Source organism: Wolffia australiana, chromosome 13, assembly GCF_029677425.1.
Source record: "Wolffia australiana isolate 7733 chromosome 13, ASM2967742v1".
NCBI classification, from domain to species: domain Eukaryota; kingdom Viridiplantae; phylum Streptophyta; class Magnoliopsida; order Alismatales; family Araceae; genus Wolffia; species Wolffia australiana.
Genome location: NC_135847.1, coordinates 13256649 through 13328737, shown reverse-complemented (window position 1 = coordinate 13328737; position 72089 = coordinate 13256649). Strand labels below are relative to the sequence as shown.

General features: G+C 43.1%; 1 protein-coding gene across 2 annotated transcripts; it reads left to right on the top strand.

Annotated features, from left to right (window-relative positions):
- The first annotated feature begins 15161 nt into the window (after positions 1–15161).
- On the top strand, positions 15162–46378 carry LOC144711165 (5'-3' exonuclease family protein). 2 transcript variants are annotated; one of them, XM_078585087.1, is made up of 14 exons: positions 15162–15456; positions 16207–16444; positions 17771–17850; positions 20417–20455; positions 21331–21349; positions 30743–30870; positions 30963–31031; positions 31531–31616; positions 43604–43713; positions 44097–44147; positions 44922–44980; positions 45103–45147; positions 45935–46009; positions 46093–46378. In XM_078585087.1, exons 1-14 carry the CDS (start codon positions 15292–15294, stop codon positions 46204–46206), a joined length of 1278 nt encoding a protein of 425 aa, XP_078441213.1. In that variant the 5' UTR covers positions 15162–15291; the 3' UTR covers positions 46207–46378. The 2 variants fall into 2 exon arrangements, with proteins under 2 accessions (XP_078441213.1, XP_078441214.1); XM_078585088.1 differs by having other exon boundaries at positions 15323–15461.
- Positions 46379–72089: the final 25711 nt, after the last annotated feature.

Below are 72089 nucleotides of genomic sequence, written 5' to 3'. Positions count from 1 at the left end.
GATCATATGTGAATGTAAATCAATGTAAAACATACCTCAATCCATCATGTTTTGATGTCGGATGTCATCTAGGACGTCGTCTGGTTAGCACCAAGTATGATGGCTCGGTATCGATAATAGGTAGTAGTATCGAACGTCGACGGTGTCGTCGTTCGACCGATGAGCCCTACGGGTTGATGTAACTATGATGCGCAAATAAATGTCCTACGTATCGTACGTGTAGGCTCCAACTCGAGGGAGGTGCCGAGCTCCAAGCTTGGGTGGGGTCATCGGGTGACGACGACGGTGGCCTCTCGAACCTCCTCAGAGCGACAAAGACATCTATGGCTGAACAGAATCAATGCGTAGGGCTCGTACGTAGCGGACAGACTCTGATGGAGGACCATCCAGTCGATCACACCCCGATCCGTCACCATCCACATCGTGAAGCCCAAGTGGACGTGAAGAATTTACAGTTCCACTACCAAGCTTGAGAAGCGACATCATCTTTTTGCTTTGCATTGTGTATCTTTTCGTTCTTTTTTTCTTTCGTTGTCTTTGGATTATTGGGAGGCCCCTCCTGCGTGAGTACCAGCCTCCCCTCATACGTGTTTTATTTTAATTGTGTTTAAGTGTCATCTTTAGGGGGAGGAAATCCATGTTAGACTTCTCCCCCTAAAGATCCCTTTTAAGGGGAAAGCCCAATAAGCCTTCTCCTTAAAAGGGGGCCCAATCGAGCCTCCACAACTGCCACTTCCCCTCTATATAATAGAGGGAGGAGTGGACGTGGAGGCCAAGACTTGTTGAATTGGGGGGGAAAACCAGATCTTGTTTCCAGTTTTAATTGGCAGTTATTGTTCTTTGTTCTCGTTGTAGACAAAGAACGTTGGATGCGGTCATTCCATCGAATCGCTTGGAAACAAAAAAAATCCAACAGAAATCCACAATCTCGGTAACTCTCCTATGGCGATCCAGACACGAATTCATGTAGCCGTTTTCCTGATGAACGATTGCCCTGCTCGTACTTACCAAAATCCTTTTCGGTTGGATGCTGTCATCCCAATTTTGGTAGTACTGGAATTCTCCAGAATCTCAGATATATCGGTATTTCTGGTCGCTCCTCGACCTTCTACCGCCTTTTGGAGGTCAACCCCCCATAGTGTGGGAACTGCTCTCCGCTATCTCATCCACGGCGGTGTGTTGTGGTCATTCCACCGTGAAGTGGTTAAGGAGCTATTTTCTGGTCGCCGGTGTTGATCTGATTTGACCTCCAAGCCTATTGCCGCATCTCCTGCCCGTTTGCCCGTTTTCTTTCGTCGTTGACGCAATCAACTATCACCGACGATGACGGTGATTGCTCAGCTCGTGAAAGTGAATCAAGACCACGTTCTCCTCTTGCCTCGCTCATGAACGTGAGTCAAGTTTACTGTCGTTTTCTCCTTGCCCAGCAATCCTCAATTCCGTCTATAATTCTCAACGCCGTGTATTCGGGAACAACGGCAAAGTTGCTCTCCAATTCCCAAAGAATTCCTTCTGATGTTCGACAAATCCTTCTCTCAATGTACTGAGTTATCCACATCGACTGATCCGAGCCTTCAGGTCACTTTATCTTCTCCCCTTCATTCATCGTGTTGATTATTTCTCTCAGTGCCGATTTCTAGATTGCTCGTCGCCTACGAGTGAATTAGCATGCGAAATTGAGTACTAGCCACCTTACTGTGTTAGAGAATTCCTTTGACGGTATCTGATCAGCTCGTACCCATCGACGGTGTGGACCTCAGTGGACAAAGAACATCCCCACCATGTCGGCTCCCTCGATTTGGTTACGCAGGTCATTGGGAGTTTGATCGTGACTAAACCCATCTTGTGTCATCCAATTGATTTGTGTCTCAATTTATCAACGACCAACGTATTTCTCGTTAAAACTTGTTCAAATCATATATCTAAATTTTTATCATTTCATTGCATTTAGATTCTACCTTTTGCACGTAACTCGAAGTGTCGATCCTGACCATCGTGTTACATCAAACTCATCCTTACCGGTAAGACACTCAAATATATCGTAGTACTGTCAAATACCTCTCTCACCTACCTAGCCCGAGCGTGGTGGAGTCAAGACAAAAATTATACTTCAAGCGGTAATTAAATGAGCGACGGGAGAGAACGGCATACCTCGTCGGTGAATGGCTTGATGTGCAGGATCGTCGATGGTTGGCGGCGATCGGAATGAGTGCGGCGAAGAGGCACCAGAGAGCTAACGGTGACTCAACTGATAGCGTAGCACTGGATCAATAGGAGGGGAGGGGATCGAGGGCCAACGGGCAATGCAGCGCGAGCTACCGACCCAGCCCGACAGATACGACCTCCGGAGGAGATCAGTGCGGCGTCGCGGATCTACAACAGCCCACACAACATCGACGGCGGTTGTCTACATGCGACGCGGTGACGAGTGCACCGGCAGTGACGCTCGCGGCCGCGACGATGAGCTTGGCAAGAGTGGTCCTGGATTCAACCCAAGCGCTAGGGAGAAATGGGAATTTCTGTCTTAGGGAACGTTGACATGCACCAGCCAACTGGGCACCAACGACCCCAAGGTAAGGGAGCGGGAAATGGGGTACCCGTTTTTTTTTTCCCCTTCAGAGGCCGTCGACGGCAACAGGATCCTGGCGGACGATGGGGGCCGATCAGCGTCTGTGGCGTTGAGAACGACTTGAGTGGCAACACCATGGAGGGGCGCCGGGTTTGAGCTGTCCGTTTGGAGGGAGTCGGTCAGTGGATCAAGTGGCCAACAGATGGCGAAATGGGCAACTCACACGCGAGAGCCCCGTGGAGTGCGTTGACTGGCACAGTCGTTTGGTCTCGCGGGCGTCAAACCTCTCGTTCAAAATCGCGAGAGAATATCCGCCCATCTTAGCGATCGATACGCGACCGGTCGGTCTTCAAAGGTGGAATGACAGGTCTTCCCCCCCCCCCTCGATTGATGACAGCGATTTCTGGGGGGATGCGGGCGTTTCCGGCGAGTCAGCGACAGGGCCCTAGGTAGGTGGGGTTCCGGAGCAATTAATCAGTACTCTCGCTTGGTAGTTGCCACTCCAACGTCCACACCCATGGAGAAGCGATCGTCTGCGGTTGGGACGACCGGTACGTGGAGGATCGCAAGAATTCCGGATGGAGGATGGTCGTAGGTGGTGGAAGAGGGCGGGAGCGATTCTCGTTCCCATTCCTGTCCTCTGGCAATTTTCTTCCTCCGTCGATGCTTCACCCTCTCTCTCTTCCCCTCTTGATCTTCCTTTCTCTCAAGGGAAGGTGAGACCAGAAAAAAAATGACGATTCTTCTTCGATTTCTCCTGGTCTAACGATTTAGGACGGCCCCCTCTTCCCTTTTAAACGGGGAAGAAGGTCAATTGGGCCCCTAAAATGGGCCAACGGGGGCCTTATATAATGGGCCCCCTCGTTACAAAATAAAGGGGAGGGAAAATAAAATTAATAAGAAGAAAGATAAAGACAAAGGGACAAGGAAGGGGATCCAAAAGACTAGGGTCCCCTCCCCGTGACGATGGCGAAGGATGTACCGGACATGTTGTAAAACACGACGAAAACACAACGACAAGAACGGGAAAAACACAAAACACGAGTAAAGAACGATGAAAAACAAAACGCGATAATCGAGCAATTTCACCCGGCTTTCGATGACGGTGGCTGACGACGCGGATGGTGTCGTCGGTGATCCTTGATGGAGTGCACCATCACATCTCCTCTTAGTCGAATCGAACAAGCTTGAGGGGAGGCCTTTTGGATCAATACCGGATGACTTCCTGAAGTCTCTCTGAGTAATGTGATGCTCAGAAGAAAAGTCAATTGCCTTATGGGAATAGGAGATACTTAAGCCTATTTAGCCTATCTTAATTAATCCCATCATTATAATTAAGACATGCTTAGCCTCTACACAATTAATTACCATACTTATTGTTATAAATGTCTTAATCCCGTCATTAAGTGAATCATATATAAATTGGGATTTATAACCGATAGCTTAATAATATGCAATTATATACATACACATATATAATTGTCCATAGATTAAGAAATTAATCTAACAGAATAAGGAGAAAGCGAGAGAAAGAGAGAAATAGATAGAAAGAGAGAAAAAGATAAAAAGACAGAGTGAGAAATAGAGAGAGAAAGAGAGAGAAATCTATACTACTATAATAGAAATACATGTGCGCTTCTGGCCTCTGATTGGCTGAAAAGAGAGTGAGAGAGCCCCCTCTTTGCCTTCGCCCTGCCTTCCTCTCCCAGCCTCCTGCGCACCCTCCCCGCCGCCGCCTCGCCCTCCCTCCCTGCCAACGCCACCCCCCTTCCCCTGTGGCCCTCCGCCCCCTTTCTCCCCACCCCACCCCCCCCCCCGTCCGCCCCCTTTCTCTTTCTCCCCGCGGCAGCCGTCCGCTCCCTTTCTCCCCGCCAAACCCCCCTCCTCTGCACCCCCCCCCCTTTCTCTTTCTCCCCGCGGTAGCCCTCCGCCCCCTTTCTCCCAGCCCTCCGCCCCCTGTCTCCCAGCCCTCGGCCTCCTTTCTTCCCGCCACCCCCACCTCCCCACACGGCAGCCCTCCGCCCCTCTCTCAGCCCTCCGCCCCCTTTCTCCCCACCACCCACACCCCACCTCCAGCCCCCCTCCGCCCGCGCTCCTCTCCCCTAGGCCGTCCGCGCCCCTTTCCCCGGCCGCTATCGGCCCCCTCCCCACCACCTGTGGCCCCCTCCCCCCTCCCCATCGCCCGTGCCCCCCTTCCCCGGCCGATCGGGGCCCCCTCCCCTATTCTGCCCACGCCGCCGATCACCAATCGCCGCCGACTGCCGTGAGAGGGTACGGGTCACCATAGAATCAAGCTCAAAGCCATGACGCTGCCGTAGGTCGAGTGGCGTTGGAGAAGTACCTGGGAAGGCTCCTTGCGCATCCTGAGATCGAGAAGAGTAATGAATTGAGGGCGTTTTGGCAGGCGCAGGGGAAGCTGCCGCTGCCTTTGAGCACGGACGTTGCGTTGCGGATGCTGGATGGCACGGTGAGGCTGCCCAAGCAGCTGTTCGGGGAAGGGGGAAGCGTGAACTTGGCCCCGTAGGAGGTGGTGCAGCCCGCGAAAGGGGGATTTGCTCAGCATTTCCACAGAGTTGAAGCAATCTGTGGCTAACGATTGGGGCGGATCAAAGCCCCTCGCTCTGGAGGAAGACAAGGATTTCTTGGAGAAGAAGGAGAAGATCCAGGACCCGGAGTTGCAGCTCACCACTGCTTCCCAGTAGGTAAGTTTTTTCCTGGTTTAGAATTTCTGTTCCAGAGTTTGTGCTATCCTCTCAAATTTCTGCTTGACTGGTCATAATATCTTGCGTTTCTTACTATCTTGCAAAGAACATTTGATTCTGTATAATATTTCATGCGGAATAGTAGAAGTGAACCAACGTGACAAGTTCGTTTCTCATAGGTCAATTGTTTGTTCATATTCGCTCGAAAGCTCAAATTTTTAGTTTTCTTATTTGTTTCATACTCCAATTTTTAGTTCTTTCATTTTTCTCATAAACTGGAATGTTTGGATCATAAAAAATTCAAATGTTTGCCTCATAAACCGAAATGTTTACAAATTGGTGTCAAGAGAGGAAGGAAGAAGATAATGACATAACTCAATAGAGTACATGGCTGGGTATACATATACCCTAGGAGAGAGAGAATGATAAGAGGGCTAATGGGCTTATAGAATAGGGCCCATTAGCCCATAAGGCTGACTATCTCACTAACACCCCCCCGCAAGTGAAGTATGGATGTCGTCCATGCCGAGCTTGGACACTGCACGTTGCAGGAGAGGTCGAGATAGTCCTTTGGTAAGGACATCAGCAGCTTGATCAGCGGATGGAACAAATTCCAAGTCAAAGATGCCCTCGTCCACGCGCTCCTTGAAGAAGTAGCGGTGGAGTTCCATATGCTTGATCCGTCCCTGTTGGCCAGGGTTCTTTGCCAAGGCGATTGCCGACTTGTTGTCGCAGTAGAAGTGGATCGGGCCGGAATACTCCACACGAAGGTCATGGAGAATTCCGTATATCCACCGGCCTTCAGAGGCCCCATCGGCAAGTGCCCGGTATTCGCTTCAGCATCGAGCGGGACACTTTGTCCTGCTTGCTGCTCTTCCAACCGACAAGACTGCGAAGACAAAAGTGCAGTACTGTGGTGGAACGACAGTCCACAATCGAGCCGCAAAGTCCGCATCCGTGTACACCTTCACGGTCCGCTCCATACTCCGAGGAAAGAACAAGCCCTTCCCGGCAGCCCTTTAGGTACGCAAGTACCCGGTTGGCCGCTCGACGATGGATCTCCGCGGAGAGTGCATGAACTGACTGAGGAGGTTGACGGCAAAACTGATGTCGGGGCGGGTGTGGGTCAAGTACAGGAGTTTCCCCACCACCTGCTGGTACTGATATGCGTTCACCGGTGCTGAGTCCTCCCCCTTACCCAACTTGACGTTAGGGTCGATGGGAGTAGTAACCGGTGCACACTCAGTCATTCCGGTCAAGGCCAGTAGGTCAACGGCATACTTCTGCTGTGACACAAAGATCCCCCGGGGGGAGTAGGCCACCTCAAGGCCGAGGAAGTAGCGAAGAGGCCCGAGGGCCTTGATTTCGGACTCCTTGGCCAACGCAGAGCTGAGGCGGCCGGCCTGCAGAATCGGACCCGTGATGAGGATGTCGTCGACGTACACGGCCAAGATGGAGACACCCGCGGAACTGTGACAGAAGAATAGGGAGGCATCCCCATTGCTCTGAGTGTAGCCCTCGGTCTTCATGACCGAAGAGAACCGACCGAACCACATCCACGATGACTGTTTCAGTCCATAGAGAGACTTCTGCAGCCGGCAAACGGTGCCCGGGGGGCCAAGGGTATACCCGGGAGGTGGCTGCATGTACACCTCCTCCGTCAAGTCACCGTGGAGAAAAGCATTCTTCACATCGAATCGTCGACGCTGGTCGGAATGAGCCGCAAGCGCCAAGAGGAGACGGACTGTTTCCATCTTCGCCACAGGAGAGAAGGTCTCGAAGTAGTCCACGCCATACGACTGAGTAAACCCCCGAGCCACAAGTCGAGACTTGAGGCGCTCGAGAGTACCATCAGCATGATGCTTCTTGGCATGAATCCACTTGCAATCCACTGCCCTCTTGCCAGGAGGAAGTGGGACGACTTCCCAAGTGTGGTTCTTGAGCAAGGACTGCATCTCCTCATCCATCGTCGCTTTCCAATGAGGAGAAGCAAGAGCATCGGATAGGCGACGAGGGAGGGGATGTGACTCGATGTGAGAAAGAAAGGACCGGTAGGAAGGGCTTAGCCGATCAAAAGAGAGATAGTGAGATAAGGGGTAGAGAGATGTGCGAGTGCACTGACGAACCCCTTTCCGAAGGGCGATAGGCCATCCCAACTGAGCATCATCATCAGTAGACGAGGGTGACGCATCGTCCGACGGAGGAGCGAAAGCAAAAGAGGGAGAAGAAGATAGCTCCCCGGGGGTAGGGGGAGGCTCCCCGGGGGAAGATGGTGCACTAGGAGAAGGATACGGTGCACCAAGAGTAGGAGGTAGCTCCCCAGGGTGAGAGGTGGACTGCCCGGGGTTAGGAGGTGCACTAAGGGGAGGATACGGTGCACCGGGAGGTGAGACGGTAGGAGGCAAGGGAGAGAAGGTGGCTGGGGACGGCGACGGTGGAGGAATGGGTCCCACAAACGGAAAGGGTTCCAAGGAAGGAGTCGAAGACGCCTCAACCAGCGGAAGGCGTGGCGAGGTAGAATCACCGAAGTAAGACTCATGCTCGACAAAGGTGACGTTTGCCGAGATGAAAAATCTCCGAGACGGAGGGTGGTAGCAACGGTAACCTTTCTGGAGAGAAGCGTACCCGACGAAGACGCACCGGAGAGCTCGAGCATCGAGCTTCGTGCGAGTGGGAGCCGTATCATGGACGTACGCCGTGCACCCGAAGATGCGAGGGAGGAGTCCAGTCCGCAGTGAGAGATGGGGGAACGCCGTGGAGAGACGATCTAGTGGGCTGACAAACCCAAGGGGCTGGGAGGGGAGACGGTTTACGAGATGGGTACTCGTTAAGACCGCCTCACCCCAATACGCCCACGAAACAGAATAGTTCAGCAGAAGGGTACAGGCGGTCGACGTGACATACCCGATCCGACGTTCTGCCATACCGTTCTGTTCCGGGGTGGCCACACAAGAGGACTCGTGGAGAATCCCATGGTCAGCAAAGTACGTGGCCAGCTCGGTGTTGACGAAGTCCCGGGCGTTATCGGAGCGGAAGCGCTGAATACCTCGGCCAAACTGAGTACGAACCATGGTGCAGAAGTGACGGACCGTCGGAGCAACCTGAGATTTGGCGGTCAACAAGTAGACCCATGTGTAGCGGGTGGCCTCGTCAACAAAGATCTGAAAGTATCGGTGGCCCTTTAGGCTAGCCTGCGGGGCGGGTCCCCAAACATCACTATGGATGCGAAATAATGGAGTGGAGGAGTGTGAGGTGGACGGAGAGAAAGATGAACGACGGTGCTTCGCCAATTGACAGGCATCACACACGATAGTCTGAAGGTCCAATCCAGTACACATCGAAGGAAAGAGACGTCAGAAACTGAAAATGGCGGGTGACCCAGCCGTTGGTGAGCCAACTGGAGACGTCCCATACGCTGCACATCCGTCGGTCGGAGTTGGCGGTGAAGTAGGAAGCACCGAGAGCGCCCCCCATCGTCCAACAACAGCAACCCGTTCTCCCGCCTAATCGGTGTAGTCCGACCCACCTTGTCAGATAGAAACATCCCGTCAAGCTGGAGGTGAAAAGAACAGGACAAACTGTCAACCAAACGCTGAGGAGACATAAGTATAGCTCGCAGGGCGGGGACATGAAGAACATTGCTGACCACTCCGAGGCCGTCTACAAACACTGCCCCAATTCCAGCAACACGCAACCGTCAACCACCGGCTGTAATAACTGTACGGTCCCCACTATGCCTTTCGTAGGATACAAACCGGTCATTGAACGGGGTCATGTGTTCAGTTGCCCCCGAATCCAGAACCCAGCTCGTATCCGATACGAGAGGCGAGTAAGAAGCCGTACCACAATACCACTGTTCAGATTGAGGGAGAGAGAATGCACCAAATCCACCAAAATGTGACGTCGACTGAGTCAGAGTCTGCATAGTAGCCACTTGGTCACGGAGACGGGCCAAGTCGGCTTGGAGCTGCTCAAGAGTCGCCGGGCTGGTAGAAGAGGTAGAGGAGGAGGCAACCATAGCTTTCCCTTCGGTAGCCTCCTTCTTTTTCCGGTTGTCGTATTGACGCTTCTTGCACCACTTGCGGAGATGTCCAGGCTTGCTGCAGTAGGAGCAAATCAGCCCGGAGGGGGCCGCCTCCGCGGGGGGAGCAGGAGCGGGCAAGGGAGGCCGGGCGAGGAGGGCAGTCGAGTCACGAGCTGCCTCCGAGGAGAGAGTGCCAATGACATGAAAATGACTCTCCTCTTCCTGGAGTTCCTTCACCAAGTCATCAATGGAAGGAAGGCCTTCCTTGCGATGGAGGGCACGGCGCCGAGTGTTGTCATACTCTTTGTTTAGGCCATAAAGAAACCCCAAGAGGCGTAGGCGAAGAGTGTTCTGGAATGACTTGCACGTCGGATTATCCGTCGGCAAGTAGTAGTCCACCTCGTCCCACAGCTTCTTGTGTTCCAGCGCATAGTCCGAGATGGACTGCGCCTTGGCGAAAGTTGCTGGCTTTAGCAACGAGCATAAAGAGGCGCCAGTTGTCCTCTTCGCGTCGCAGAATTTGTTGGCCTGGTCCCAAAAACCCTTCACGGTGGCGCAGCGAGGAACCTTTCACGAACGAGGTGCCAGGAGGTCGTGTAGAGCCATCCAAGGACGAAGTGTTCTCGGCTTCCCACGCCGCATAGTGTGGATGGGTCGATGGAAGCGGGGCTTGTGTGCAATGCTTGAACAGTTGGCGCCTTGAGAGTAGTCTCGACAAAGTGACGCCACTATAACAAATTCGGGCCCTGAGACACGCCGTGTCGGGAACCGCCGGCAGAGAATGAGTAACCTTGTGTGACAAGGTTCTCGTTGAAAGTCTGCATCGGTGAAGCCATCATCCGGGACGGCCGTTGACGTTGCCGTCTGCCCGTGGAGTAAAGTTCCTCCGACATCAGAGCCCTGGTCTCTACGAGCGCGGCTGTTGTGACCAGGTTGCGCCGCGGCCGCGGCCGCGTCGCGCTGCCGGCGCCGCTGAGGCTGGCGGGCGCGCACGCGCCGCGTGGCGGCCGCGCGCGTCGCGGCGCGGCCAGGCGCGATGCGGCGCGGCTGGCCGGGCGCTACGGTCAGAAGCCGCGTCGCGCGGCCGCAGAAGCGAGCGGCCGCGCTGCGGCGCGTTGCGCCGCGTTGCGCGCGCTGCGGCCGCGGCGCTGGCGCGTTGCGCCGCGCGGCCAGGCGCGTTGCGTTGTGCGCGCGCGGCGCGTCAGCGGCCGCGCGCGGTCGCAGCGGCCGCGTTGGCACTCGCCGCGGCTGCGTTCCGCCAGGCTGCGCCGCGCTGGTTCTCCGGAAGCTCCGGCTGGCTCAGCTGCTACCGTGTGGCTGATCCATCGGTCACGCCCGGATTCGCTAGACAGAGAGGGTGATGTCAAACCCTAGATGGAAGAGCTCGAGCTCGATACCATGTCAAGAGAGGAAGGAAGAAGATAATGACATAACTCAATAGAGTACATGGCTGGGTATACATATACCCTAGGAGAGAGAGAATGATAAGAGGGCTAATGGGCTTATAGAATAGGGCCCATTAGCCCATAAGGCTGACTATCTCACTAACAATTGGTATTCTCCGAGTAGACAAAAATTTCATACTGAAATGAATTATTGCAAACTCGATGCAAATATTTTTTATCTACAAATGACCAAGAGTAGTAAATTTTGATTGAAATCCTAAATTACCCAAATGAATTATTGCAAACTCGATGCAAATATTTGTAGTAAACCTATAAAGTTATTGCAAACTCGAAGCAAAATAAACGTAGATTATCCAAATGAATTTTTGATAATTTCTTCTCAAATTCATTTCTCCAATGGACATTTCCTAGGATAAATAGGTTCAAGAGGTGATCCACCATTCAAGGAATCAGGTGAAGGCATAATTTCACAACTATTATATCCTCAATGTATTTTATATTAAAACTCTACAGCATCCCTATTATAGTAGTAAGTATAGGAATAACCTATTTCCAATAATTTGATTTTGAAAATACATTGAATTGGGGAAATTATTGGAAATACACAGAGGAAATTCCTTCTCAAATTTCCAATAACGTAAATTACCAAAAACCTATTTCTTTCATTTGAGTTCCCAATTAATTTCCAATAAGATACCAAAATTTGAAAAGCAATATGAATCGACCATCTTAAAGCCACAAATATTTGTCAAGTACATGAAAATAGGTTTTTGGAAGATTCTATAATCATAATTCTTTTGTCATTAACTGAAGTGATTGGAACTGGTGGTGCCTATTATCTGGAAAATATGAAATAAGCAACCGAAGTGCAATAATCAAATCGATCACAATTTTTATAATATTTGATAATTCAATGTCATTGCAAACCTTTATTAATACCATGACTTGAATAACCTTCCCTATCTTTGTCCCTCCTTTCTCTCTATTTCTGTCGCCCTATTCTTCTCTTCCCCCAAAGGCTTTGACTCCTTGGACTGGATACATACCCTCATAATTATTACATTTTGATGTTCACCCTGTTTTTGGATTATGCAGAATATGATGAACCAGCACAGTGCGCTGGATTAAGGATACGCTAACTCCTTCCTGCTCTCCTCTTCCAGGCCGTTGGTAAGCATATATTCTTCGTCCAAACTCTTTTGTCCAATACAAACTTTTACACCAACCATCGAATCAAATGCTGAGAACATGGGCTGCCTAATTCACTATGCCGTGGTATGTACTGATTAAAACATCGAACATTTACTTGGAATTGATATAAATATAATGTTAAATCGATCTTGATGTTTCCATTTCTGCAGCTTGAGATTCGTCTCGAACAGCGAGAGAAACTTTGAAGAAGGGAGCATTCTTTTAGGAAACCAAAACAAATTGATTTTCTGTCAAAGGTTGGTTTTCCCATCTAAATATTGTTTATCTGAATCAATGCAAATATGCTTTCCTATTACTTGCTTCAAAATTTCTTGATTTCCCATTTCCTGATTTCAACCTCATATATTGCTTCATATTCTTAAATTGATCAAAATTTTTTGAACTGACCGAGATTGTGATTCTCTTCAAATTCCAAGCTTCATGTACTGGAAAATCAATATTGATTTCTCTCACCTTGATCTTGATCAATATTAATTGATGAAGACAACTGAATTGAGTGAATCACAAAGCTTTTTGAGACCAAAGAGTGAATGACTGCTCATTTGATGTGCAGTTGACCTAACAAAATTCTGTTCCTCCTGAAAAGTGTAAAAATTTTGAAATTGAACTTGATAGATTATGTTCCACTGTCTACTACTGATGTCCACTAATAATTTTAGAAATTCATGTGCCCTTTTGTTCGCTTATTGCGCCCACCATTGTTTACAACCGTATGGCCGAGCGGATTGCATACAGTCGCTCTACAGGATCAGCCAACATGAGGACCTTCCTCGCAGCTTCGCGTACTATGGAGAATGTTCAACCACATTCTCTAGGAGGCATGTCTGCAACATGCGCTTCATGCCAATCTAAGATGTGGATGCAAGAACGCAAACACGGTTCCCGTCAGAGGAACGCAAACATGGTTCCGGTCAGAGGATAATGGGAGAAGGAGAGGGACAGAGAGAGTGAAAGAGAGTAAGTGGGAGAGTGAGGGACGTCTATTTACCAATTTGATTGAAGGAAACAGATGTATGATTTTCATCGTGTCCGTTGATTGGCTGTACCTTCCTTCACCGGTGAAGGAGAAGTAAGGTTATCATTTTCGTTCTTGGTTTTCACAGGAGAAATGCTCTTTTACAGATAGCGGTTAAAGAACAGGACGACAGTAAGGTCACCTGGAATGCACGTTAATCTGAAAGTGTGCTGAAACTGCGGGGATATCTGCGCTCCACTGTTGTTCTCCAGCGTCATCCATGACGCATGCAACATACTCAAATCCCCTGGATTCCCTCCGCCGCAACGACTTCAGGTTCCATTCCCCTATTTCTCTCCTGTCTCTCCCTCTCTCTCTCCCTCTCCCTCTTTCTCTCTTGCTCTCTCTATTGATCGATATCTATCTCTCTCCATCACTATGCTACACTCACCTATATAACTCAATCTCTATCTAACTCTCTCTCTATATCTCCCTCTATCTCTCTCCACTCTATAGATTTCACTTAATATCACCCAAATCATATCCATCTCCCTCTATCTGTATCTGTCTCGCTTTATCTGCATCTATCTCACTCTATCTCCATTTATCTCGCTCTATCTCTCCATCTCTATCTATGTCTATCTGTCTCCCTCTATCTCTCTCTATATCTCTATCTATCTATCTATTTAGCTCTATCTCTCTCCATCTCTATCTATCTATCTCGCTCTACTCTCTATCTCTATCTATTTATCTTGCTCTAACTTTCTCTACCTCCCCCTCTCTCTCTGTATCTATATCTATCTATCTATCTAGCTCTCTATTTATATCTATCCACCTCACACAATCTCCCCATCTCTCTTCTTTCTCTATCTCTTCCTCTCTCTTTGTTTATTTGTTTTTCTCCATCGCTCTCTGTCCCCAGGATTCTACTTCAACTACTATCTCTTTCTCTCAAATTGATGTTTAAGATAAGTGCTTCTGTCGAAACACTTATCTTATCTCCTACAAGTTGACGTAATCATTCAGATATACATACAGGCTTCTCTCTATCTCTTTCTCTCTATTTGTACGAAACCCCATTCTAAAATTATATGTTTCTAAGTTTGAAACCTATAAATTATCTTCTTAAAATTATTATCCTTATGCACCTATGCCAATGGGATGATTATTTAGGCACCCTTTCGTCTTGATGTAGCAGCCGAATAACTCTCATGGTGGATCTGAATTACGGAATTTTGTTGGCGTAGGCGGAGGCGACAAGCTTCAATTCAAATACTGGATCCGCGAAATGGTCGCATAGGGACCAAGTAAGGTCTCATCCGCCACCAGTCTTCTATGCTACCCTCGACATGTTCTCCAAATGAAGTAGGCTTCTTTTTTTTCCTTTCCCTACATCTGTCTCCAAGCTCGACGGAGGTGACCTTCTCTTTGATGGGTATGTCTACAGTCCTCCATTTAACTATCTTCGTCTGTTGTTTTACAAGGGTTTCTCTGCAATTTTTTGTAATCGGCGCAGTTTAGTTGCGCAGTTGCTCTTAGCATTTTTTCTCTTCGAACAATTAGTCCTTATTTTACAATTTGGCTGGGGTTTCTGCTAACTTCTTCCACGTTTTGGGTTATTTTTTAAGAGTTCGCATTTTTCCTATTTTTCGCACGGAACTGGCTCCTAATCGGGAATCTGTGTCTGGTCATGATTATGACTTTGTCTCTCTTGGCAGGTGGAATTGATGTGTCGCAAGTGGTGATCTTCCGAGTTCAACAATATACTCTACGATCCAAGAATTGACTAGACAAATCATTCACTCAGATTTGGAGTTTGCATTAGCTGAATCTATTTATTTTGACGAGCATTTTGGATTTTTCACAACTCATTTTTTATTAGAGCAGTGAACGACTGACATTGGTGGATATCAATCATTTTTCATTCTTCTCTCTCTACTCCAAGCGAGCATTGCGAGCTACACTAGTAGATAGAAAGAGAGAAATAGCGAGAAAGAGAGATAAATAGAGGTAGAGAGAAATAGCGAGAAAGAGAGATAAATAGAGGTAGAGAGAAATAGCGAGAAAGAGAGAGAGAAATAGAGAGAGAGAGAGAGAGAGATAAATAGAGGTAGAGAGAAATAGCGAGAAAGAGAGAGAGAAATAGAGAGAGAGAGAGAGAGAGAGAGAGAGAGATAAATAGAGGTAGAGAGAAATAGCGAGAAAGAGAGAGAGAAATAGAGAGAGAGAGAGAGAGAGAGAAACAGAGAGGAAGAGAGAGAGAGAAAGAGATATAAATATATAAAATATGAGAGAGAGAGAGAGAGATTCAAAGCCAGGAGCTTGGGCCGTTTGCGCGCCAGTCCGTCGTCTTACTTCCTGGCGACCGTCTTCGCGAGAATGTCGTCCACCTACGCGAGGAGTTAACTTCGATCATCAAACGAATGGCAGTAGTCGTCGGTCTCCACTGCTCTTGGGCCCTCCAACTCCACTGCACAAGGCTCCGTAAGCATCCTCCCGCGCTTTCCTGGAAGAGGCACATCAGCAGATTTCGCCGCCTGCCGCCTTCGACTCATTTCCGCTCTGGATCGGCCGCAATGAATCGGCCGGTGCGGTAATTTTGTGTATTTTTTTAGTGCGGGACCGTTTGTAGCTTGTTAAAAATCTCTGACCTTGTTTACTGTTCGGATCGTTATCTCTTTCTGGCTGAATTTCCCAAGGTGAATTCATAATTTTGTATTTTTTCATCGTAAACTAGATTTTTTAAGGATAATCATGGTTTAGTTTGTAATGTTGGCTTTTCTTGTCTGTTCATGCATGGTAGGTGATGTCAAATTAGATTGAGTTGGGAATTAATTCGAGTTTATTCTCTGATTGGGGAGTCTAGCAGTGATTTATGGCTGTTTTTTTTCTATCCGAAGGATTGAAAATGATGATTTGAATTGGCTCAGTTGATTTTTCGTGTCATTTCGTGTATGGTAGATCGTGCCAAAATAAGATTGGATAGGGAATCAGTCGATCTTATTATCTGATCAGGGTGGCTAGTGGATAATTTACTCATTTCTTTTCTCGCGTATCTCACTGCCTTTTCACTGGATCTTTCTTTTCCATCATAACATTTTTCCCTCTGAAATCGAAAAGTATTTTCACATTTCCCGAGGGCGTTCCTTGCTGTGTTGAAAATTACTGGCGGATTTTTCATTTTGTTGTGAAATTCCTCCCAGGCGCATTGGTCATTAGAAATTTCTTGATGAAAACCTGTTCCTACTTACAGATATCCTCGAAGATGTATCAGTTCATTTCTGTTGAACGACATTTTCCATTCTTATGTGAAACTTACTTCGTTTTTTTGTTATCAGGAAGTGTCTAAGATATTCATTGGTGCTTTAAAATGTTATACCTCTGCTTCCTCGAAGATGCTTCTTAAGACAGACCCGCGACATAAGAGAAACTCTGATATTAGGGCAAATCCAAGGGATACAATTTCTGATTCACCGGAAGCGAGAAATAATTATTCAAATTGTAATGCATCACCCGGTCGAGTAATGCTCGTTGATGGAACCTCAATCATGTATAGGTCGTACTACAAGCTCCTAGGTATGGCCGTCACACTGCCATACCCTTTATTGTTTGTGGCAACCTTTTGTGTTTAAATTCTTATTTGAACTTCTTTATTCCAAATTTGATTATGGAATTATGTAACGCTCACCGTTCTGCTCTAGAGAAACCTCGCATGTTATAAAGTCCTGTGAAGTGCAGAAAAGAACTGAAAATCGTACTGTTATCTCCTATAATTCTGTCCAGAATATGTTTCGTGTGACTTAGAAGTCTACAGAAGAAGGTTCTCTATGAGCTTACTAGGATTCTATGCGAATGACCGGATTACACAGTTTCTTTGGTTAGCATATAGATTGGACCCACTATCTGACACTGTTTGCGGACAATTGTGCTTTACCTTTGCACAACTATAATTTACCGTTGGATTATCTCTATTTCTCTCTATCTCTATTGCATCATCTATTATGTTTTACATACGACTGAGAGTTTTTTTTATAACATGTTGGATCTTTCACTTTTCTTGTCTACACAATGTTTTTTACTATTTTCTTGATTACACCTCTTTTTATAGCTTTTTGACTCCCCTAAAGACTTAGACTGTATGCAAATGTTAAGAGCTCTAGTCTGTTAATATCACGTTAAATGACTTCTCAACAAGGAAGAAATAGTTTTCCTTTTACTCAAGTATTTTTCTAGGACTGCTTCCTTTATTTTAACTTCTAATTCTCAGTTGCATCATGGACCTCTCTTTTATCACTCATTTCTTCTCGATCTTTCTTGCTTTTTTATAGCGTGAGGATGGCCAAATGGTTGAGGGTTCAGGTATATTCATTATAGACTCAGGGGTTGCAGTTGCTAGTTCTGGGGAGTCAGAATCCAATTTCTTCAAGAAAACCACGATTTTTAGCTCTGTCGCTCAAATTTTTTTAACCATTTCTCTGTAAAACCTGTGGAAATACATCTACATTATACGTTTCAACAAAAAATTATGATGAATAGAACCGAATGTTGATAAATCTGGTGAGCTTGTCGGAACTATTCGTCTCGAGAGCATTGTAATATTCATGTCGGTGAATTTTAGATTGGATGCTGTATATGTAATCGTAAATTTGAACTATGTTCTGTTGTTCAAAATTGGTGGACATCAAAACTAAGGAAATAGGAGATGCATATTTTTCTAGCATATGGACATCAAAATTTGTCCCATAATATTATCTCCCTTAGCCTTCAATCAACTTCTATTGGGAACTGATTGAATAATATACTCATAGTGATTTGTTTTGAATGAAAATATACTCATTGTGATGATTTTAAAATTTCAATATTTTTGTTATCTCATGCTATAATTTTGTGATTTGACTACAGCGAAGCTGCATCATGGGATGCTTGAGCACGCTGATGGAAATGGGGACTGGGTTCTGACAATTTTTACTGCGTTATCCATTGTAAGTTGATCTTCTTTTTCTAAGATATCAGTCTGATCCTATGTTTTAGGTAGAAGGGTCCTTTTATCAGCATTGTCTTGGTGCCTATGCAATCGGCTCAACCATGCTCACAGTCGGTCTTGTTGTGCACTGCCGAGTGAGGAGTTATTTAATTTATTAGTGAGATTAGTGGTCCACATGAGTTTTTTGGTTGTGGTGCGAGCCAAAAAGATGCCCCACTATACACACATGTCCAATAAAAAAAAAAATACGCACATAACGATTCGTCCATTCCTAGAAGAGGAAAATGGACTACACATTGACATATGTTGGCATGTCGATGTCATGGCACTGACCTCGGACATGCCTATAAAGTGATTCTTGTTCCCCAAGTCCAACGCCTAATGGTCGAGGTAGAGACCTCCACCTCTACCATCTTCAGGTGTCTTCATGGGATGGCTCCATGGTGTTGAAGATACTCTCTGAAAATGACGCTTTATGCATGCTCTACACACTCATGCCAGTCTCACGCCCTTGCTATTTGGCAATGGCATGAGCCTTGGGGGTTAAGGGTTTGCTTTATGCGGATGGCCACCTTGCCAAATCATTTAGACACTGTTGATCATGTGCTTCTGTAGGCAGATCTTGCTAAGATGTAAAAAGGGAGGAAGTTCAAAAACTGATAGCATCATTGGCAAAGACTAGTGACACAGCTCGTCAGGAAGAGATGGCTCCCTAACACCTCAACGGAATGTGCTCTGTGCACCAGCGGTGAAGAAGACTATGGCCATTTATTCTTCGAGTGCTCGTTTGGTACTCAGCCAATCGTGGGGATGGATGTCTACTCAGAGGAGGCCTTTTGGTATTCTGATATGTTCTATTCGAAGAAATATAAAAGAAGGAATAAGAGAGATCCAGTCTACGGCCCTTGTCCGCATGTGCTGACTAAGGGGGGATGAAACCCCTATAAATAAGAGAAGAGGAGAGCGGGAAAGGTAGGAGGCCTTTTCTTGAATCAGATGCTGTCGGTTATGACCCGTCAGAAGGCTGGAGCAGGGGGTGTCGGCCGGCTGATCTGGAGGGGGGAAGCTCCGATTTGGAGGGGAGGAACCTTCTCTTCGTCTGCGTCGTTCTTATTTCTCATCTCATTCTTTCTATTGATCGAGTTCGGACCTACATTGGTGATTTCTAGTGTTTTCTTGAATTCAGAGTTGAGAAATATTTCATTGATACTACCAAGGTGTATCAGACTCCATACAAGGCGGCCCAAGCAGGGGGCGGGAGGGGCCTGGTAAACCTTTTGGAGTGTTCTGGGCATTGTGGCTGCACGGGAACAAAGTAATCTTCAAAGGGGGTATTCACTAGCTAAGAGTTGTACCAGGAGTTCATGGTATGACTGGCTAGGGGTATTCACTAGCTAAGAGTCATACTAAGAGCATATTGTGCCTTGTTCTACATGCCAGCAGATCACCATGGACATATTAAGCCTGTGTCGCTGCCAAGTATGCCACCTCTTTGGGCTTCAGGAAGAAGAGTCGTACGTGATAGACACTGAGAATGAAAAGCTCCCCAGCCAGCAGACATGTTTGGGGTTTAGGACGAAAAAGCATTGTATTCTAATTTGGATACTAGTTTAAATACCAGCTACAACATAATGAGGGCCGTTATGAAATAACTCATGGTGGGCCTACTCACTAAAGTGATAGAGATAAAGATGTCTGCCTTGGCCTTTTCATTATGGCCCATACCAGTTACATAAGAAATAAACCAAGGGCACAATGGGACAGTATTCAACATTATAGGCAGATAAAAAGATTTGTGGGATATTGATTTAGTTCTAACTGTTTCAAGAAAGGAAATCTCGGAAAGTAACTCTCACAGTGAAATGTATTAATGGCACTCATTTAACATACTGAACTATGGGTCGCCTTGCCTCTTCGAGCTCCTCCAGTGAAATGCACCTCTAGCTCTCCAAGATGCCTCTCACTCATAAGCTCCAGCTGAATGTCTGATGCATTATTTCCCCTCCTTTATGTCTTCTTCAAGTAGTGTCCTCTCTCTATTGAGCTTGGGCCGGTAGTTATCTCATCCTATCCCAATGTGCCATCATACATACAGCATCATCTATTATCTTCATTCTTTTCCTCCCAAAAAACATTATTCTTTCTATTATACATTAGTCTAGGGATCATAACAGAGATCAAAGCTCATGGTTCCTCATTTGTTGTTCTACCTGACATTTTATTTCACCACTTGTCCTAAATTTTATCTTCTACCGTAATGAGTTGGATGTGTTCTTATTCTTCGAGGGACTCCCATTATGGTCAGAATCTTTCACCTTCCACCTCTTGTTGGTCTTTCCTTCCAAGTATATGCTTTCTCAGATCATTCTTTATTTATTGTCTCTTGTTGTTAGGACTCAAATCATTCATTTGCTCTATTATTTCTGTGCTCTCATTTTACCTGCTTTTTGTGTGAAAAATAGATAGTGTTAAGAAGTGAGTGACACATTGTATATTTTGTATCATTATTCTTTCATATTTATTCGATTTTAATAGTTTCTAATTTTTTTCTATTTTTCTTACAGCTTATTGATGTGTTAGAATTCGTCCCTTCTCATGTTGCGGTATGTACCTTTTCCCTCACAAGGGTGCTTCTCCGGTTTTCGTAGTTTCAATGCCCTATTCTTGAAGTTGCCATAACTGTCTAGGGATTACCATCTAGATGGTACCACTCCTCCAGTGATAATAATTTCTTTGGACTTAGGTTGCTGTTAGGTGGATAATTTTTGTCAGTCTTGATGTACCTATTGCTAAAAAATGGCTTATAATCTTTGTCTCAATATATTTCCTCGTAATGTCATATGATCCCTGACCCTCGGGGCAATCTCGTCTCTTGGCCACTAGGGCCATTCATGTCTTTCCCTTCTCAGGTACTCTTTAAATATGCCAGCCCTCCCTTTAGGATGACAGCCTGGAAGAATGAAGTTTGAGTCCCCTGTCTCTCCTCTCGATGTCTAAGGTCCCTCTCTCCCTCCGTGATCCCTTCTCAGTGATTGTCTCTACCTCACTGCATCTTCAGGCGGCTCTTCCCCCGTCAATCCCTGGCCCCCCAGACGACCTCTCCTCTGGTCATTCCCGTTCTACTCTCCAGAACCTGGGAAATATCTATTATTCTCCTCTTCCCCTTTTCCCTACACAAACCTGCATCAAGGATTGTATCAGAACATGAATCTTTGAAAAATGACTTACGCGGTGCTTTTCCTGAACTCATTGAAATTTGGACACAAAGGTTTCCTTGTTGATGTGAACCATCCCCTAATTAAATGATTTGAGCCTCTTGTCTAGTCTCTGTGAAAAGGTGGATGCTATCCATCCGTAGTATATGAATATTACTGTCATATGTCCTGAGCATCGGTTTCCCCTTTTAACTTACTAGTATTTTTTGGTTTTCCTGTTGTATTATTTTATATTAAGTGACCAATCGTTGCCTTTCTTTCAGGTCGTATTCGACCACGATGGTAAGGTTTCAGTGCAGTTCTTCACATGGAAACTTTTTCTTGTTGATCTATGTTGTCTGCAGTCATTATAGTACGATGTAACTTCATTTTTCAAGTAAAAAGATTGAAGAATTTTAATCAGCGTTTACATTTCCATGATTGTTGATGACAAATTGGTCCCCAAAGAAGTGAGAAAAAGTAGAGATTTGTTGAAGAAGCTGACATGTAGAACTGAAAATGGAGGTATTTTTCATCTTGTCTGATATCTCCGGGTGTTTCACAGTTTTAAGGGGTCAGGTTACCTTAGTGCTCTTACCAATTCAACTTTCTTTGTCTCTGTTAAGCGCATGGTTGTAGGTGTGGGTTATAAGTGGACTGTTCATCAATGGGAAAACTTTGATTTTTATCTCACTGGGAGGGTCCCCAACTTTGTGTGATCTCTCCAGTATCCTTTTTTCAAAAAAAAATCAAAGGGGGGAACTTTGAGTTTCCTGGATAAATTCCAGAAACAATCCCGAAACCTTTCACAACTCCTTTTATGTGGTAAGTTCTATCCCCAACCTGCCCACGCTGCCCCTCTAATTCTTACCTTTTTTTTTACATCATAAGATCGGTTATTTTCCCTATATGATCAAGTAGCATAAAGTTATACATACACCCTTGACCCGAGGGGCCCTCACACCCTCTGTTCGTGTCCCTCTAAACCAAAGAGAGACTAACTATGTTCACCTTCCTCTCGTCCTTTGAAAATGACTTTCTTGGGGTGCAGCCTTATTGCCCCAAGTACAACAAATAACCCTCCCCGTTCTCCTCGGCCCCTGGATACCCCATCTTGTGGAGAGTCCTAAAAGGCCCCCTCTGGTAAGACAACCACCCTTGTCATAGATTGGCTGGCCCACACTACTTCACTCCACCCGTGTTTGTAACACACTCTGGGACTTCCCGTAGACATCTCTTCGTGAAGGCCCACGTGACCCATCTTTGTCTAAGGAGGAGCCACCCAAACGACCACAACTTTAGAGGGATCTTTTGGTTCCATACAAATCAACATGTGTTGATGGTTGACAGTTCCTCATCTGTTGTTTGTGTCTGAATCATACATATGCATCCCTAATAGAGAAGGGTATGTCAGACCACATCCACCCATCTTTTGCCAGGGTCACAGGTTGCAGATGTAGTAGGAACAGCTGCATCATCTGAAAATCCTCCACTCTTTCTGATGACAAGTTGCCGATGAACAATGGATCTCATGTGACATCTCAACAATCCCTAGGCATCCTCACAAGGGGAATAGCCATGGGACTCTACACATAGGGGGCCCCAAGCTGAGCAACGGTGAAGCCAATAGTGGAAAGTGGATCCATTGCCCACAATGGTAGCAAAAAAAATCATGGACTTGTGGAAACACTTGCCTCAAGCCCCGCTGTTCTGCAGATGCCCTTTTTTGTTTGGATCTGTGTTGCTCTTGGTCCATCCATGATTTATATTTGTCCTTCTAGACTTTAATTGCCATATCCTTTTGTGGTCCCATGAGTCAACCCACCCCTTTTGCTTAAAGGGTGAGGTTCATGTCATGTAACTGTGACACACGTTTCCCCCCAGTTGACTGGTCTACAAACTGCATGCGAAGATATTAGGGCCATCCCCCTCCCCTCCTCGGACCCTGAGACTTCCATAGAAATCGTCTATCCAACCCACCAGGTGCTTCCCAACACTGACAGGTAGCTTTGAGACTGAAAGGTAGAAGATGGGGCGTGCTGAGATCATGGACTGTAACAGCACCAGTTGCGCCGAGGGTGATGGGGATGGAGGGGGAGGGAAGGGGGATGGTTCAAGCGCAACAACAAATCTCTCCACCCAACCGCAACGACACCACCCATAACTCTTTGGTCTGCCATTCCTCAAGCCACTGCTCCATCTTCTATATGATAGTTGGCCAATCTGTGACTTTGAAGCAACCCCCTCATTAAAGGCAGGCCCAGGTGTCTGATAAGCAATATTTCACATGGTGTTCTCAAGGCTCTTAAGCATAGAGACGCCTCATTAAACAGTTACTCAAAGCTGATTTAGCATGGTTGATATGGAGTCTCAAACAGTCTGTGAAGAGGTTTAGCAAGGTGGAGAGATTCTTGGTCTCCTCCACCTATTCCTCCATAAAGAAGGGTGTGTGTTAGTGAGAGACTAGCTACTATGGGCTAATGGGCCCTATTCTATAAGCCCATTAGCCCATCTATCCTTCTCTCTCTTAGGGTATACATACCCACCTATGTACTTAGTTATGGGTATGTCATTATCTTCCTCTTCTCTTCCACAACATGGTATCAGAGCTCCAGAGCTCCTCACCTAGGGTTTGACATCGCCCGCACATCGCCGCTGCCGCTCTTGCAGCAGCAGCCGCCGCCGCCGTGCGCAAGCGCAGCAGCCAGCCACCACCGCGCGCAAGCGAAGCCGCCCGCCGCGCGCGCGCGCAGCAGCCCGCAGCCGCCACGCGCGACGCCGCAGCCCGCAGCCGCCGCGTGACGCGCCGCAGCCGCCAGACGCCGCACGCCTGCGCGCAGCCGCCAGCTGCCGCGCGCCGAGCGCAGCCGCCAGCCGCGCGCGCACGCGCGCAGCCGCAGCGCGCCGCGCGCAGCCGCCAGCCGCTGCACGCAGCGCCGCAGCCTAGCCGCAGCGCGCCCACGCCGCAGCCGCCAGCCGCGCTGGCACGCGCCGCAGCCCTAGCCGCAGCGCCGCACCGCAGCCGCCGCCGGCCGCGCGCACGCCGCCGCGCGCAGCCGCTAGCCGCGGCAGACGCGCTCGCGCCAGCCGCCAGCCGCCGCAGGCTCGCGCCGCAGCCGCCAGCCGCAGCGCCGCGCCGCAACCGCCACCGCCGCGCGCTGGGCAGCAGTAATCAGCAGCCGCGACGCCGCAGCAACAGCAGCAGCGTGCGCGCCGCCGCAGCCGCCGCCGCACGCCGCCACCGAAACCAACATGCCGTTCACTGAGACTGACTTCGCCGAGAGGCCCTTGTCCTACAAGGTGGCTCATCCGCTCCCATCGGTCCCGGAGGTGACACTCCTACGGGGCCCGAATTTCCTGCAGTGGATGCGCTTTGTCGAAACCGCCCTGAAGGCACGTCAGCTCTTCAAGCACTGCACTGAAGAGCCCCTTACAGTCGACCACCCACACCATGCGGCGTGGGACGTTGAGGAACAGTTCGTCCTCGGCTGGCTGTATGCGTACACCCTGGCTCCCGACTTCCGCGACCGGTTTCCGCATCAGAAAACGGTCAAAGGATTCTGGGATCAGGCGCGCTCCTTTTGTGGCCGGGACAACGACTGGTGACGCCTTTATGCTCTTGCATGTCAGGCCAGCAATCTCTGTCAGGGGACGCTGACCATCTCTGAATATGCACTTGCCCACAAGAAGATGTGGGATGAGGTGGACTATTATCTTCCACCCGATGACCCGACGTCGAAGACGTACCAGAATGTGCTCCTCTTGCGGATCATGGGCTTCCTCAGCGGCCTGAACCGCGAGTATGATGACGTCCCTCGTCGTGCTTTGCACCGCAAAGAAGGTCCACCTGCTCTTGAGGAATTGGTGAAGGAGCTCCAAGAGGAGGAAAGTCACTTTCTCCTCCATGGGACTCCCTCCTCTGCTCCTCCGGGCGAGTCGACCGCCCTGCTTTCTGCCCCCACCGCATCTGCACTTTCTTCCGGCGGCAAGCCCCCGCCGATCCTCCCTACGCCCACATCCGCTGCTCCACCAGCTGGGACGACGGTTTGCTCATATTGCGACAAACCGGGCCACGGGAAGAACAAGTGCAAGAAGCGCCTGAATGATTGGAGAAAGAAGAAAGAGGCCGCCGATGGCAAGGCCATGGTGGCCCAGTCTGACTCATCCTCCGCCAGCGCCTCAGTGACCATGGATCAGCTCCAGGCAGATTTGGCCCGACTACGTGACCAGATGGCAGCCCTGCAGAATCCATCCACGGCTTACTTCGGTGGTTTTGGTGCGTCTTCCACTCCTTCCCCTTCCGATGAATGGTACTGTGGTCATACGACTTTTCACTCTCCTGTCGTCTCCGATACTACTTGGGTCCTTGACTCGGGGGCCACCGAACATATGACCCCGAGTAATGCCCGGTTTGTGTCCTACGAGCGGCATCAGGGTGGCCCTACTGTTCTCACGGCAGGGGGTGGACGTCTTCGTGTGGCTGGCATCGGGGCAGTCTATGTGGACAGTCTTGGTGTGGTCTACAACGTCCTGCATGTTCCCGACCTGCGGGCAGTTCTTATGTCTCCACAGCGTTTAGTTGATGCCGTCTCCTGTTCATTCCACCTCAGGCCTTACGGTATGTTTCTGTCTGACAAGGTGGGCCGGACTACACCGATTAGGCGGGAGAATGGACTGCTGCTGCTGGATGACGGAGGCCGCTCCCAGTGCTTCATGGTGCACCGGACTCTACTCTCGGTGGCTGAGTAGTGTCGGGGTCGTCTTCTGATGGAGCATCAGCGTCTTGGACACCCACCTTTCTCTACTTTACAGCGTTTGTTTCCGTCGTTATGTTTGGGCGTGGACCTCAAGACTGTGATTTGTGAAGCTTGTCAGTTGGCCAAGCATCGTAGATCCTCTTTTGCTTCCTCTCCGTCTCACACTACGACCCCGCTGTTCCGCGTCCACAGTGATGTATGGGGGCCGGCCCCACAGCCCAGTCTGAAGGGGCATCGCTACTTCCTACTCTTTGTGGACGAAGCTACCCGCTATCTGTGGGTTTACCTTCTGACTGCGAAGTCGGAGGTTGCGCAGAATGTTCGACATTTTTGCACCATGCTCCAGACGCAGTTCGGTCGCGGCATCCAGCGTTTTAGGTCCGACAATGCTCGGGACTTCTTCAACGCTGACCTCGACTCTTTCTTTGCCGACCGGGGCATTCTCCACGAGTCCTCCTGTGTGGCCACCCCCGAGCAGAATGGCATGGCTGAGCGGTGGATCGGCTATGTTACCTCGACAGCGCGCACGTTGCTGTTGGACTCAAAGGCGCCTAGGCGTTTTTGGGGCGATGCGGTTTTGACGAGTACTCATCTCGTTAACCGTATCCCCACCCCGCTCCTGGAGTTCTCCATCCCCTTGGACCGGATGACTGCGGCCTTCCCGGACGCTTCCCTGAGGACGGGGCTCTTGCCTCGTATCTTCGGCTGCACGGCCTACGTCCATGACTCTTCTCCGACGCGCACAAAGCTTGATGCTCGCGCCCTCAGGTGCGTGTTCGTGGGTTACTCTTCCCTCCAAAAAGGGTATCGGTGTTACCATCCGCCCTCTCGGCGTTTCTTCACCTCGGCAAACGTCGCCTTTGCCGAGCATGAACCCTACTTTGGGGACTGTTCTACCTCATCACGCCTTCCGCTGGATGAGGCTCCTTCGGCCCCCCCCTTGGGGCCCCGTCTGATCGTGGAGTCTACCACCACCACTCCACCCTCCTCCCTCCATGATCTCTCTCCCCTTGCCTCCTCTTCCTCAGTTCCCCCTGCGGGGTCCTTGGACGTGTCCTCCACTTCGTCTTCGTTTCCTGCCCCTCCCCCCTTGGCAACTCCTACTCTCCCATTGGTCTCCGGTTCACCATCCTCGTCCCCTCCCGGTGAGTCGCCCTTGTCACCCATCCGTGACCAGCCCTCGTCTCCATCCAACTCATCTTCCCCTCCTACCGCCGACATACACTCCTCATCCGGTGTGTCATCTCCTGCTCCTCCCGGGGAGTTCCCCCTTGCTTTCGCTCCTCCTTCTGTCGATGGTGACGATCAGTTGGGATGGCCTATTGCTCTACGGAAAGGGGTCCGTCAGTGCACTAAGGCCTCCCTATACCCTCTCTCTCATTTTATCTCCTTTGACCAGTTGAGTCCTCCCTACCGGTTATTTCTTTCCCGCATCGAGTCTGATCCCGTTCCTCGTCGCTTAGCCGATGCTCTCGCCTCTCCTCCTTGGAAAGCGGCGATGGATGAGGAGATGCAGTCTCTCCTCAAGAACCACACGTGGGACGTCGTTCCACTTCCCCCTAGCAAGAGGGCTGTGGACTGCAAGTGGATCCACGCCAAGAAGCATCATGCGGACGGGACTCTCGAACGCCTCAAGTCTCGGCTTGTGGCTCGGGGGTTCACTCAGTCCTATGGCGTAGACTACTTCGAGACGTTCTCACCAGTGGCGAAGATGGAGACTGTCCGTCTTCTTTTGGCTCTTGCGGCCCATTTCCACTGGACCATCCGCCAGTTCGACGTCAAGAATGCCTTCTTGCATGGCGATCTGACGGAAGAGGTGTACATGCAGCAGCCGCCGGGCTATTCTCTCGGCCCCCCCGGTCACGTGTGCCGCCTGCGGAAGTCTCTCTATGGACTCAAGCAGTCTCCGCGCATGTGGTTTGGGCGGTTCTCCTCCGTTCTGAAGACCGAAGGGTACACTCAGAGTAATGGAGACGCCTCCCTCTTCTTCCGTCACAGCCCGACCGGGATCTCCATTCTTGCCGTGTACGTCGACGACATCCTCATCACGGGGGGGTCTGATGCTGCTGAAGCTGTCCGCCTGAGCGCCGCCTTGGCTAAGGAGTTTGAGATCAAGGCCCTCGACCTTCTTCGCTACTTCCTTGGTCTCGAGGTGGCCTACTCTCCTCGTGGGATCTTCGTCTCACAGCAGAAATACACCGTCGACTTACTAGCACTGACTGGGATGACCGATTGTGCGCCGGTGAGCCCTCCCGTTGATCCCAACGTCAAGTTGGGCAAAGGGGAGGATTCACCACTGACGAATTCCCACCGGTATCAGCAACTGGTGGGGAAACTCCTCTACTTGACGCACACTCGGCCTGACATTGCCTTCGCCGTCAACTTGCTCAGTCAGTTTATGCATTCTCCCCGGGAGATTCACCGTCAGGCCGCCCACCGGGTTCTTGCGTACCTGAAGGGCTGCTCCGGCAAGGGCCTGCTCTTCCCTCGCAGTACTGACCGGACTGTCAAAGTATACACTGATGCTGACTTCGCCGGTTCCGTTGTGGATCATCGGTCTACCACGGGCTACTGCACGTTTGGTTTTGGCAGTCTTGTCAGCTGGAAAAGCAGCAAGCAGGACAAAGTGTCCCGTTCTAGTGCCGAAGCCGAGTACCGCGCACTCGCCGATGGGGCCTCCGAGGGCCAGTGGATCTATGGCATCCTTCACGATCTCCGCGTGGAGTACGCCGGCCCGATTCACTTCTACTGCGACAGCAAGTCAACGATCGCGTTGGCCAAGAACCCTGGACAACAGGGACGTATCAAGCACATGGAGCGCAACCGCTACTTCTTCAAGGAGCGAGTCGACGAAGGGATCTTTGACCTTGATTTTGTTGCCTCCGCCGACCAGGCAGCGGACGTCCTCACTAAGGGACTCTCCTGCCCACTTCTTCAACGTGCCGTCTCCAAGCTCGGCATGGAAGATATCCATACTTCGCTTGCGGGGGGGTGTTAGTGAGAGACTAGCTACTATGGGATAATGGGCCCTATTCTATAAGCCCATTAGCCCATCTATCCTTCTCTCTCTTAGGGTATACATACCCACCTATGTACTCAGTTATGGGTATGTCATTATCTTCCTCTTCTCTTCCACAACAGTGTGTCATATGCATACTGCAGTAAAGAAGAATACTGGAATGCCGTCAAGCCTGGGGTCCCCTTCCTTGTTCAGCCCCTTGATGGCTGCTTAAATCTCCTCTGAGAAGGGCCTCACTAACTTTGATGCAACCAACTGACTTGCTCCCCTGCTCTGGTTCGTTAGAAGGTCATGAAGTGTTCGGCCAGTGCTCTACCGACTGCTTTAGCTCCCTCAAAACCCCTGTTCCCTGCCTACACCCTCAGTATCTGTTTTGTGTCTCCCTCCTTCACCCACAACTGCCTCAACCATTATCTCCAATTCGTCTCCACCTTCCTGTATTCTTCTGCTATTATTGCCTGGAGTCCCCACTGTTCTTTCTCCTCTTCTTCCGATGGAGTTCTTTTATCTTCCAAGTTGTCCAGGTTCTTGATTCTGGCTAAGGAGTTAAGGTGACTACTCTTATATGCTTCCCTGCTATGTATCTTGTACTCCTTCAGGTGATCCCCCTAGATAAGCCTCTTTTGTTGGCCGGCTGCGTTGTTGTTCAACCCTGTCCACAATTTGATGTCCACCACCTGGCTATGTCTCCCTGAAGCCTGTTTCAGGAATCTAGGGTCTGTCCATTTTAAAATATATGGTCCAGCTGGATCTCTCTTGTGATTGCTAAATTTTGAAGAGTACTCCAGCAGTGGGCAAGGTAGTGACCGTGAGTCTGCCATCAAAAAATGCTCCAGAAGCTTCATTGGGCACAAGAAATAATACAACCAAAAGAGAGAAATAGGGCCTGCCGTGCTCCTCCAAGCAAACTTGCAACTTGCAGGTCCCACTTCCCACAGAGACGTCTCCATGATGGACACCCAGAAGGTCCCATTTCTAAGTATATGGTTGCAGGATACTCTCTATTTTCAGTTGTCTTTAACTGCGGCGATGTACCTATTCGTTAACATGTAGGTATGGAAAAAGTTGGCTGTGTTATTGGGAATCTTTGGAACTGTGGATGTGGGACTGAGTCTAGAGTTTACTGCTTCAACAGATCCACGTTTGTGCATATGGAACTGACAGGTACTAAGGATATTGAATCTGATAATTACTGATGAGGAAAAAAAGATTGAAGAAGCCAAGAAGAGTATTCCTCCCAATAATGTCCCAGGAGAAGCAATACAATTAAAAAGAACAAGACTAGGAGAAGAAACCAAGAACCAAATAGCGTTGTCCTATTGGCTTCGCTCCCTATGGGTCAGAGGATCTCCACTCTCCAGCTTCTGGTCGCAGCACTCTAACAGAGTTCTTCAATTCTCTCTGGAGGCCCCCTCTTATTTATAGTGTTTCCACCTTGGTCTAGGCTCTTATCCCCCATGCGTCCTGAAGTTGTGCACCACATGCCTGGCTGATAAACATTAACCGTGAGAAGTGTTAGGGAGGGTCACATCTCACTGTAGATCTAGTTGGACATCTGGATATATCGTAAGGGAATCTGCAGTTATTTCTAAGAAAATTAAGGGAATAGGACATTCAGTTTTATTGTACAGATAAAATTCTGCCTATCATGCTAATTTATGGCAGTCTACAATTTCACGGTGGTTAGAGGTCGAGGTGAGATTTTAGAGTCTTGAATTGTATCTGTAAAATGTGCAAAGATGCAGTTAAGGGTTATCTCAGTTCTTGTAGCATGTCTCAGTTCTCAAGCAAGAAATTATCAACCCTTGATTTGGGATAACAAGGTTTTTTAAAGCCTATGTAGGGAAATATTTCCCAAATAGTTTATTATACTTGAAATTTATGGTGTATGTTCTGTCTAATCTGAGCTAATTTCCAAAGGTTCTACGTTTCGACACATGTTGTATCCATCCTACAAAAGCAACCGCATTCCAATGCCTGATACTGTTGGTCAAGGCCTTCAGTACATGAAAGCATCAATCAAAGCGATGTCCATCAAAGTTATTGAGGTAGGCACAAATTTTCATTAGATTTTGGATAGGATGTGTTATCCTGTTGCTAATTGATACTCTATAATTTGTCAATTGATTTGTAATGGCAGGTTCCTGGTGTGGAAGCTGATGATGTAATTGGAACACTTGCCGTCAAAAGTGTTGCATCAGGATTTAAGGTTATTACTTAAATCTTTCTCGTTTAACCTGAAGCTTCTTGACTAAAAGATTGTCCGTAATGTCATATTCATAGTGTCCGAGCAATATATAGATTTCAGGAAACCAGCCAATAAGTTACTGAAAACAATGTGAGCATATTTTCTGCACTCAGAAAAGACAATCCAAAAGAGAGAATAGAATGGTAAAAATGTGGGCATATTTGGGTGGCATGATATTATCATTGAGATTGATTGTGGTTTTGTGTGAGCACAAACAGTTTTACTCATTCCTTTTTTCGCTCATTTCCGATCATTCATATGATGCTGTCCTGCAGGTAATACAAGTGGGACTATTCACTGAACCTGGAAATTTGTTGGATTTTGCTGAATCCTTGTTTATTTGCCAGTTTTTCCCTTTCCCAATTCCCCATAGCCTTCCAAAATGTGTTTCCTATCTATTTATCCCTTAACTTCCACATTTCAGGTCGTTACGTGACCTTATTGCCCTTCTCTGTCATAGGTGAGGATTGTCTCCCCTGATAAAGACTTTTTCCAGATTTTGTCGCCTTCATTACGCCTCCTGCGTGTTGCCCCTCGTGGATCTGGGTTAGTCTTGCATCAGAATGAAATTTCCTAGTTTATATCAGTAGTTTCTAATTCGTCAATCTCGGATGTATGGTGTTCTTTTCCATATAACATGATATTCATCAGTGACTAATGTCATATTCATGCCTTGATTTTTACTGGAATTATTCCAGGACAATATTTCTAGTGAGAATCTAATTCCATCTGGAAAGTGAGATATATAGAATGATTTGCAAAACAGGGCGTGGAAAAAACCTTGGTTTCCTGAGTTTCTGGGAAGCCAATATAAAATGATCTACTTTAAAATCTCGCCACATAATGCCACATTAGATGCCACTTTAAGTACAGTAGAAAGCTCTCTCCACCTCAATGGTTGATTTTTCAGAACAGACTTTGTTTATTGCGTCCACTGATATGAGTCAATATGGTTCAAGCGAAATTTCTTTTTTTCATTTGAGTGATTGTGGGCTTTAGAGAACAACCTTAATTAGTTTTGAGCATATTAATTCCTGAATAGTACTGAATCATCTGTTGTTATGATTGGAGTATGTTGACTTTTGGGATGGTTCGAGAAGAGGAGGCAGGACAATGGGAGGAGCCTGCCGACCTGGGGGCAAGGGAATAAGCCCTAGTATAAGTGTTCAAACACTCATTTTCATTCACGTTCTATTAGCATTAAATATGCAGATAGACTAGTACATTTTACAAAACTCCGTAACAAAATTGGAAGCAACACTTGTACTCCCAATTTGCTTGATGGTGTCTCCTGCCTCGGAACCCTATTCAAGTATGGGGTCTGTTTGATATGAAACTACTTCCTTGCCTTCAACGAGTAATCCAATAATGTACATGGGAGTACAAGTGGGCGTCACTAGTTAGATTCTCATCGTGGATCTCATAGGGGCTTTTTACAAGTAAAGCTAAGTACAGGACTTTAGAAATAAACAAAAATAAAATGCATCTCTGTCGCTGAGACCTTGTAGGCCATGATTAATGTGCATTATCACTGACCTTCGGGGCAGCAATGACAGGATCCCCAATAATATCCACAGGGCCACATCATCTTAGAAGCCAGTGTAATCCAAGGCCAATGGTCCCTGGGGCCAGTGTCTTCTGGATTTCATGGCAGGGGCCATAGGAGGGCCCCTGCCATCCACAATGTGCTCTTCTACAGTTCATGGGGTGTACGGGCATGATGATGTGACCCTCCTATGGCCCATCCATTTGATTTTATGGATTCACCATGCGGAAATCTGTCAAGTTTCATGCTGTGAAGGAGTGTCCAATTTCTCTCTCTCTCCTAACAGTCTGTCTCATTCTCTCTTGGTCTTCCCATCTCTCACTTATTCTCGCAATCTCTCTCTAAATATCTCTCTCAATACCTTTTAACCTCTCTTTCTCTTTCACACTCTCTCTCTCTCATTCTGTCTCAATCTTTCTCTTAATCTCTCATTTTTCTGTCTTCATTATCCATCTTAATCACTCTCTTTAAATTTATCTCTCATTCTTCCTCAATTTTCTCTTATCAATCTCTCATTATTCCTCTCAATTTTTCTCTCCAAAACTCTCTCTCAAATCTCTCTTCCTGTCTCTCAGACATTATCTCTCTCTCTCTAAAAACCTCTTGCTGCCTCAATATTCCACAATTTGTCTCCTAGTGTTCTTTCGCTTTCTCAATCTATTTGCCTAGTTCTCTTTTTTCCTTTCTCTTTCATTCTCAAAATCTCTCTAAAAATCATTCTGGAAGAGGGAACAATAACCAGTTGTATATCTATGGTCAAACTTCAAGTCAAACATAATCATAGTCAGTGTCAATTTCCGAAGAAAGTGACTCACCCTGGTGGAAGGTGAGACTAAGTCCAATAGCCCCTTCCAAATACTTTTTTTTTTAAAAAAGAACCCCTTCCAAATACTAAAGGACCCTGTGAGTAGCCTGCAAGTGAGAAAGCTTAGGGAAATGCATAAATTGACTAAGAAGGTTCACAATGTAAGAGATATTAGGCCTGGTATGGGTGAGATCTATAAGTTTACCAATATACCTATGGTAGGTTCATTGTCATCTTTTTTAAGTTTTAAGTTAATTTCCAGAGTTAAAAGAGATTGGCACTGAAGGTAGTCAGTCTCACCCCGGAAATATTTAAGTATACCAAAGTTTTTAATATCTAATTGAGCACAAAAATGTTCCCCTAAGGTAGCGATACCAGAGGGGTTGCTAGCTGTAATAATGATATCATCAACATGCATAATGATAATGACGGAATTTCTTGGTGACGTTTGATGATAGAAATGTGTACAGTTATTGCTCTGTTGATAGCCAAGGTTCTTCATGGACGGTGTGAATTTTTCAAACCAAACATGAGGTGACTGTTGAACTCCCATAAAGTGTTTTTTTCAACCGACTACTTGTCCATGTTCGAGTCCCAGTGGTGGGTTTGTGTAGACTTCCCCATTTAATTTACCACGTAAAAGCACATTTTTTATGTCGCAAAGAAATAAATCCAATTTTGGTAAACCTCCACAGATATCAGAATACATACCGTTGTCAGTTAATGGATTTGAATCGACCGATGTGTATTACCCTTGAACGATACATTACGCTACACACCATTGTATTCGACCCTTGTAGTCTACTGTTGTGGTCAACTGTTGTATAAGTTATACTGGTTATCAAGTAATTGATGTAGTTCTTTTGTTCAAGATGTGTGCCCAATCTCTCTCAATCATTCTCTGTACTTGTCACATATGGTATTCATTTTGACGACGAGGGCAAAGGTTTCCAAGTAACCAACACTGTATTTATGGGTACGTCTCTGAGGAATTAGTTGTCTCATATCGTTCAAGTTGACAATCCACATGACACATGACGATGAAAACCCATCAAACACCAATATATTTCTTGTCATGGGAAAGCACATGACACCATGTATGATTTGTGTGAAAAACAGCCATTTCATCATCCATTACCTGTTTCCACTGAGGTCGAACAAGAGCTTCATGGACCGACTTGAAGAATGATTTGTTGAAGATTTACTAAGAATAAGTGATGGTCAGGAGTTGCATTTTCATAAGTTTTAAAGATATTACTCGAAGGAAAAGTAGTCCGGAAAAACAGAGAATCATCTGTTGGTAGAGAAGTCTGAGCATTTGAAGGATCAGTCAGAAAACGGTCTGAAGACAAAATATTAAGTGCAGTTGGGAAGTTGTCCATTAGTTGTGAGGTAACTGATTTTTCTTTGCCCTGCAACTATTGGTGAGGTAAAGTGGTGAGTGATTGCGAGGTGACCATTAGATTGGTACAGTCTAATGTCTGGTCGGAAAAAAATACTTGCTCTGGGGAGACAGCTAACTCAAACCAGACTGGATGCTGCTGATTCATGCAAAGGCATTAGCAGGAAAGGAAGATCTGCAGATTGTTCTGAGCTTGACAGGTCAGAGGGTATGTAAAGTAGAGATGGATGTGGTAGGAATCATCTGGAACCTGAACATATTCTGATTTTCCATAGTCAGCTAGGGGAACTGAATGTCTATAGATTCAGCTTCTCCTTGCTGATAGAAAAATGGTTCTCTCATTAAAGGTAACATCTTTGGAGATAAACATCATGTGTCAAGGGATGATAGCGCTTATATCCTTTTTGTGTATGCTAGTGTCCAACAAAGACATAGATCACCACTTGGGAAGACCACTTGTTCATCTGATTTGGCTGTAGGTGTACATAGCATGTAAATCCAAATAGTTGAAGCTCCGAATGGTTTTGAAGCTTAGTTGGAAAGGCCTGCATAATATCTAATGGAGCTCTATCAGAAAGGGATTTGTTATGAAGTCAGTGCATGAGATGAACAGACAACAGTGTTGCTTCTTGATAGGATCCCCGACATATCTAGGTCTATGCTTTTTAATCATTTGGCCCTGTTATTCCTTTAAATAGGGAAGCCCTCCCTTTGGGAGAGCAGCTAAGAAGTATCAAGAGATGTGTGTGGCTCCCTGGCAAAGTCCATCCACCATTATCTTCCCTCTGGAATCGTCCATCCATCAGACCCTCTCCTAGGCAACATCCATCCTGCTTGCCCCTCGTCGTGGCAAAGTCCAACCCAGCATTCTCTGTCCCTGTGCGGACGACCATTATGGCGACTTCTCCCTTCATTCATGTCCTCTCCCCAATACAAACTTGTGGGTCCATATCACTTCCCCACAGAAGTTGCATTGTTTGCGGACCCGCGATGTTTAAACAATACAATATACTTGAATGTACTGATATAATATTGTCGTAGATGATTCACTACAATGTGTAGGGGCCTGCAACATTTAAACAGTACAATATACTGGAATGTACAGATATCTTATTGTTGTAGATGATTCACTGCAATGTGTGCGGACCCGCAATGTTGAAACAATAGAATATACTTGAATGTACTGATATAATATTGTCGTAGATGATTCACTACAATGTGTCGGGGCCTGCTATGTTTAAACAGTACAATATACTCGAATGTACATTTAGAAACCCAGAGAGGAGGAATGGGTTGAGAAAGAAACTCCAAATTTCACATTAGGTCAAGTTGGTTCCATAACGGAAGTACATATTGAGAGTAGCAAGGTAAGAGAGAGAAGAACGCATGGGTACAAAAGGAATTACGAAAAATACTACATATTCAACAGTCCCCCTCAAACTGGCGAATGGATATCATCCATTCCCAGTTTGCCGCACAATTCTTGGAAACGCGGAGCGGACAGGCCTTTGGTAAAGATATCAGCCAACTGCTGGGCAGAGGGAACATGTGATATGTAAAATTGTCGGGACTCGAGCTTCTCTTTGATGAAGTGACCATCCACTTCGACATGTTTAGTATGATCATGTTGTACCGGGTCATGGGCGATGCTGATAGCCGACTTGTTATCACACAAAAGTTGAGTAGGTTGATCACACGACAGCTTTAACTCTCTGAGAAGATTGGTGATCCATAATGCCTCGCATATGCCTTGTGCCAGAGCACGAAACTCGGCTTCGGCACTTGAGCGAGAGACAACAGATTGTTTCTTGCTCCGCCATGTGATAATATTCCCCCCAAGGAAGGTGCAGTAACCCGTGGTAGAACGACGGTCAACATGAGAGCCAGCATAATCTGCATCAGTATAGACATCTAACTGAAGGCCACCTTTACGCTTGAATTGAATACCGAGACGGACGGTACCTTTGAGATAACGAAGTACACGGTTGACAGCATGCATATGACAGGCCTTTGGTGAATGCATAAATTGACTTAAGACACCAACAGCATAAGTAATGTCAGGTCGAGTGTGAATGAGATAGAGTAACTTCCCCACCAAGCGTTGATACCACCCTTGATCAACAGCCTCCTCGTGATCCCCTAGAGAGAGCCGATGATTCACCTCGATGGGAGTAGGCAGAGGTTGGGAGTCCGCCTTGCCAAGTTCTTGAAGAAGATCAGTAATATATTTCCGTTGGCAGAGAAAAATCCCATTGGAAGAGTAGGCAACTTCAATGCCAAGAAAGTACCGGAGTACGCCAAGGTGTTTAATGTCGAACTCACCAGCAAGATAAGTCGCCAATTGAGCCGCGGCCTGCGAATCATTCCCCGTGACAATAATGTCATCCACGTACACAAGAAGGATGGTGACTCCCCCGGACGTGGAATGACGGTAGAAAAGTGTATGGTCACCATTGCACTGAGAGTAGCCAAATAAGGTCATAGAGTGCGTGAAACGGCCGAACCAAGCCCGAGGAGATTGCTTCAAGCCATAGAGAGCCTTCTTGAGACGACACACCAAGGGAGTTGCCGAAGGGGGAGGCACATAACCTGGAGGCAAGACCATATAAACCTCCTCATGGAGATCACCATGAAGGAAGGCGTTCTTGACGTCGAACTGCTGAAGGGGCCAATTGTGATGTGCCGCAAGGGCAAGAAGAAGACGAACCGTGTTCATCTTAGCCACGGGAGCAAACGTCTCCAAATAATCTACACCGAATTGTTGAGTATAGCCCTTAGCCACAAGGCGTGCCTTGTACCTCTCAAGAGTGCCATCGGACTGATATTTGACGGTGTAGACCCATCGACGTCCAACGAGGTGTTTGCCATACGGTAAAGACACCAGATCCCACGTTTGGTTCTTATCCAAAGCAGTTAATTCCTCGTCCATAGCACGTCGCCAGTCAGGGGAGACCAATGCTTCAGCCACAGTCTTCGGAATGGCGATGGAATCTAAACGGGTAAGAAGAGCACGGTAGGACGGAGAGAGGCGAGAGGAAGAAAGATAATTGGCTAATGGGTATAAAGGAGTGGATTGGCGAGTGCATTGGCGAGTGGCTTTGCGGAGGGCAATAGGAAGATCATCACCCGAGGGAGGAGGGATCGGATCCGGAATGGATGATGATGGAGGTGTCGGGGCAGGAACGGGCAAGAGGGAACGCGGACGACGATGGTATGTGGTGCCATCGAATTTAGAGGGAGGAACCAAGGGAGGAGAAGAAGTTGAAGATGGTACTGAAAGTGGAAACAAGGAGAAAGATGGAAGAGGTACAAGGAAATCCAGGGAGTCAGCACAGGAAGGAGAAGTAGAAGGAGAGGAAGACAACGAAGAATCATAGAAAGGAGTGGATTCGTCAAAGGTTACATCTTTGCTGACAATGAGGTGATTGATAGAAGGATGATAGCACTTATACCCTTTTTGATGAGATGAGTAACCTACAAAGGCACATTTGAGCGCCTTAGCGTCAAGCTTGTCGCGAGTAGGATGACGATTAGGGACGTAGTAGGTGCACCCAAAGATCTGGGGAAGGAGGTGAATTTTCAAGGAAACCATGGGGTAGGCGTGATGGAGAGCATCAATAGGGGAAACATTAGAGAGTACACGAGAGGGGAGACGGTTGATGAGATGGACGGCAGTGAGAGAGGCCTCCCCCCAGAAAAATTTAGGCATGTCCATGTGAAGAAGAAGGGAACGAGTGGTGTCAAATATATGTCAAAACTTTCGTTCCGCAAGCCCATTTTGTTGAGGAGTGTATGGACAAGAAGTTTCATGAACGATGCCATTGGAGGTGAAGAAGTTGGAGAGGGTGGAGTTAACGTAATCACGGGCATTATCGGAGCGGAAGCGTTGGAAGGAGGTAGCAAATTGAGTTTGGATTAAAGAGTGGGAAGAGATGACAGTTTGGGAAAGGTCGGATTTATTTTTGAGAAGGTATGCCCATGTAACGCGAGTAAAATCATCCACAAAAATCTCCAAATAGCGAGCACCCGAAACACTCGGAACGGGAGCAGGCCCCCATAGATCACTGTGAATGAGAGTGAAAGGAGACGTTGAACGTGAAGACAGATCTGAGGAAGGATATGTGGTGCGAGTGTGTTTAGCTAACCGACATGGTTCACAAACAAATCCGTCCACAGGACATCCATGAAATAAACGAGGAAACATATGTTTCAAGGTAGAAAAAGAAGGGTGGCCCAAGCGACGGTGAAGAAGCCAAAGAGGATCCGCCGCCGCCGTGGAGAGAGCTACGCCGAGAGGAGGGACCGAAGGAGAGGCGGGTGGAGAACGATGGAGAATGTAGAGACCGCCATGCCCCTTAGCAAGTGTAGTCGTCTGCCCGACACCTTATCACGATAGAAGCAGGAATTAGGAGTGAAATAGACATCGTGGCCAAGATCTCGGACAAGTTGATGAAGGGATAAGAGATTCAGGGTAAGACGAGGAACATGAAGGACATGGCTAAGGGTAAGGGTGGAATTCAATTGGACACTTCCCACACCGGCCACAAGAAGGAGAGCACCGGATGCCGTACGGATGTGATGAGGCCAAAAAGGAGTGTAGGTAAGGAAACATTGGGAGAAAGGAGACATGGGCGGTGGCACCGGAATCAACTATCCGCTGTACATTGGAAGAGGAAGGAGAAGTACCTTGATGAACGAAGGAAGTAGAGTCCATGAATTTGGATTGAAGGAGCTGGCGAAGTTGATTGATTTCGTCATGTCGAAGCTGGGCAACCTTTGAGGATGTGGCTTCAGCAGTTGGCGGAGCAGTTGACTGAGGTATCTCAGTGATAGACGTAGGAGTCATGACCGGCCCGGACTGGGGAGAAAGATGAGAGACCAAGTGTCTTTGATGGACATTCTTCCGTTGGAGCTTGTAACATGTCTCCTTGGTATGACCACGCTTCTTGCAATAGTTGCAGAAAATAGAGGAATTACCCGGAGCACCATGGCCTGTAGACGCCGATTGTTGGACCGGGGAGTTCATGGTTGGGGTGGACACCTTAGGAGAGGACATATACGGCGATGCCACTGAAACAGATGTAGGTCTGGAGCTCCCGAGCTGCTTAATGGCCATCGCCGAGGGGGGTTCGGAATGGAAGAGGCCGAGGCGGCTTTCCTCCATCTGAACTTCCACCAGGGCTTCCTTCAAGGTGGGAACCTTCTCCCGATGAAGTAGTTGGCCACGTAAAGACTCGTATTCAGGATTCAGTCCCATAAGGAATTTGAACACCCGAAGCTGTAGAACATATCCACGGTCAACCGAATGAGGATTGGGGGGCATGTAGTGGTCCAACTCAGCCCAAAGGGACGACAGCTCTAAATGATAGGCCCGAACAGGGCGAGGACGCCATTAATTTGACCTGCGTCAAATTCGTGGAGCGAGTAACAAGGTCATAGATAATTGCCATGTTATTTCGCTTCGAGTGAGATTCTTGAGCGGCATCCCAGATCTCCTTCGCTGAATTGAAGGATAGGAATTCAGTAGCATGTGAGGGGCTGATACTATCGAATAGCCACCTGTGGACTACACCTTCAACATCAAGCCAATGCTCATAGTGCGGAGCAGTAGGAGACGGCAGAGCTTCCACAAGATGTTTCATGAGCTTCCCTTTCAGCGTAATTTGAACATACTGACGCCACTGAAGAAGGTTCAACCCCGTGAACCGAAATTCAGTAGGCATACGGGGCAACGAGTAGTGTAAGGAGCTCAATTCGGATGGATGAGACGGTACCCCCGCAGGCAGTGAGACAGTAGAAGTGGTAGAATCGGTGGAGGCCATATTAAGAATGCCAAAGTAACACGGAATGCCCAAGTAATGGGTGGATCACTTAATAGCCAACCCAGAGAACAGCCAAGAGGATGTTTGATCTGAGTTAGTAGATCAAGTCAAATTAATGGCGATTAAGGATGGTGCCGAATAAACTCCAATCGAAGTCCGAGTAGAAGGCTGAGGCTCCCTTCTACGAAGCTTGAAGGAGGCTCGACTTTGACCACCAATAGAATGGGAAGAGAGGCCTTGACCACCAATAGAGAGCCCTTGACCGCTTCGAGTGAAATTCCCAACGAAACAGGAACGGCCGCTAAGAAACAGGAACGACTGCTGAGAAAGTCTCGAAAAGTCTTCCTCGTGCCGCTGAGAAAGATTTCGCTAAGAAACAGGGACGTCCGCCAAGGTTGTAAGAGAAGCCTCGCACGACAGCTTCAAGGTCGTAATAGAAGAGAAGCCTCTGGTGGCAGCTTCCCAAGGAAACTAGCACCACAGCTTGAAGGTCGTAAGAGAAGCCTCGGACGATAGCTTGCCAAGGACACCTGCCAAGGTCGAAGACTACCCTGCTACGGGAGGATCACGGACCGCAAAGATAAGAGATCTCCGAAGAGAGAGCGACGGCCAAAGGAAGCTCGAACTTGAAGAGCGATGTAGAAACTTGAAGAGCGATGAGGTGGTTGATGAGCTTGGCTATAGCAGCTCTGATACCATATAGAAACCCAGAGAGGAGGAATGGGTTGAGAAAGAAACTCCAAATTTCACATTAAGTCAAGTTGGTTCCATAACGGAAGTACATATTGAGAGTAGCAAGGTAAGAGAGAGAAGAACGCATGGGTACAAAAGGAATTACGAAAAATACTACATATTCAACAGTACAGATACCCTATTGTTGTAGATGATTCACTGCAATGTGTGCGGACCCGCAATGTTGAAACAATAGAATATACTTGAATGTACTGATATAATATTGTCTTAGATGATTTACTACAATGTGTGGGGACCTGCAATGTTTAAACAATTTGATATACTAGAGTGTGCCGAGGAATTGGTCCCAACTTGATGTAGCCCAGAAGCCCATTTTCTTAGGCCCATTAGCAAGTTATGGCCCAAGAAGGAGATTCTTCTAGAACTAACAGGATCTGCTGAAATATACCTAGAGCCCCTCAAAATCCTCTGACAAGATTTTCTCTAACAAGATCTTTTGACAAGATTTTCCCTGACAAGATCTTCTGACAGGATTATCTCCGACAGGATTCTCTCTGACAATATCTTTTGACAGAATCCTCTACCAGATTCTTCTTCTGCCAGGATCTCTGCTCTAACTTGTCAGATCTGCATATCTTTTGTTTTGTCCCATCAGGATCTTCTTGAGCCACACAAATATCTCCTGACAGCTTCTACAGGCCCGAGAATCTGCAGGATATCTCTGCTCAGGCCTTTCAGGCTGCTTATCTTCTGTTTTAGCTTGTCAGATTTGTTTTTCTCAATGTTTTGACTTGTCTTGTCATGGGTACAGTCACTATGGACGACCCTGCTCTTCTTGTGGCCTATATAAGGCCCCCATGTACCCCTGAATGAGGAATATTAAAATCTATTGTCTTGTTGAATCTGTTGTTTCTCCCCTCTGAGTGTTCTCTTTGTTAGAGAGTGCTTGTGTGCTTGTGGATTCAAGTACAACCCCTCGTGGACTCGAGGGTTGGAGAGGCTAGTTTTGTGGATTCAGGACTTAGCTCCTTCAAGTAGAGCAAGGCTTGTGGACTCAAGTCGTGTTCCTGCATCGTTCGTGTACTAAGGCTGCGTCACAACTATTTCAGAGTGAAATTTTTATGAAGCCTTGGAGTTGATGAAGTTCTTCCTTGAGCCCTGTGATGTCTCCTGGTTTTTACTGTGTCAATATCCTTCCATAAGGCTTCATGCTCGTCGGCATGCTCCAATGTCGTCCACTGCTCTTGGAGGAGACGCATGGATCTATCCACTAGCTCAGCAATTTTGGATTCATCCTCATACTTAGAGAACAATACTACTTTAACAGTGTCAACGTTCATCGAAGACAAGCTTAATTCTGGAAGCATTGCATCAAAGAGCTAAGTGAAGAGAACATCCTCGCCCTACCATTTCCTATAATATTTGGCTGCAGGACTAGGGGCATTCTCTTTCAAGTGGTAGAGTTGACCCGTAGGACAGAATATTTCTGGAGGCAGAAATATTCTGGAAAGAAATATATGAATAGGTTACGTGGTGCTCTTTGAGGGAGATGGGAATGTCATTTTTCTCCCAAATGCGTTATGCCTCTTCTTGGACCAAGGCTTTTGCCACTCATCCTTTCCTTCTTCGTTATCAATAAAAAGTCATGTTTCTTACTGAGATAGGTAAGTCTTATTACTTTTTATGTACAAACTTTGTGGGAGCTTGATAGTCTGATGAGATATGGGTATGAAGAATAGCGATGAAACGATCACACCTGGACCGCTGATTTTTTGATGGTCAAGTCTCATAAGAACCTTCAAGTTCATAACGATTCAGTAAAGAATAGAGAAGACACAGGAATGGTCGTTGGCAGAGGGACAGGAGATGCTGGAGTGGACTTCAGTGAGAAGCCCTAACTGGATGGATATCGTGCAAAGACAGATTACTGGTGGGATGGACATCTCACGGAGGGGACAGAGAAACCAACTAGATTATACTTCCTTGTCTGCTTCCTAAAGGGAGGGCTGCCCTATTTAAAGGGAAATACACACAGTAGAGATGACTAACATGCCCCATTTGGCTGAAACAATGAACTAGTCATAAATAGTACCGCTGTCGTATCAAAGCTGCAGGTAAGGAGAACATAGGGTAGCTTGTCATCAGAAAGTCGATTGCAACCATGTGGCTACAGAGAGATTCCTGTTTTTTATTTATTTTTGTTTACTTTTTTATTTTATTTTTACATTTCTCGGGTAAATAACCGTAAATTTTCATTTTTTCTAGGATGGTTTCATTTGGATTGGAAGATTTTGCCGAAAGATATGGGATACTTGAACCGTCCCAATTTGTTGATGTAGTTGCACTGACAGGAGATCAGTCTGACAATATTCCAGGTTATATTTGATGTTTTTTCATTCAGTTCCTTTGCTCCGCATATTCTCCATTGTTTTGAATTATTTTTTGTTCGTTTCTTATTTTGTTCCTTCAGTTGTAATGCAATTTTCTTATTCAATTATTGCCTTTTTCGAAATCTACCTATCCCTAAACCTCAAACATCATTATTTTATTCCCTAAATTGGCACGCCCAAGTTTTTTATGAAGGAACATCACATGGCTTACCTATGACATGATACATGACAGTAGGAAGACAGCAATTTTATGATGTTTAGCAACAATAAAACACAAACTCATTTTCTCTTAGAGCCCGCTAGTGTCTTGATTTTGTAAAGAAATGTTATTGTGGACTTCAAGTTCTTAAAGTCGTTTTTAATTGCAGGAGTTCATGGTATCGGAAACGTAAATGCAGTTAAGCTGATCACTAGGTTTGGTAAGCCTGCGTCATATGTGGTTTAATCTTGAATTAGCCCTATTTCCTTTGACTTGGTATATTTTCCCATTTCCTTCATAATCTGATGATCATGTTGTTTAACATATCAGTAGTAGTATTTGACCTTAGACCTTTTTGGCCAGAACATATGTAAGATGCAATCTATGACTGCACCTTATTTACTTTTCATGAACTAGTTCATATTTTCCAACATATATATTACCCGGATTTCTTACCTGGGTTTCTGTTATGAATCTTCGGAAGACCTACAAGAAAAATCCCAGAAGGGAAAGGCAAGATGCCCATTCACCCCTATGAAGAAGGTGATCGAGTGGGAAAAGGAAACACTATAAATAAATCCCTTCTTCCACAAGAAAAGGATAACGTATTCTGTCTGAAGTTGTCAAGGTGTCTGAGGTCGGGTGAGAGATCCTCTGTCCAGAACAGGGAAATGGATGACGCAGCTCAGCACCCCATCTATCCGACATTTCTCCTTCCTATTCCCCACTCTTCCCTCACTTCTCCACTGATCATCCTATTCTCCTGTTGCTCAAAGCTTGATACTATTGCATCAAGGCGCATTTCTACTGAATTCTTCTAATTTTGGTCAAAGATTTACATCCACGTTTTATCAGTTTCATGCACTTGTTCATCTTAATGCTTGAAGACAAATGAATCTAAAACTGGTGTGCTTCGTCCTAAAACCCTCAGTCTCCCTGCTGCACAATTCAAATACTCCACCTGTTTTGAGTTGCTATTTTTAAAATGCTCCAGGTACTGTGGAGAACTTACTTAGTTGTGTTGACCAAGTTGAGGAGGAGCGCATCAGGAAGGTAAAACATACATCTATGGTCATGTATCTGGGTCCTAAGTTGACCAACTCTTCAATTTAAGGACTCACGTTGCACGAGTTTATATATGACATCATCTCTAACCCCTCCTTATTGATTTGCAGATTTTGGTTGCCAATACAGACCAAGCACTTCTATCCAAAAACCTGGTAAAGTCTCTTTTTATTTACGTCCTCTTGTGTCAAAGTGATGATTCTACAATTTGTGCAATGCTTATATTAGGTCTGTCCTGGGAAAAACAGCGCGACAATTAAACTAGACCATGTTATACTACTTCTTTCTGACCATTTGTCCAAGGATAGGTATTAGGAAGTGTCAATATAGCAGATTCCTCCCAGAAAGACAGAGAATGAAGCAGGAGTGAAAGAAACAACAAAAAACTTCAACTTCTCATACGCGTAGTCATACATTTAAATAGCCGTTTTCGTAACAGCTAGTTAACGGCTAATAATGGCTAGTTAAAACTAGCCGATACTTACCCGTTATTGGGCTTACCCGATACGGGTAAATAACCCGATTGGGTAATGGGTTAAGTAGCCTGATACAGGTAAATACTTATACAACGAGAATGTTTTATATCTATTTGACAGGAAGTTATTTGTAATCAAGTCCCTCGGTGCTTGAACAGCTCTTTCTGGGAGATGGGGCTAAATAGTAAACAGACAGTGGTTTGTTGGCCATGTATAGACATGATGGCTAATCCTGGGCCAAAGTTGTTCTAATCGACCTTACGCAAAGATGCACTTGTTATCGACATGAAGCAGACTCACTTTTTGGTGGTTCCGTCTACGTCAGGAATTCTCAACCTATTGATAATTTGACAGCCGAGCTGTTCATTATCATAACATGTTTATTCTTTTGGGGAAATTGATTAAAGTATAATATTTCTGATCAAACATTCATGATACTTTATCATCACTTTCACATTTATTGCAGGCTACACTACGGTCCGATCTTCCGTCATACATGGTTCCTTTCTCCACCTCAGATCTTTTGTTCCAGAAACCTGAGGTTTGTTCTTATATCTCGTTGTTAGAAAATCGCGATGCTTTGGGGCCCTTTTTACAGAAATTTGACCATTGGATGTTATTTAGGACGATGGAGAGAAATTAATCAGCCTACTGAGGGCCATGGGAGCTTATGCTGAGGGGTTTTCTGCTGAACCCATAATTGGAAGAGCCTTGTCTTTGTGGAAAAAAGTGCACTGATTGATGACTGTTCATTGAACAAATCATTGATGGGATACCAAGAACATGTTAATGGTGTGAGAAAATATTCACAGAAAATTTCTAAAATTTGCCAATTGTAAATTATGCCTATGATCATGAGGAACTTAAAAAACTATTTCATTATCATAATAAACATCACGGTATTGTTCAAGTGAATTCTTTTTATTTAATTTGAGTAAGAATGATGAGTTCTGCAATCTGAAAATGTAATATTGCGAATCAACTAAAATTTATTGGGAATATAAACAGGTATTCATTTTAGAGAACTAGTTGACATTATATTGTGGAGATACTTAAGTTTCAATAGAATCAGGATTTGGATTCAGTGAGATTTCAAAAGCAACAGGTTTGTTAAACCCATAGATTTTGATTGGAATGGCTTTTGATGGTCTTAATGGTTACATATCAGAAGTATGTTTTTAGTATTTGTTGCTAATGATCGGTGTATAGCCTAGGGTTAAATTTAGAGTTTTTGGTATTTCCCAATAAGGTAAATTATACTTTACCAGATCTGTGTTAAATGTAATAACCCAACACTCTGAGTCTACTAACACAAGGGCACTTAACAGACATGCAATGAGATTGGCACTTATTAGCAAATGTTATCTGTGTTAAATTACACAATGTAAAAAGTTTGAAGCTGCATAAAAGCTAATTCTGCATATTATTGTACAAGACCATTGATGATTCTGATTAAAATTTGACATACCAATTTATCGCCAAGTTATTGATTTCTTACAGAAAAGGTCTTCGTAGAATAGATTAAATATATGGGAGAGTCAATGGCTGCCAAGTCTTTGACATAGTTCAATTGGTCAACTTCATCTAAACAGAATTTGGATGACATAAGTAGACACATGACTTAGATAAACTATTTGTCTAAGAAATTATAATACTGACTTATTAGATATATATTGGAATGGTTAAGTTGATGAAAAATTAACCATCTAATCCTTGCCTAATTTCTTTGATATTAGAAATCAAACCAGATTAATAGATTGATTTTATATTTATTTATACATTTATTATGTTTATTTTTTATATCAAGTATTTTTATACTGCTTGATAAATAGGAAAAAAAGTGAAGAGTCAATCCTAGGACATTCGCTTGTAACATTTAATTTCATGATTTTGGTGCATGTTCAAAGTTTGGACTTATTGTGTCAGGCATCAAAAGATTGGATGTAGAATTTATTTGGAAAATAGACCATTCTGACATTCCCCATTAAGCTTGATACTTGATCTGAATGATGCACAAGGTGTCATAGGGTGCTGGTGAGGGCATCAGCCAAGTCATCCAAAGATACTACAAGAGGGGTCAAGATAACACATGGTAGTACATTGTCATAAATGTACTGATACTTGATCTGAATGAGCTTCATTTGTTTCTGAAAAGTTAGAGTATGATGTGCTGAAGATTGATGTATGGACACCATAGTGCATATGAATAGGTATCAAATAGGAGAAGCTTAAGTCTCAAGGAGTGAACATAGCAAGACCATCTCACATGCGGTCCCAGCCATCACTTGATACTCAGTTTCTAGAACGCCAGGTCACAAAGTTACACCCTACATAAGAGCAGTACCCTGTAGTTGATTTCCAATGTCCTTCTGCGGAAGACCAAGAGTCATAAAAACCTTATATACAAAGAAGGCTACAAGGATCAAATCAGATCTTTTTTAAAGAACAAGGGTATTGGGTTTAAAGATAATATAGTGTTTAAAAATCACATCATATTGGGTTTAAAGATAATAAAAGGCAAGTAAATTAATAATATGAAACAGATTGTTTTTAAAACTTACTGTACTATCAAACTAAGTGATATGTGACAAACTCAAATTTAGGATGTTAATTTGTTGTTGATATTTGAGTTAGTCAATAATATTTATAAACCTTTACTCACAAATAATTTGGCTAGTTAGTATTGAGAAAGGTTCGTCTCCACAGTGAACGGATATTAGGGTTTAAATACTCTCTAAATAATTATTCAAGAGGGATGAGAGGAGATACGTATAAAATTGGGGATTGTCATGTGATGGATCCAAGTTGGTGAGAGGTTGAGTATTATTATATTAAAAGGATGATATGAATAATAATATGATGAATAGGTAGGAGGATGTGGATAGATCAAATGGAAATGAGAGTATGAGATAGATGAAGACATGAAATGGTGATGGATGTCGAAGATGCGTAAGAAGATTGCACGATGAAAAAGGCAAATGGCTGTGAGTGTATGTGGATGGATGATGGAGAAATAGAATGGTGTAAGAAGAAATGATAATGATTTAACTAATGGATATGATGGAAGAATGGATAGGTGGTTGTGAGATGGAGAAGAGGATGATGGACTAGATAAGTTAGGAATTCTATATGAGATGAAGGTGATGAGATCAAGATCAAAGATGGTTACGGTAGGGTGAAATGATAGAAGATTAAGAAAATAAGTATGTAGATCCAAGTAAAGGGATGTGTAGGAGAGAAACCAATATAAGGCAAGAGACTAATCTTAGATCCTGATATGCCGCCAAGATCAACGCATTTTTGTGATCCTGATCAGCCTCTCCACTTTTGTGTTGATCTTCCCCAAGAACCCAAGATACCAATAACACTCTTGATGGACCTTCAAAAATTCACTTTCTTTCAGTCTCCCTCTGCAAGAGGAAGTGAGCTTATGGATAGTTTTTTACAAAGATCCGAGGCTCTATTTATATGTCCAAACATATGGATGAAAAAAGGTGAGAATCTGGAAGCTCTTCTCAAAATTTCAGCCCAAAACTTCTTCTGGATTGGGGAATATCATGATTTGAATTTGGATCATTCTCAGCCCTCCGATTTTCACTCTCTAATTTTTGAAAAGTCAAAGAGCCATTAAATAATTCTGGAAAATAGATAATTCATTAAAATTTAGAAATATATGTTTAGAATTGAAAAAAAATATATCTCTTTGAATGTAATGACAAAAAATTCAGGATAAATCATATTGCAACTCAAACAATTATGTTATTTCAGAATATGACATCATAAAATCATTATAAATACTCAAAAATTCATAAATTTCAAATATCATTATAAAAACATGTTTAATTCAAATAACACATATATGTAATCACTTTAATGCAAATAAACATGTAAATATGGTCATATTAATCTACTAAAACGTGTATTATTAATTTGCTTTAATTATGTTTATTTGTCTGTGTATGTTTATTGGTATTATCATATAACAAATTATATTTATCATGATGTATCATATTTATGAGGCTGTAGTAATGAAATTATGATAAATAATTAATTTTAAGAATAAATAAAGCCATATGTCAGCATAACATATGATATTTTTCACAACTTTTATTTTGATAGACATAGGCATAGCATTGATATTTTGAAAGCCATACAAAGAAATGAGTGTCTCAAACAAAGGGTTTCACAGAATTGGTCTGGGTGAAAATCTGGATTCTGATTTTGATTTGGTTGGGTGCGGAATCTCTTATTTAGAATCTTTGGTGAGTGCAAACTTAAGTGGTGGGAAGGGGACTAGGATCTATTTCATTGTGCTCCATGGACTTGAATCTTTGTCATGTCATTTTTTTCTCCAATATATTTATTATTGCATGCACTATGTATTTCATATCATATATCTGTAAAAAAATCAAGAGCTGATTTTTTTGAATCTCTAATGTGACCTTATTTTTTGTAGTGGTAATTACGAAAACAAGATTTGGCACTTGAAAATGCAACTTTATGATCTTGGTAAAATCCTTTGATGTCAAAATTATTGTAAATGTGTTCAACCATCACATCCACTTTTATGTTTATTTTCCCCTTTACTAGTTATTATGGTTTTTTTAATTTTCTAACATCACATCCAAAATTATTGTAGAGTATTCGCCGACGAAAAATGGATGTCTAAACTTGTTCAAATAGTATTTTGGCTTTGTCAACAGTATTTAGGAAAGCACAATGAGGCTATCAAGAACACTTTAAAATTAATTAGATTCAACTTAGATTGATCGGAGGGTAGTATTGGATCATTAAAATAATGTTCTTTGTAAATTTGAATTCATCATATTAAAGTTTCTGGTGGAAATGTAGGAGGAAAAATAATGGATCGCTCTTGAATCCATGCAAATTTAAAATAACCCTTATTTTGTTGGGGTATGAAGGCTTTGATCTGGATGAACATTAGGATTCCTTACAGTGAAAGATTTATGACGGAATCCCCATGGCATTAATAAAACATGAAATGAATCACTTCAGCAGGGAGCGCATCCATGATTCCTTCAATCCTATAAACAAGTCATGTGGAGCTGCTCATGTGTGAAACCTTTAGAAGTATCCACACAATCATTGGCACGTTGACTCTTTCTTTTTCTTTGACGAGCTTCGTTCACCCTTTGTCGTCATCCTTACGCCGTCCTAATTGCATCATGATTGGAAAGGAACCTTGGGGAGAAGGGAGGAGGGGAAGATCCCTGAACAATTTTGTCCTGGGTGAATTTCATTGAGTGTCTTCCTCTATTTATATTAAGTGGGTATTTTTCATAAAAACTTCTAAAACTTTAGTATATCTTCCGAAGTCCAAAAGACCATTTGTATTTGACCCTCTAGGCACATATATCAGTCAGGCTAATGACTCCATAGGCCCAATAACCTTTATTGGGCATGAAAATTAATTAACTATATCATCATATTGATTAATGAATGTCTAATAGATGTAACCCAATCGATAGGTTGAGTCTCCAAACCGTGGAGTGCCAGCTACACCTCATGCTCTAGAAGATACAAGGGAGTGTGTATTGACTCATTCATGGAACATGTTCATCATCCTTTACCATGTACATATAGTCCCTCATCCACTTGGCGCTCCAAGTATGACTTAAGGTAGGGTCAACTTCGAAACCCTAATCATCCATCCAAGTAAGTTCTGACGCGTTCAGGAAATCATCAGATAACTCTTCTCTCATATTTTATTTCCTTGACTAAGGACTTTATCACATCATTTTCCTTGAGTTGTCTCCTCTTTTAACATGGATGGATGATCCCATATTGACCACTTAATCATCCTGATGCACCCGAACTAAAGCTCTTTAGAATCACATGTTTATAGACTCATAGATCATAGCCAAAGTAGAACTATTTGTCCACAAGACGTATTTGGTGTCTCAATTATAAGGACCACTTACGCAACCGTGGCGTGGATCAACTTGATTGACAGTTTTAATTGATACCATTCAGAAAGTGTATTTTTTCCACAAAAACACCCTCACTATTTATCCTTTGTGTCTCCACAATAATGGTTATGAGACCATCCATACTCATCATATGAGTAAGGCTACATAGTGTTACTCTATTTGGATACTTCAATGTCCTCAAGTATCCTTCGAGTAGGAGGATATAGAACACATGCTTAAAGACTAGTGATCTCCATATTATGATTTTATCATAATTCACTATGCCCGATCATGTATTCATGGAATTTATTATAAGCATCAGACATGCACTATAATGAATGAGTTCTATTAATGAACATGGAATGTGTGATTGTTTTGCCAACCACATACATTTCCATCATATCAAAACCTATGCACTTCACCTTCTTCAACCACACATACAAAGCTGCCAAAATACATTTCTATGCTTAGAAAAAGAACATAGAAATTGATTATGGCCAATCTCTAAGATTTCCAGTTGAGAAGAGTTACTTAAATGTTACCCATTCACTTTAAACATGTATCTTTTGTACATGATTGAAACATGTCAGATCGAGAAATCACTCAAATGTTACGCATGCACTGTAGACAAGCACCTTTTGATTCACATGCTCTTTTTAATGAAATGTGTCCAATAAAGAAGAGTGACTCAAATGTCACATATGCATTTTAAACATGCACCTGTTCATCATTAAAGCATGTCTAGTAGAGAAGAGCCACTCAAATGTTACACTGGTTGGACAGATAGATAAGAACTCATTTGCAATATTTATCAGGTTGGGAAACTGAAGCTTTCATAACTGCTTCTGCCTCAAAATTGATTTGAAATATAATGTAATGAAACATTCAAATAGTCACCAAACTCATGAACAAGGCATTAATAATTATAAACCTGGATCAAAAATTGTCGTCTTGGCGGGATTTAAATGATGGTGGTCCACCAACTCTGGCCATGATGTCGGATTGAGAATAAATTAACTTCAATGATATAAAAATGATAACTTCAATGACAATTTTCTGGGTAGACAGAATCCAACTGCAGCAGTGACCTCTAGATTTCTCTTCTTTATTACCATAGGTTTGCACATATTTTCCACATTTTAATGCAGAAAGCGAGGATTAAACTGTATTATCTTTGTAAGCATTTTTCAAAATCAAACAAGTAATTCACAGATTGCTTAAGTGTGGTCTCTAAATGCAAGTTCATCATCTTCTCTTTGTCAGTAACCTGTGGTATTTTCAGTAATTTTATTCTAGCGGAGATATTGGTCGCCTCGAAAAATGGCTGAAAAATCTTTAAAAACTCTACCACAGTTTTCTATCATAAATTTGATATAGAATCCTTTTATAGAAGTTTCTAGGATCAAAACTATGTTTAACATGACCATTCCACCTTGTGTGCATGTCTATAAGAATCTTCTTGCATTTAGGAGCAGCAATTATCTTGCACATCTCATGATATTTTTTTGTGTTGGTTTGATAAATGTATTATGGGTTCCAAATACCTGACCAGTTCTATAACTTTTGGAAGTGCATCAAATGTGCATTGAGACAACACGAACTCTATGGTTAAATTATTTTCCTCTATTTATTCTAACTTTGACTCCTCCAGTATACTATTTCTCGTGATTTTGAAGATTCACAAGCCTGTCTTGAATGATTTTTCTAATTATAGGTGCCCCACGTGGAACATGACCTTAAAAAGGGGATTAAAATCATTATCAGGTATAATTGCCCAAACCTTTAATGAAGATCAGGTAAATTTATATTTAAAGAGATTAGCAGAAAATTTTAAATATTCTGCATACCTGTGATTTAAGCCCATGTTCCTGAATTACTTTGAAAACAAGTTTTCACATACTGGTCTAGCCTTGTCCACTTGACATCAAACCAATGCATGGTGATGCCTAATAGATCAAAAATGGTTTTTGATGTCCACATATTTATCATAACTGAGACATACTGAACCTTATATAGTATTGGTGTGAAATAATTTTTTATCAAATAATTTCTTTAAACATTCCTTTCATACTTTCCTTGGTATGCTAATTCAAAATTTCCTACATTGTTGTGAACGAAATTTGGAATTTTATGTGGCAGCTTTTCAACGCATAAGAGGCAATCCATTTCTTCTTTATTATGTGTGTTTCATTTGGGTATAATGAAGGCTTATGATCATGATTAATGCGTTATTACCATTTTGGCCACAGCTTTTCTTATTTGAGATACCTATTATCTCCTTATGTATCAGATGATGATATCTCTGAATATCAATCAAAAAGTGGATAGTTATGCTTTATTTTTTCCTCTTTAATAAAACCTTAAATAATTAATTATCATTCTCACGCAGGTCACAATCACAAGGCACAAATTTAGAATAATACTACATAACTTAGGATCATGTTTTGTTTCCTAATTCTAGCAGTTTATACCTAATTCAACTCTATCACATCTATAAGGCAAATAAATATATTTAACATTCAGGCTCATGTTCGGTGTTACTCACTTTAAATCCGTAGTCATTCACTATTTATAATAATCTTAAATTTTATGTTAATACATTCTCAATCTCAGTATCACTCTCGAATAAAACCCATACACAAATGATGCATCTCAATCTCAATATCAAATATCCATCTCTACTACAATAAAAATGTTCACATAAATACCAGGATCCAAGCTCATACTTTTGATATTCATATCATCCTGCATCAGAAGAACTATTTGATTTGACATCCACATATCTATCATAAGTGAAAATGAAATTTAACCTGATGCTGAACATGAATATCAATCATTTTGTTGGTATTTTCCTAACTTGGATGCCATACAAAATTTTATTTATAATTGTTGTAACAGTTTTATTTTTAAATTTCTACAATAATTTCAGAAAGGGAGAATGAAAATTATGATTTTATATGACTAAGTGTCACGCGATCAATTTGGAGCTAAGAACAATGCTCGGATTGAAAATGCATCAGCCTCAATGCTAATGCAAGAGCATTGAGCAGCCTTCACTTGGGTAGTAGAATCTGTATACAAATGATTGAGATTTCTTGGAGTTTTAATTGAGCTTTGGCTAGGCCTATACTAGGACACCAATATGTTTTATTACCACACGGATAAAAATACATTGGTGGCCGTAGTCATTACATCAAGCACAAGGCTCCTATAGCACCTTTGGGCAGTGGCGCTTTACTGCCTTGGGGCCCACAACCCCACGCACATTTATAGGTATCACTATTCCAAGCGTGCCCCCAGGCCAGTCGGTCACTTATACAACATGCTCTAACACCCTATGTAAGGCCCCAAAGTATGTGGCATTCCTGCACAAAGGCCTGTATGCTAACTGTGGGTATATGTTTGTGGGTATATGTTGGACTCACGATTCGTAAATTGAGTCCTTCAGTGCGATGCCACAATATGCACTACGGACGGCAACGTGCGACCCTGATCTATTAGGCCATCACCCTTATGGTGCACGTCCCTGTCAGTGCTCAAGCGCGCTGATGCTGGACGTCATCGAGGACGTCGTCCGGTCGGGACGGAGTATGTTGGCTCGGTACTGAGATAAAATACGTCAACGGTGTTGTCGTCTGACGGATGAAACCCTGATGGGGTGATGCAACTACGACGTGATGAAGATGTGTCCTATGTGTCGTACGTGCAGACTCCGACTCGAGGGACGCGCCGAACTCCGAGCTTGGACGGTGTTGCCGGGTGATGGCGGCGGTGTCCTCTCGTACCTTGACGGAGCGATGAAGATGTCTACGGCAAAACGGAATCCATCCGTAGGGCTTGTACGCAACGTAGTCAATCATCTCTCCCCTTTTAGGATTTAAATTTCTCCCATTGCGATTAAGAGCAGCGTAGTATGCATCATTTTCAGCTAGTGTTTCCAAAATGCCTAGTGCTTCATCTAAATATTTATGCATAAACGTACCTCCACTAGCTGCGTCGATCATCTTTCGATCTTGATCTCGTAATCCTGCATAAAATGTTTGTACTATCTCCCATTCTTCTATGCCATGGTGTGGACATTTTCTAGTTAATTCTTTTAGCCTTTCCCATGCGTCTCCTAAGGATTCATCGGGTCCTTGACAAAATTCTCGTATTGCTCGTCGATATGAATTCGTTTTTCCAACGGAGTAGAATTTTTTTAGGAATGCAATTTCCATCTCTTTCCATGAATAAAAATTCAGAGAGAGAGATGTAAACCAACTTCTAGCTTTATCTCTAAGACTGAAAGGGAATAACCGCATTTTAATCACCTCATTTGTAACATTACGAAAGTGAAATGTTTGACAAATCAAAGTAAATTCTAACAAATGCTTATAGGGCTCTTCTTGAGATAAACCATGGAAATTAGGGAGCGACTGAATCATATGATGATCAATTTTAAAATTCGAACCCTCGTCGATAGGTGCATTAATCTTAGTAAGGGGCTCGTATCCTAAAGGAGCAGAAAATTCGTTCAATCTACGACGTCTATTTCCTTCATTTATAACACAATTCTCAGGGTGGTTGTTTTGATTATTCGACGCATCTCCTTTATCTCCTTCACTTTCATTCTCATTCTGTTTTTGTGATCGTCTACCGTTCATGATGAAAGATAAAACTAAATAAAGAAAATATAGAGTTTAAGACTTGTACCTTTTCTTCGTGTCTTTGTTGGCCTCGTAGAGCAGTCTGAACTATTTAAATCACTCTAAGAGATAAGATCACAAAAATAAAAGAACTTAAATCCTTAATGGCTACCGTTCCCCGGCAGCGGCGCCAATTGATAATCTCAATTTTAGGGTTAAAATTCGTCGTTGGTGATTGAGATTATTCAATAAAATATATTTGACCGTACTTGAAAATACGTAGTTAGTGATGAGTACGGATCGTCTCCACAGGGAACGATGATTAAGGAATTACTTTCTTAAACTAGTGATGATCATTGAGCGATCGAAAAAAAAACACAATTCAAGGATATGAGCGAGTGATATCGATTAAGAAGTACTTAATTTATATGTTAATTTAACTTAAATAAAAGAGTAAGTGATTGTGACGGACACGATAATGAACTATGGTATGAAAGAGGATAGTGGTTGGATATGGAATGGTACGATGGCAAGGATGGAGAGATGAGAGAGTGGGGACGCAAGTAAGTGAAGTGATAAATGAAACGTTGATAAAAAAAAAACTATAACTATGATAACGATGATGTTGGGAGAGAAACAACGTAAGGCGAAGACACTTACCTTAGATCCTTACGTTCCGCCAGGATCACGGCGATTTGCGAGTGCCGGTCTCCCCCTCTTCTCTTTTGTCTCTTCCCACACACCCAAGACACCAAGAACACTCTTGATGGATCTCAAAACTCACTCTCTTTCAATCAGCCCACAAAAGTGGGAAGCAAGTTCAAGAAAGTTTTTACAATGATCCAGGCCTCTATTTATAGATTAGAGGGTATGGATAGAAAGAGGAGGGGAAGATGAAAAGTTATGGCCGTTGGAAGTTGAAGCAATCCTAGCCTTTAATTTCTTCTCACTCCTCATCAATGTCATCAGTTTGTGCCTGTTAAGAAGTCAAAGCACTTGGTATTCTGTGGCTTTTCGTATTCCGTGGCTTTTCATATTCCATGGCTTTTCGTATTCCGTGACTTTTCATATTCCGTGCCACATGTACATGTCAAAAGGACAAAAAACAAAGAAAAAAATCTCTTTCTCAATGCTGATGTGGTGGCGCATCCGCACGCCACGTCACACTATGCCATAAAAAAAACAAAATACTTAAAAATTTTCATATTAAATCAAATAAAAGCCCAAAAAATACGTATAAATATATTTTTTGAATCATAAAAATCATATCTTTCCAAATTTAATATCCAAAACTTCCAGAAAAATCATATTCTTTCTCAAAAAATTATATTCTTTTAGAATATACTATTAGAAAAATCCTAAAATATAGAAAATTCAGAAATTTGTTCTAAAAATAGATTTAATCATTTTAAGCTTGATAACATGCAAATATGAGTAATTTAATGCATAAAGCCGCATAAATATAATAATATAAGGCACTAAAATGCATGTTATCAGGTAGCAATCACTGTGTGGAAACATGTAAAATATTGGAACAGGGAACCATGTATCAAGATAAGTTATAAAATTCACAATCTCTTTTTTTCCCAAAGAAATTCAAAATGTAACATCTCACACATCATTATGTAACCCATTTGATACCAACATCACTACGACTAAATTTCTCTATTAAAACAAACGGTTCCTCAATGCATAGAGGCTGATGGTTTACATTACTGCTAGTAGACTATATTTTACCTCCAACGTTATTGTAATGTTTCTTATTAAATAAAATGACCAAATTAATCAAATTAAATGACCCCATCAGGTATTTTTCATTATGTCCCTCATACATAAATTTTTCACATCATTATTAACTGTGCAAATCCCCTATTTCTTACTCTTATGAGGAATTTCTTACTAAATTCAATTTATTGTATAAAACTACATGGATATGAAAATATCAGACCACAAAACAGCCTTGACTTTGTTGTATACTCATCACAAAAAAGGATTTTCATTCTGTCAAAGATGGAAAGAGAAGACTGCGCATGATAAAAAAATAATAAAAAACCCTTGACATAAATATTAATTCACATAATTATTTACCCACCTATGGCTTTCTTTTTTAGTGCTTAAATTGCAGAAATGGTGCAGTTGCATCCAGACCTCATGAGGCCAAGGGTGGACCTTCTGAAGGTGGCTGAAGGGATTTGACATCTGTAAAATTGAAAGGATATAAGAGAGATCCCCCTACATGGCAAAGCAAAAAGGGGAGTCAGGAGGGTGTGCAAGAAATATGCCAAACTCCACAGTAGGAAGCGTAAGTGGTAAAACCTAAATATATGAAAGCAGGAGGATGAAATTAAAGATATTTTATGAAATTCATAATCAACCAGATATGTTGATTCCTGATTCTACTAATTATAGCTGATTCTGAATATTTGCAAGAGGTGATATGCATAATGGTCCAGATCATAATCTGAATGGGTTTTGGGATCTGGATGATCATGAACTGAATTTTATTCTCTGAACTCTTGATGTGATCAATTTAATATCTGAAGAATAATTTTAAGGTGTCCATGATTTTTTGAAACTAAAAACTACCTGAGAGCTTGCTTAATATATGATAAATCCAATAGGGCTTCCTCCTAATGTACTTGAGTTTTTTTTATGAACTGTCTTAATAGTATCACTATATGGACGATGACAGGAGGGACAGTGAGGTAGATGAGTTTCCATTAACACATGCTCATCCAAGACACCATGAAGAACGTTTTTAGAGATAGTGAGTAACCAGAGTGACCGGCTTTGGTCAACCACTAGATAAGTAGAACCCAGATAGAGTTCAAGAAAATTACAAGACAGAATGTGCTTTTATATAATATGCCTTAAGCTTGCGTAAAGATAAATGTGACCGAGGAGAATACCCATTTTCACATCACAATGTGAGTGACAGTCCGACATGGTACTTTCTCCTATGTATTGTGGCAGACAGAAGTATGCAACTCAGTTACCTGATGCTACTCAAGATAAGCATGAGGCATAGACTCAGATGATACAAAGAGGGATGAAGACGATCATGTAAAATATGTGGGAATAGTGTGTTGAGTACAGGTGTGTTTACCTTTCTTTGAAGAAAATACTTCAGGAGAGGTTTTTGAAATTGGACTGTGAAGGTGGACCTCCTTGAGAAAATAGGTATCATTTGAGATTTTGAAGATGTTGACAGTTGAAACTGAAAGTGTCCTGCATAAGACCTCCTCGCAAATAGAAAAGTTCAAGAACTGGAAGTGTACGGGTTAAAGCTAGTTGTGGAGAGTGGATTTAAACTCTCAAATAAACCATGTTTAATTAATAAGACAGGATTTATGGTAGACACATTTAGAAAGAATGATATTAATAAATAACAAATTATAGGTTATTTTTCAATGTAATTTTAGTCACGTTATGTGTGTATTTAAATTTCAATTATCATATCTGCATGTCATTTAAGATAATACAAACGTGTTATGTTTATAGGATCATAAATTTCGTAAAAAATAATAGTTTATAAAGTTTAAATTTTTAATCATTTAGAAAATTAACAACAGGTGTTAGAACATACATATGGATTTATTTAAAAAATTTCAAATTTTTATTATATTTTTATAATTAAATTATGATTTTTAAAAATATCATTGCACTTTTACAGGCTTTTTCAAATTAAATTTATTAAAAACTAATTTTTATAATTTAGTATATACATTTTTGGATTTATGTGAATACTTTTCCAGTACTTTAATGTGTTTTCTTGCAATTTAATTCATTCTGCATATTGCTGCAGTCTAGTTATTATATATACGGCCAATCTTTGGCTGTGACAAATGATTGGTGATGACCAATAAATGGTCGCATCCACTGATTCGTTGTAGGTGACTGATGAGTGGTCAGTCATTAAATTTTCTGACTTAATCATGACAAATGCTTCAAGATGAGCAATATGTGTGATGTAAATGAGACTTGTATCTTTAGTTGGTAATGAATGGACCTAACCCTTTAAATGCCAACAAGAAAAGGTAAGATGAGATTTAAAGTGGGAAAACATGCATTGAAATCACGTTAAATCTTCTCAATAAATAAAAATATTCATTTTTGCAGCTCCACCTGGAGAATTATGAGTGGAAACAAGGTTTAATTATAGAATTTTGTGCCAATCATTGGTTCTTTTCACAATTTCAAGGAAAATATGCCAGCATATGATAAAATGTATTGATATTGGTGCCAATAATTGGTGATTTTTTGTAAAATCAAGGACATATGTCAAAAGTGGGTCAAAGGTAATTTCAAATGTGGATCTCGATGAAGAATTAAAATTCATGGTACCCATGTGATGCATGAACCAAAGAGCTCCCACTTCAAAATGCAATATCTGAAAATCTAGGAGGAGTTTTGCGCTAAAATTTGAACATTTGTACTTTTATTGATTCATATATCCATACATTGTGATGTCGAACGTCGACAAAGGCGTCTTCCGACGGGTAGTTCACTAAGTGAATTTAACTACGTGATGCGATGAAACCTAGGTAAATGTACAATCAGACCCCGACTTGTGGTGATTTCGCCAAACTCCAAGCTCCGAAGCGAATGTCCGGTGACGGTGTTGGTGACCTTCTGGCCCTTGTCGGACCAACGATGGCAACTACAGCGCCGAACAGAGTAATTCCATAGGGGCTCGCACGCAATGAACGGGCTCAGCCCGTACCTAGGAAGACGCTCGACTCGTAGTTTTCTCAATAAATCTCTCTCGCCCAATCTAACCCGATCGCGGTAGAGTGCAATCAAAGATATACTGAAAGACATAATGTAACTGGCGAGCAAGGGGAATGGCGTACCTCGTCGGTGGTGGCATTCGACGTCGACGTCTTCGCTGGTGCACAGAGTGAGACAGGCAGATAGGCAGAGGCGTGTCGTCAGCGGACATGACTTGGCTCGACCAGCGGCGATGTCGCGGCGCGGGAACTGTAGGCGGTGGAGTCAGAGATGAGGAGGGGACAAGGTAGCGGCACGGCTACTCAAGCAAATGGCAGGTTTCAGCAGGGTAGCGTGGTTTCTCAGCAAGCAGTGGACACCACGACACAGAGATGTGATTGACCGAGTAGGTGGCGGGCACTCGTAGTTACACTGGATGCAGCGTGGATGCGGGCGTCATTGGCAGTGGTACCGCTATGGCAGCACACGAGAGCATGCGTGATGCTGCATGTGTGGTCACGACGACGATTCTTCGGGACACCATAATTTGATGGAGTGCACAGGCGTGCATGGCGAAGCAACCAGACTAGGTGAGCGCGCGTCAATGATCTCAGTCATGCAACAAACACGCGGCAGTCGCGCTGACACAAACGTCCATCACAAGTGATCCGAGACCTGGTGGGGTCAATGATTACCGGCACGGGCTGAGCGATATAGAGGCGTACGCGAGGTTGTCACGGTCAGCCGATGTAGGTCTGCATGGCAGACCCTAGCATAAGCCTGCGGTATCCCAGGGGTAGGTATATGCAAAGTTCGCCCGGTGGTGTAGTCCTCACGGTTACACCAGTGACACATGGAGCACCGTGCAATGTAGGGCTGCAAACTCCAACAGGTGGTTGTCGCTGGCGCAGGTGTACCTTGACCAGTGACGTCGCATGATTGCTTCTAGTTGCGTCTGTTGGGTCGACAGCTTGAGCACAGAAGCAGTACAACAGCTTGGGCGAAGGAGAGCGCCGTGGACCACGATACACCTTGTTGTGCAGGGGTTAGAAGAGAAAAAGGATAGGTCGACGGCGACACGCAGACGATGTCAGAAAGCAGACCGACGGTATCCCTCCCTCCTTTTCCTTCCTCTTTCCCTTCTGCTTCTTCTTTCTGTTCTTCCTCTACCCCCCTTCTTCTCACGGTGACATCTGAACACAAGAGCGGTAACTTCCAATACAAAATGCAAGATCTGAAAACAACGTGGTCCCATCATGGCCTTATATAGGGCCATGATGGGCCCTTACAAGGAGTTCAGAAAGGAGAGTCCAATAAGGCTCTCCCCCTTACTTTACAACACAAATAACGGATAAGACGACGTGAACTTAGAACAATACGAACAACTGAAAACAGAAATCAAAACGGCTGAAAATAGATAACAAAAACACAAAGATACGTGCGCGGACGTGCTCTACCCTGGGTATTTAAACCCGGGCATCTTCACAGACACTTTGGCGTGCCGGTCAGGCTGGACACGGACCGGCGGTGATGCTGATGGCGGTGAAGATGGCTCCGATGACGTGTTGTCGGTGACGCTTGGGCGCACTCCATCACATTGTCTCAGATCTATAAATATACTCCCAGTCCTTGTTAAAAATTTTAATCTTGGATTGTATTCTGAATTATGATTAGAAGTGTGATTTGCTCATTCCAGATCTCATTTTGGCCCATTATTGAGTTACAAGGGCAAAGGACTGATGAAGTGGCCATCTGAAGAAGTTTCTTTATGAGAAAATACTACTCAATCCATTGCGTGCATGATGACAAAGTTAGGGTGACCTTTGATCTTTTTCAGACTTATGTATTCATCCTTTTTCTGGTTATTTTCCGTGAGTCAATTTTTCAATTCTTTCTCTATGTGAATTTAAACTTTACTATCTCCATGCTCATAAGAAAAGTTTAGAAATATCTTTTATAAATTATGCATAATATACAATAATAATAATCCCAGATTCTCGTCTATCACAGATCGATTTTCAGTCATGGATTATCCTCTTTTTAGATATCTTGCATCCATAAATTTGAGGCCTCCTACCATGAAATTGAGATAGTTATCCGTATATGCATGGATCTTAGTAAAAGTTCATTTTATATTTCTATGTCAATATTCATACCACTCATCAAAATTCCTACCTTCAATTTTGAACCCTTAACATGCTTGACCTTTAAGATCAACTAAAGGTTTATCTATAGTTGATCTGATATTTCACAAAATTTAGACATCAAACTGTGAATAGAAGATAAATAATTTGATTAATGAAGACAAGAGTATGAGGAAATAATGAGAATAAATATGATTTTTTTCTTGAAAGAGCAGAGAAAATATGAAGAAGAGATAGGGCCCTAAGACCAGCCAATTTTCCATACTTAAGGGCATCTAAAAGACAATAACAGCCAGGGCATGCACAAGGGTTGTTAAGTAGGCTTTACATAAAGAGGCGTTCAAGCGGACGCATAGTCTGAAATACTAATATTTGTACTTGGTTTTTATGAGTTTTCCAGCTATTTCAAGACTGGTGAGCACATAATCACAACTTAATCATGATCTTTTGATTTTCACCCAGGAAATCACACTGATAAAATCAATAGCTCCAAAATGTTAATTTTTTTTCTTATTTGGTCTTGTTCATACGTCAATGATGGAATAAAAATGAAAGAGATCGCAACAAGATTTTCAGGAAATGGTAGAGTGTGCTGACTTAGAATGGAACTCGAGCACTTGGAGGGCAGGTCATCCACAAGTAATGGTGGCAGTGACAGTGATATTGGTAGTGCAGGTCTTGGTGCCTTGTAATTGGTGGAATACAAAACATAGGATGCTAAAGTATAATGGATTTAATTAAATTTATCTCTTTCAAAAGCTTTGGTTTCATAATTGGATAGACAGGGATGAGAGGACAAGATAAAGACATGGTGAATACATCCATCATAATCTTCAGCAATGTATGTTGGGGTCTCTAACAGTTATTCGATACGGATCCACGGGCCCCTTAAAAAATCAAACTTACATAGCCATTGATCTTGACTCTTCCTTAACTTTCCTCTAACTTCTAAATGCAAAACTCTCAAATTGAAAGAAATATTTTGAGCAAGCTTTAGAGCAACACACATTCACTCTTTTGAGAGTCTAGGAGAATTGTGACAGATCGCAAAGGACACAAGAAGCAAGTAGAATCACCCAAAATGGAGGACGACCAGATTTTTCACCGTCAAGGAGGAATCATACATCCTTCTCCTTGAACTCATGAATTTTAGTACGATGTTTGGATTTCCTAATGAATAAAATATATCTGGAGTGAAACTAACATTGTTGAAGTTAGAGATTAGATAAATATTCATTAATAAAGTTTCATATCTTCTTAATCATTTTTCATCTTCTCCTCCTTACGTATGTTCATTTTCGCTTCTCCTCATATATGCTTGAGATATATTTAAACTTTTTATTTCTATGTATTAAACTCACACTATATTTTTGTCTTGAAAATTCAACTGTTCTACTCAGTAACCTGATCATATTCTCCCTCTTATAATATCTGATCATCTCTTCTCTCCCTTGTGATCAATCTCTATATCCTCCTTCACCTTACTTTCCAATATCGTTATCATTAACCTTATAAATGTAGATCCTTGTTCCCATATTATTACATCTTTTATAATTAACTTACTCTCTTTATCACTCCCTCAACAGTACACTAAGTCTACCTGACTAATACAACTATTCATTAACATCTTATTGATTATTATCTTCCAATTATATCATATTGATTCTATTTTGCTGACTTTTATCTACTTTCTAACTTCTATTTTGCTACCTTACACTAGTATATTATATTGTTATCATATTTATGTTATCTCAAATAATTATTATATTATATGTATCTAGTATCACTAAATTTTTACTACCTTTTTTAATTCATTAATTTTTCAGCTAGCCTTCTTTTAACTCTCACTTCCCACATATTTTTACTGCTTAGTCCTTCAGGAGACTAGCTAACAGATCACAACACAATTGAGTAACTAAAATGAAAATATTATTTGACTTAACTGAAATTGAAATATCCCATGACACGTCATTATAAACCCATTCTTAGATTTATCAGCAGACCCAATAAGCAAAAGTGGGGAATAGTAAATAAGCCATCTGATATTATGGAGGTCCTCAGACCGTTGACAGTGTCAGACTCCGATCTCTATGGGCAAATTGTGATTCATAAGTAGGGAACGGCACGTCCAGGACATGATGGCCCAGATGTGATGGGAAAAATGACATGTGGTGATGGATGCAGACGTGACGAGAAGTTCATCACGTCTCCCATCCCATCACACATCCCAGGATTTTATAAAAATCAGTCACATTTGCGTCACGTGTCACCGACTCCATCCCGTCTTTGTCCTGTCGCTGGACGGCGTCGCCATCACACATGACAGAAATATGTGATCTGAAATGAAAATTCCAGCTTGAAAAGACCAAATGGTGTTTACCCATGACCAAATGTAGCAAAAAATAAGTGACCAAATGACCCATAGTAAGAAACAATAAGTCTTGTATTTTAAACAACTCATCTTGAACACTTGATTTGGAGATGTACCAGTTGCATTCACAGATTCAATTCAAAAATGATGCGGTAGTTTTTTCTCTGTTAAACATAAGACATCTATCTTATTGTGTCCTTCTTTCTCCAACATTTTTTCTCCCTACACTCTCTCTTTCTCTTTTGTTTAACTCTCTATCTTTACACTATCCCTTTCTCCTCCTCTATAATGTAATTCTGTGTTCTCTCTCACTATCTTTCTCTTCCTGCAATCTCTATTTCTCCTCTTCCCCACTCTCTCTATCTATCTCTCTCCACATTCTCTTTCTCCAACATTTTTTCTCCCTGCACTCTCTATATCTCCTTTTTATTACTCCTTTTCCTCTCTCTCTCTGCACTCTTTGTCTCTGCACTGTGTCTTTCTCCCCTTCTATAATGTAATTCAGTGTTCTCTTTTGCTATCCATCTCTTCCTTCAATCTCTCTTTCTCCCCTTGTCCACTCTCCCTATCTACCTCTCTGCACATACTCTTTCTCCAACATTTTTTCTCCCCGCATTCTCTCTTTCTCATTTTCTTTACTCTCTCTCTCTCTTCACTATCTCTTTCTCCTTCCATGTTCTCTCTCGCTCTGCACTTTCTTTCTCCAATGTATTTTCTCCTATGCCTTGGTGAAACATTATCTTTGTTAAGAAGGAAAAACTAAATTACTTTCAGTTAGCATACAACCTTTGCATTTTAATTATGTTTTGACTTTTTAGGACTTTCGTTATGTATTTTGGTTCAACATAATTGTAGGGTTATCTTTTAAGCACACTTATTTAATTGTTCGTTAATTATCTTTTATGCATACTTACATGTGCATTAATAGTCTAAAATGGCATGCGCACGTGGTGACTTGCGCATTGACTCGGGTGGAGAGTCATATCCATATGATGTTGCGGAAACCGCTCTGCATTTAATTGGGCCATTTTGTACCAAACGTAAATGGAAGGCGGAAATATTGAAATATTTCACAGTGGTTGGGTCATGCATATAAGTGAGCATACTATGTCACAACCAAAAAGTTGACCCGTTACGAAATACGTTGAAGAGGTCTAAAGATGGATCTAAATAAATATTCTTGAGGTATATGCATTTCAATCATGTTAGAATCCATGATAAGTGGAAGGGCATTCCTTGTGATCAATGCTCGATTGCTGACGCATACGGGCAGGGCGGTGTAGTGACGAAGACTATAGAGAAACTGAAGGAGATTACAGCGCAATTTGTTTGTCTTACAGACTCCCCCATGGACCATCATGGGCATTCTGGGCTTCAAGATCATGTGGAAGACGCCGTTGAGATGATTTTTGACCCGCCAGGCTCAAAGGCAATAAAGGTTGCGACACAAAAACTATACAAGGTCATAGATTTGTTAGCAAATGTCCCCAAGGTCTCCTTGACAGTGGACGCATGGACTGCTGAGAATTCATGTGGTCTGCTAGGCCTCACGGTTCACTAGGTAAACAGCCTATGGGAACTATGTACATGTGTGCTTGCAATACGAGAGCTTGTGATGAAGCACGATGGTCAGAATATGAGTGCAATTGTGCTCTAGGCGTTGTATGCCTTCGGGTTGAGATCAAAGGTTGGAAAAAATCCAGTCCATCTTAATCATATGTTATATTACTTTCATACAAATCTCACCATATTTAATGTAGGTTGTGGCAATCACCACAGACAATGCCTTAATCAATGTGTCAATGATATCACTATTAGAGAAAGAACTTAGGGAGGTGAATGATCATTTCATAGTGGATCAACATGTCCCATGTTTCACACATGTGTTGAACACAGCTGTTCAAGCTACCTTGAAGTCATTGCGTGTAATAGTGAATATACATCTCCCTAAGATTGCAGATAACGCTGTAGTTTGTGAAGGAGATGATAGTGATTATGATGCTGACATAGATGATTTGGATGACATTGGCTACGCCGCGGCGATCTAGGGAGACATAATCATTCATGATGATGTCCTTGTCTTGGGGATGTGGTCGCTCTTCTGAGAGCCTTAGTCACATGCATCCGAGCATCAACTCGACAATGCCAACAGTATGTGAAGACATGCAAAGACCTTGGACAAAAAAATTCATAACCCAATCACATTGGATTTTCCAAAATGATGGAATAATAAGCATGACATGTTACATGCTGCATTGGAGAAGCGAGATATCATCGATTTCATGGCTTGACAACTCTTGTCTGCAACAGAGAAGATTTCATCAATTTCATGACTCCGTTGACTTGGTTATATCATCATTCATATCATATATTGGATGATATCATTCAAAATACTACACTATTTTTTTTTAAGTTTTTGAGGTAAATGGTGAAGCAAGATCTGTGGTTCAACATAATTACTTTTTTCCAAATAACTATATATTTCATTTCAAAATTTTAATATCCCATTCCTCTAGCTATAAATTTCTATTTTAAGCATAGGAAAATTATTGCATGGATGAGCCAATACGTACCAAAGTATTTGTATTATGGCAATATTGGCCTAAATATGTTCCAAAAGTATATCGATTATCAAGATAGTTAAAACAATTTTCTGTCTGTGACAAGAAGTCCAAATGATGAGACTCAAGTACATATTGGAATACCAATGGAGATGTATTTTGGAATAATGTTTATGTCAATAATAAATCACATCATTTTCATCATCTAAAATACAATTAACTTGGGGAGAAGATAATGACAGAACTGATTGCAAATAAAACTGAGGAAGGAAAAGAAGTAATTTTTATTTATTTTCTGTCAGGCACATGTTTATAATAGGTATCATTGGCGGCTCATGAAACCATTTGATTATCTCCATTATATAGATGAATTTCCATCAAATATGTGATAAGCTCCATTAAGTAGATGAATCCGCATCAAATAATTGAAGCAACTATACATAATGTTACATTAAATAGATGAAGCTTCATTAAATAAAGAGAGCTATTTTCCTTTTAATTTTACTTCTTCCATAATTTAAATTTTTAATATGTGATAAGCTCCATAAAATAAATGAATCTCTAATAAAACTGAGGACGCTAGTAAATCAGAATGTTTATCATTAGCTCAAAAAAATCAAATTTGGATACTTTTATGGTTGAAGAAGGGAAAATGGTTAAGAAAATAAGTGTAGAGACAGAAAGTGTAAAGAAAGTGTTAAAGTCCTTTTACATGTAATTATGAAAGTTTCAGTGGCTATTGACATACATACTATTATATACAAGAATATTCATATCAAAATAGTGAGAAGTATGGTAGAGTTATATAAACACGCATGCAAATACTTCAATGATGTGTTCAAAAATATTTTACTAATTTTTAAGATAAAACTTTGACTATCACATCTCTCCTTTAATTTTTCCCTTTAATTTGCTTTTACCATAATTTGAAATTGTAATATCTCTTAGGCTCTTATAAATAAATACTTTATTATATATTTTGGCATCATATTATACTAAATATGACCAGTAGCTGATGGAGGACCAGCCGATCGCGCACATCCAGACGCGTCATCAACCCCTTCATGGAGCCGGAGCCGACGTGAAGAACCCACATTTCCACTACCAAGTTTGAAAAGTCGCAGTCGTTTTGTCTTGTTATGGTTGTGTTCTTTTATGTTCATGACAGCCTATTCCTTGTGTATGGGCTCGTCATCTCTTCATTTTTTCGTTTGAATATCTCGGTGACATCCTTGACTGTAGGGAGGCTCCCACCTGCACGTGTACAGGCCCCCCCCATATACGTTTGTGTCAATGTTGTTTATTATTGATCTACACCTTTGGTGGGGATGGGGGGGACTTCCTTTTCCACCTAAAGGATCCTCTTAAGGGGAAGCCCAATAAGCTTCCCCTTAAGAGAGGCCCTAAAGGACCCATAACCGTTCCCCCTTTTCCACTATAAGAAGAGGGGGAAGGTACGTGGGGGAGATCTGAATTTGGAAATCGACAGTTATTTGTCTCATTGTATGTTCTTCATGGTGTATTCTTAATCGAAAGATCTGAATTTGAAGGTTCTTCATTCGTGTATTCTCGGCTAAAATTTTTTTTCGATCGATCAACATTCCTTCTTCCTCAAGGAGGCTTCATTCGTTCCCGGCTGCCTTTTGACTATTCAACAGCTGAAGATTCCAGAGTAGAAACAGACATCACGTTCGTTCCTTCGTCTATTGGAGAACCTGTGTTCACCCCGCACTTGTGCATGAGAAGTCCCGTCATAGACGCTCCCAACCCCAACCAGCCTCTCGACAACGTCATCGCCGTTCAATCGCCTTCGTACTATTCCTGGGCATTAAAAATCAAAGAGAGGATGAACTAGAAGTGGAATGAAGAAGAAAGACAAAGAAGTAACAAGGTGAGGAAGATAGGCAAAGAAGTAACAGGATGATAAAAAAATAAGAAGATAGTTCGTTGTGGATTACAAAGGGACGGGTGTCCTATTTATAGACTTTTCATAAGATCCGTTGGCGTTAACCCTGATTAAGTTCGGGTTGGGTTTGTCCAACCCCCCATTGGGTCTCATCTCATTCTCGATCTTGGAGACACGTGGAGCAGCTGTGGATTGATCTCCACAATCTGTCTTGTCAGCGGAGCCACGTGGATGTGACACTGGATGATCCTTCATATCTGTCTTAACACTAGGCACTCCACGGGCGTCTCTGCGGTCGACCCTCGCTAAGCCTTCACGAGGATGCTTCTACGGGACGTAGTAAGAGGCCCTTTCGACGAACGCCGGAAGACTATCTCTCTCCAAAGTCTGCCTGCCGGGTCACCGTCTTGTCGGCCCACATCGAGCTGGACCCTGCTGTTACTATCCACAGTCCGACTGACTCACCAGACAGGCTCAAAAGAACCGCAGGTCTGCTTCCTTCCCCCCCTTTTACTTTCAGTGTTATTACATTTTTTAGTGCTGGTTTTTGACTGCTCCGCTGCCCGAGAGATTTTTTTTACGAGAATATAGGATTAGCTACCGAATTCACATTAGGAAATTTCTATCGTCGGTATTGGAACTGTGTAGCTTGCGGAGACGGTTGTGGACGCTCACGGACGGTGGCGTTCTCCACATTGTCAGCCTTCGAGCCTAACACTTGAAACATTGGGAGTTTGATCATGTCTTAACCCGTCCGGTGTCGTCAATTGATTACTTCTCGGATCATCTGATTTCTGACGTACTTCTCATTAATTTCATAAACCATATGCATCTTTTCACGTCGTCTTCTCGTTCTTTTATCCATCCCGGAGGTGTAACTCGAGCCTTTCAATTCCGATGCTCGTGTTACATCAATAGCATTTATTTTGAATTATGGAATAAAATAATGCAAAATATTTTTTAAAAAAACATTATGTCGTTCCACTTTCCTCATGCTTTAAAATTTTCATCACAAACGTCATCTGTGGCGTCCGTCGTGTCATGTAACACGTCTGAGACCCTCTGTTACTGTCATGTCACTTGTCACGGGTATTGTATCACCATCACCATCATGGGACAAAAAATGTCATCCGTCATTGTCACATCATCCGTCACGGATCCATCATCATGACAAATGACATGACGGATGACGTTTGATGTTCCCTATTCATAAGATAATATATATGTTTGCTTTTTGCAAAAGTATTTTTTAGACATGTTAATTATGTTTGCTGAATGATCCTATGGTCTGCACAATGTGTATTGATGACATCTTGCAGAAACCCAAGGTATTCTCAGTGAAAAGGAGTTTGCGAATGGAGTGTTGAATTTTGATCTTAGAGATGAAGTATTGAATTTGGGTAAGAATATGGAAATACTTTTTTAGAGATAGGATCACGAAATGTGGGGAAAATAATTAAAATACAATGTGTATTAGTAATGGATCAAAGGGAATACTAAAAGTTTAGTAAGTAGAATGGCAGTGTTTGACTAGTTGACAGGACTCAAAAAAATTAAAAATAAAAATCCAGGATAAAGCATGTTGAATTTTAGAGTGATGATGATGTCGGAGCAGTTTGTTCCACAAAGTGATAAGACTAAGGAAGAGATAAAGGAAAGTCGATTGATTAGGATCAATTTTAATGGTCTAAGCCAATCTCATTAAGGCTGAGGTAGTGCACATTAAGGCTGAGGTACTGTAAGACTGATTACATTGATCTAGGTCATCATTGGTAGGATATGACGGATGTTTGTAGGCTGCATTTAACATGGATCAGGTTCTAGTGGCCAAAACTACTTATGAATAATATCAAATTAACATGGGGGTAGGGGGAAGGAGTGTAGAACCAGACTTTTAGGTTTTCCAAAAAAATTATTAAATTTATTTTTTGACACAATTTAGTACATTAAAAAATCAAATTAAATCAAGCAAAACTTGCTTCTATACTTGAATTTCCCACTCATTTTTATGTTTTCACTTGAATCATTCATAATTCAAAGTAAAAAATGATAATATTATAATTTATTTTACTAATTTATATTTTTACATTTATTAATTTCTGAGACCAAACTAACCTGAATCCTTAGACACAAATAGATTTTTCTCCCATCTTCTTGGAGTTTTATTTTAAATACAGGGGTTAAGTGAATTAAGTGGTGATTAACTTAATGGCCATAATTAAGGACTTAGTTTAGTTTTATTTTAAATGAATTAAGTGGTGATTCAGATGGGAGAAAAAAACAAGCCCAAGCCATGACCCAGAACATAAAAATAGGCCCCGAAAAAAAAAATTCATTTTTTGGAGGCCATTTGATGCATTTTAAGATATGGGTC

Coding starts and splice junctions, on each gene's coding strand:
- LOC144711165 (XM_078585087.1), top strand. CDS start 15,292: ATGGCAGTAGTCGTCGGTCTCCACTGCTCTTGGGCCCTCCAACTCCAC. Junction 44,148..44,921: donor TAAGCTGATCACTAGGTTTG/GTAAGCCTGCGT, acceptor AAAATGCTCCAG/GTACTGTGGAGAACTTACTT. Junction 44,981..45,102: donor AGGAGGAGCGCATCAGGAAG/GTAAAACATACA, acceptor ATTGATTTGCAG/ATTTTGGTTGCCAATACAGA.